Source organism: Nerophis ophidion, linkage group LG10 (assembly GCF_033978795.1).
Source record: "Nerophis ophidion isolate RoL-2023_Sa linkage group LG10, RoL_Noph_v1.0, whole genome shotgun sequence".
In the NCBI taxonomy this organism is placed as follows: Eukaryota; Metazoa; Chordata; class Actinopteri; order Syngnathiformes; family Syngnathidae; genus Nerophis; species Nerophis ophidion.
The window spans coordinates 53,230,308-53,281,008 of NC_084620.1; the positions used below are offsets into that span (position 1 = coordinate 53,230,308).

The 50,701-nt window shown below is 42.3% G+C and overlaps 2 protein-coding genes across 3 annotated transcripts; one reads left to right on the forward strand and one right to left on the reverse strand.

Annotated features, from left to right (window-relative positions):
- The first annotated feature begins 670 nt into the window (after positions 1-670).
- On the forward strand, positions 671-13,526 carry LOC133560995 (ankyrin repeat and SOCS box protein 13-like). 2 transcript variants are annotated; one of them, XM_061914105.1, is made up of 6 exons: positions 671-770; positions 6,040-6,227; positions 9,635-9,791; positions 9,868-10,002; positions 13,019-13,210; positions 13,268-13,526. In XM_061914105.1, the coding sequence occupies exons 1-6, from the start codon at positions 728-730 to the stop codon at positions 13,396-13,398; spliced, it is 846 nt and encodes a 281-aa protein (XP_061770089.1). In that variant the 5' UTR covers positions 671-727; the 3' UTR covers positions 13,399-13,526. The 2 variants fall into 2 exon arrangements, with proteins under 2 accessions (XP_061770089.1, XP_061770090.1); XM_061914106.1 differs by having other exon boundaries at positions 701-759.
- A 14,588-nt stretch (positions 13,527-28,114) lies between these two features.
- On the reverse strand, positions 28,115-47,573 carry LOC133560994 (neuroepithelial cell-transforming gene 1 protein-like). Its single transcript, XM_061914104.1, has 9 exons — positions 47,288-47,573; positions 42,555-42,662; positions 42,311-42,475; positions 41,912-41,974; positions 39,147-39,320; positions 38,816-39,073; positions 38,559-38,729; positions 33,444-33,633; positions 28,115-33,376 (listed from the first exon to the last, which is right to left on the reverse strand). The coding sequence occupies exons 1-9, from the start codon at positions 47,378-47,380 to the stop codon at positions 32,649-32,651; spliced, it is 1,950 nt and encodes a 649-aa protein (XP_061770088.1). The 5' UTR covers positions 47,381-47,573; the 3' UTR covers positions 28,115-32,648.
- Positions 47,574-50,701: the final 3,128 nt, after the last annotated feature.

Here is a 50,701-nt window from a genome sequence, read left to right on the forward strand (position 1 = left end):
CGCTTTCTCGGTCCGAATTGCTCTAGCTGCTGCTGGCTATGATTGTAAACAATGTGAGGATGTGAGGAGCCCTACAACTCGTGACATCACGCGCCCATCGTCTGCTACTTCCGGTAAAGGCAAGGCTTTTTTATTAGAGACCAAAAGTTGCGAAATTTATCGTCGATGTTCTCTACTAACTCCTTTCAGCAAAAATGAGGCAATATCGCGAAATGATCAAGTATGACACATGGAATGGACCTGCTGTCCCCATTTAGATAAGAAAATCTCATTTCAGTAGGCCTCTAAGCAACTGCACATTATAACTATTGATTTGCAAAACCTTTTTTTGGGACCAATTAGGTGAAATTGCATAATTTCCCACGGCACAGCGGACAGTATATCACGGCACACTAGTGTGCCGCGGCACAGTGGTTGAAAAACACCGACTTTATAAAAAATATTCTATTACTGTTCAGCAAACTATGAATGATAAAACGTGTGTCCTTAATCATAGCTACACATATGACAAAAAAGGGGGTGGAAATGAGTGGTATTCAGTGAGGTAAGATGAATGAAATGTGCTGACAGTTCATTGCTCCTGACAAATGGATTGCACTGATCACCACTCCAAGATGGCGGCCTCGCGTCTCGTCTATGGTGACGCCCGCACTTGCGTCACAGGTAGTCCCACAATGCACCGCGGCACCACGCTCCACTCCAATGAGGTGGACCGCAGCAGGACAAGATGGCGGTGACACCCGCAAGAAGATCTTCTTTGTACGATTTAGGTACCTTTTTTTTAATTATTATTATTTTTTTACCTCAACTTAACTTTTATGTTGACTACTATTTGTTTTGTCTGTATTACTATCATTTTTTGTATTAATATCATTGTTTGTTCACCAGTTCTAACCACAACACACACACACACTACTTGTTTACTACTTGTCACTCACTACCTTTTATAATAATTATACTACTACTTGCTACTCACTACATTTTTATAATAATTATACTACTACTTATCATTTACTACCTTTTGTAATAATTATATTTCTACTTGTCACTCACTACCTTTTATAATAATTATACTACTACTTGCTACCCAAACCCTCTACTGTGTCCAGGTGTGTAATAGTACAACCGTGTCCAGGTGTGTAATAGTACAACTGTGTCCAGGTGTGTAATAGGACTACTGTGTCCAGGCGTGTAATAGTACTACTGTGTCCAGGTGTGTAATAGTAGTACTACTGTGTCCAGTCGTGTAATAGTACTACTGTGTCCAGGTGTGTAATACGACTAATGTGTCCAGGCGTGTAATAGTAGTACTACTGTGTCCAGGCGTGTAATAGTACTACTGTGTCCAGGTGTGTAATACGACTAATGTGTCCAGGCGTGTAATAGTAGTACTACTGTGTCCAGGCGTGTAATAGTAGTACTACTGTGTCCAGGCATGTAATAATAGTACTACTGTGTCCAGGTGTGTAATAGTACAACTGTGTCCAGGCGTGTAATAGTACTACTGTGTCCAGGCGTGTAATAGTACTACTGTGTCCAGGCATGTAATAGTACTAATGTGTCCAGGCGTGAAATAATAGTACTACTGTGTCCAGGCGTGTAATAATAGTACTACTGTGTCCAGGCGTGTAATAATAGTACTACTGTGTCCAGGCGTGTAATAATAGTACTACTGTGTCCAGGTGTGTAATAGTACTACTGTGTCCAGGCGTGTAATAGTACTACTGTGTCCAGGCATGTAATAGTACTAATGTGTCCAGGCGTGAAATAATAGTACTACTGTGTCCAGGCGTGTAATAATAGTACTACTGTGTCCAGGCGTGTAATAATAGTACTACTGTGTCCAGGCGTGTAATAATAGTACTACTGTGTCCAGGTGTGTAATAGTACAACTGTGTCCAGGCGTGTAATAGTACTACTGTGTCCAGGCATGTAATAGTACTACTGTGTCCAGGCATGTAATAGTACTAATGTGTCCAGGCGTGAAATAATAGTACTACTGTGTCCAGGCGTATAATAATAGTACTACTGTGTCCAGGCATGTAATAGTACTAATGTGTCCAGGCGTGTAATAATAGTACTACTGTGTCCAGGTGTGTAATAGTACTAGTGTCCAGGCTTGTAATAACAAGACTACTGTGTCCAGGTGTGTAATAGTACTACTGTGTCCAGGCGTGTAATAACAGGACTACTATGTCCAGATGTGTAATGGTACTACTGTGTCCAGGCGTGTAATAGTACTACTGTGTCCAGGCGTGTAATAGTACTACTGTGTCCAGGTGTGTAATAGAACTACTGTGTCCAGGCGTGTAATAGTACTACTGTGTCCAGGCGTGTAATAGTACTACTATGTCCAGGCGTGTATTAACAGGACTACTGTGTCCAGGTGTGTAATAGTACTACTGTGTCCAGGCATGTAATAGTACAACTGTGTACAGCTGTGTAATAATAGTACTACTGTGTCCAGGTGTGTAATAGTACAACTGTGTCCAGGCGTGTAATAGTACTACTGTGTCCAGGCATGTAATAGTACTAATGTGTCCAGGCGTGTAATAGTACTAATGTGTCCAAGCGTGTAATAATAGTACTACTGTGTCCAGGTGTGTAATAGTACTAGTGTCCAGGCTTGTAATAACAAGACTACTGTGTCCAGGTGTGTAATGGTACTACTGTGTCCAGGCGTGTAATAACAGGACTACTGTGTCCAGGTGTGTAATAGTACTACTGTGTCCAGGCGTGTAATAACAGGACTACTGTGTCCAGGTGTGTAATAGTACTACTGTGTCCAGGCGTGTAATAATAGTACTACTGTGTCCAGGTGTGTAATAGTACAACTGTGTCCAGGCATGTAATAGTACTAATGTGTCCAGGCGTGTAATAGTACTAATGTGTCCAGGCGTGTAATAGTACTACTGTGTCCAGGCGTGTAATAATAGGACTACTGTGTCCAGGCGTGAAATAGTACTACTGGGTCTAGGTGTGTAATAGTACTACTGTGTCCAGGCGTGTAATAACAGGACTACTGTGTCCAGATGTGTAATAGTACTACTGTGTGCAGGCGTGTAATAGTACTACTGTGTCCAGCCGTGTAATAATAGTACTACTGTGTCCAGGCATGTAATAGTACAACTGTGTCCAGGTGTTTAATAGTAGTACTACTGTGTCCAGGTGTTTAATTGTACTACTGTGTCCAGCGTGTAATAGTACTACAGTGTCCAGGCGTGTAATAACAGGACCACTGTGTCCAGGTGTGAAATAGTACTATTGTGTCCAGGCGTGTAATAGTAGTACTCCTGTGTCCAGGGGTGTGATAGTACTACTGTGTCCAGCCGTGTAATAGTACTACTGTGTCCAGGCGTGTAATAGTAGTACTACTGTGTCCATGCGTGTAATAGGACTGCTGTGTCCAGGCATGTAATAGTAGTACTACTGTGTCCAGGTGTGTAATAGTACTACTGTGTCCAGGTGTGTAATAGTACTACTGTGTCCAGGCGTGTAATAACAGGACTACTGTGTCCAGGCGTGTAATAATAGTACTACTGTGTCCAGGCGTGTAATAATAGTACTACTGTGTCCAGGCGTGTAATAATAGTACTACTGTGTCCAGGTGTGTAATAGTACTACTGTGTCCAGGCGTGTAATAGTACTACTGTGTCCAGGCATGTAATAGTACTAATGTGTCCAGGCGTGAAATAATAGTACTACTGTGTCCAGGCGTGTAATAATAGTACTACTGTGTCCAGGCGTGTAATAATAGTACTACTGTGTCCAGGCGTGTAATAATAGTACTACTGTGTCCAGGTGTGTAATAGTACAACTGTGTCCAGGCGTGTAATAGTACTACTATGTCCAGGCGTGTAATAGTACTACTGTGTCCAGGCATGTAATAGTACTAATGTGTCCAGGCGTGTAATAATAGTACTACTGTGTCCAGGCGTGTAATAATAGTACTACTGTGTCCAGGCATGTAATAGTACTAATGTGTCCAGGCGTGTAATAATAGTACTACTGTGTCCAGGTGTGTAATAGTACTAGTGTCCAGGCTTGTAATAACAAGACTACTGTGTCCAGGTGTGTAATAGTACTACTGTGTCCAGGCGTGTAATAACAGGACTACTATGTTCAGATGTGTAATGGTACTACTGTGTCCAGGCGTGTAATAGTACTACTGTGTCCAGGCGTGTAATAGTACTACTGTGTCCAGGTGTGTAATAGAACTACTGTGTCCAGGCGTGTAATAGTACTACTGTGTCCAGGCGTGTAATAGTACTACTATGTCCAGGCGTGTATTAACAGGACTACTGTGTCCAGGTGTGTAATAGTACTACTGTGTCCAGGCATGTAATAGTACAACTGTGTACAGCTGTGTAATAATAGTACTACTGTGTCCAGGTGTGTAATAGTACAACTGTGTCCAGGCGTGTAATAGTACTACTGTGTCCAGGCATGTAATAGTACTAATGTGTCCAGGCGTGTAATAGTACTAATGTGTCCAAGCGTGTAATAATAGTACTACTGTGTCCAGGTGTGTAATAGTACTAGTGTCCAGGCTTGTAATAACAAGACTACTGTGTCCAGGTGTGTAATGGTACTACTGTGTCCAGGCGTGTAATAACAGGACTACTGTGTCCAGGTGTGTAATAGTACTACTGTGTCCAGGCGTGTAATAACAGGACTACTGTGTCCAGGTGTGTAATAGTACTACTGTGTCCAGGCGTGTAATAATAGTACTACTGTGTCCAGGTGTGTAATAGTACAACTGTGTCCAGGCGTGTAATAGTACTACTGTGTCCAGGCATGTAATAGTACTAATGTGTCCAGGCGTGTAATAGTACTAATGTGTCCAGGCGTGTAATAGTACTACTGTGTCCAGGCGTGTAATAATAGGACTGCTGTGTCCAGGCGTGAAATAGTACTACTGGGTCTAGGTGTGTAATAGTACTACTGTGTCCAGGTGTGTAATAACAGGACTACTGTGTCCAGATCTGTAATAGTACTACTGTGTGCAGGCGTGTAATAGTACTACTGTGTCCAGCCGTGTAATAATAGTACTACTGTGTCCAGGCATGTAATAGTACAACTGTGTCCAGGTGTTTAATAGTAGTACTACTGTGTCCAGGTGTTTAATTGTACTACTGTGTCCAGCGTGTAATAGTACTACAGTGTCCAGGCGTGTAATAACAGGACCACTGTGTCCAGGTGTGAAATAGTACTATTGTGTCCAGGCGTGTAATAGTAGTACTACTGTGTCCAGGCGTGTGATAGTACTACTGTGTCCAGCCGTGTAATAGTACTACTGTGTCCAGGCGTGTAATAGTAGTACTACTGTGTCCATGCGTGTAATAGGACTGCTGTGTCCAGGCGTGTAATAGTAGTACTACTGTGTCCAGTTGTGTAATAGTACTACTGTGTCCAGGTGTGTAATAGTACTACTGTGTCCAGGCGTGTAATAACAGGACTACTGTGTCCAGATGTGTAATAGTACTACTGTGTACAGGCGTGTAATAATAGTCTATTGTGTCCAGTCATCTAATAATAGTACTACTTTGTCCAGGCATGTAATAGTACAACTGTGTCCAGGTGTTTAATTGTACTATTGTGTCCAGGCGTGTAATGATTGTACTATTGTGTCCAGGCGTGTAATAATAGTACTACTGTGTCCAGGCGTGTAATAATACTACTGTGTCCAGATGTGTAATAGTACTACTGTGTCCAGATGTGTAATAGTACTACTGTGTCCAGGCGTGTAATAACAAGACTACTGTGTCCAGGCATGTAATAGTACTACTGTGTCCAGATGTGTAATAGTACTACTGTGTCCAGATGTGTAATAGTACTACTGTGTCCAGGCATGTAATAGTACAACTGTGTCCAGGTGTTTCATAGTGGTACTAATGTGTCCAGCGTGTAATAGTACTACTGTGTCCAGTCGTGTAATAATAGTACTACTGTGTCCAGGCATGTAATAGTACAACTGTGTCCAGGTGTTTAATTGTCCTACTGTGTCCAGGTGTGTAATAATAGTACTACTGTGTCCAGGTGTGTGGGCAGACAGGACAGCCCTCCATGAAGCTGCCTCTCAGGGCAGAACTCTGCAGGTGAGACAGCTGATCCAGAGTCAGGCGTCAGTCAACATGGTGACAGTGGACAACATCACTCCGCTGCACGAAGCCTGCTCACAAGCTCATGTGCTGTGTGCACGAGTGCTGCTGGAAGCCGGAGCTCAGGTTGGAAACACACCGTGTGTGTGTGTGTGTGTGTGTGTGTGTGTGTGTGTGTGTGTGTGTGTGTGTGTGTGTGTGTGTGTGTGTGTGTGTGTGTGAGCACCACTCAGTTGGAGCTCAGCTGGGGATCAGCAAAATGACAAAGGTGGGGGTCTTGTACACCCACCCTAGAAGGAGAGTGTGGGGAAGTCTTGCTCCCTGGGACTTTCCCTCAACGATAACAGGCTGAGCCAAGACCACAGTTCTCTTTCCAGGGCATGTCCTACATTCTGGACCAGCACCATCCACACATCATCTAAGGGTTTCTCCAGACTTTAAGCTGTTGGACTCAATCACGTCTCTGATTGTCATTCCGGTAGGAGAAGGAACGCCTTCTTTCATTTTCTACTTAATGAGGGTGGAGCTCATTGACCAACTCCGAGGATGGAGCTCATTGACCAACTCTGAGGGTGGAGCTCATTGACCGTCTCTGAGGATGGAGCTCAAGGACCAACTTTGAGGGTGGAGCTCATTGACCAACTCTAAGGATGGAGTTCATTGACCAACTCATTGACCAACTCAAAGGGAATAAGCGGTAAAAAATGGATGGATGACCAACTCTGAGGATGGAGCTCATTGACCAACTTTGAGGGTGGAGCTCATTGACCAACTCTGAGGGTGGAGTTCATTGACCAACTCTGAGGATGGATCTTATTGACCAACTCAGATGATGGAGCTCTTTGACCAACTCAAAGGGAATAAGGGGTAGAAAATGGATGGTTGGATGGATGACCAACTCTGAGGATGGAGCTCATTGACCAACTTTGAGGGTGGAGCTCATTGACCAACTGAGGGTGGAGCTCATTGACCAACTCTGAGGGGGGAGCTCATTGACCAACTCAAAGGGAATAAGCGGTAGAAAATGGATGGATGGATGGATGGATAACCAACTCTGAGGATGGAGCTCATTGACAAACCTTGAGGGTGGAGCTCATTGAGCAACTCTGAAGGTGGAGCTCATTGACCAACTCTGAGGTTGGAGCTCATTGACTAACTCTGATGATGGCGCTCATTGACCAACTCATTGACCAACTCAAAGGGAATAAGCGGTAGAAAATGGATGAATGGATGGATGACCAACTCTGAGTATGGAGCTCATTGACCAACTTTGAGGGTAGAGCTCATTGACCAACTCTGAGGGTGGAACTCATTGACCAACTCTGAGGGTGGAGCTCATTGACCAACTCTGAGGATGGAGCTCATTGACCAACTCTGAGGGTGGAGCTCATTGACCAATTCTGAGGGTGGAGCTCATTGACCAACTCTGAGGATGGAGCTCATTGACCAACTCTGAGGGTGGAGCTCATTGACCAACTCCGAGGATGGACCTCATCCAACTCTGAGGTTGGAGCTCATTGACCAACTCTGAGGGTGGAGCTCATTGACCAACTCTAAGGATGGAGCTCATTGACAAACTCAAAGGGAATAAGGGGTAGGAAATTGATGGACGGATGGATGACCAACTCTGAGGATGAAGCTCATTGACCAACTTTGAGGGTGGAGCTCATTGACCAACTCTGAGGGTGGAGCTCATTGACCAACTCTAAGGATGGAGCTCATTGACCAACTCTGAGGGTGGAGCTCATTGACCAACTCTGAGGGTGGAGCTCATTGACCAATTCTGAGGGTGGAGCTCATTGACCAACTCTGAGGATGGAGCTCATTGACCAACTCTGAGGGTGGAGCTCATTGACCAACTCCAAGGATGGACCTCATCCAACTCTGAGGGTGGAGCTCATTGACCAACTCTAAGGGGGGAGCTCATTGACCAACTCTAAGGATGGAGCTCATTGACCAACTCATTGACAAACTCAAAGGGAATAAGGGGTAGGAAATGGATGGACGGATGGATGACCAACTCTGAGGATGAAGCTCATTGACCAACTTTGAGGGTGGAGCTCATTGGCCAACCCTGAGGGTGGAGCTCATTGACCAACTCTAAGGATGGAACTCATTGACCAACTCTGAGGGTGGAGCTCATTGACCAACTCTGAGGGTGGAGCTCATTGACCAACTCTAAGGATGGAGCTCATTGACCAACTCAAAGGGAATAAGCGGTAGAAAATGGATGAATGGATGGATGACCAACTCTGAGTATGGAGCTCATTGACCAACTTTGAGGGTAGAGCTCATTGACCAACTCTGAGGGTGGAACTCATTGACCAACTCTGAGGATGGAACTCATTGACCAACTCTGAGGATGGAGCTCATTGACCAACTCTGAGGGTGGAGCTCATTGACCAATTCTAAGGGTGGAGCTCATTGACCAACTCTGAGGATGGAGCTCATTGACCAACTCTGAGGGTGGAGCTCATTGACCAACTCCGAGGATGGACCTCATCCAACTCTGAGGGTGGAGCTCATTGACCAACTCTGAGGGTGGAGCTCATTGACCAACTCTAAGGATGGAGCTCATTGACAAACTCAAAGGGAATAAGGGGTAGGAAATGGATGGACGGATGGATGACCAACTCTGAGGATGAAGCTCATTGACCAACTTTGAGGGTGGAGCTCATTGACCAACTCTGAGGGTGGAGCTCATTGACCAACTCTAAGGATGGAGCTCATTGACCAACTCTGAGGGTGGAGCTCATTGACCAACTCTGAGGGTGGAGCTCATTGACCAATTCTGAGGGTGGAGCTCATTGACCAACTCTGAGGATGGAGCTCATTGACCAACTCTGAGGGTGGAGCTCATTGACCAACTCCAAGGATGGACCTCATCCAACTCTGAGGGTGGAGCTCATTGACCAACTCTGAGGGGGGAGCTCATTGACCAACTCTAAGGATGGAGCTCATTGACCAACTCATTGACAAACTCAAAGGGAATAAGGGGTAGGAAATGGATGGACGGATGGATGACCAACTCTGAGGATGAAGCTCATTGACCAACTTTGAGGGTGGAGCTCATTGACCAACTCTGAGGGTGGAGCTCATTGACCAACTCTAAGGATGGAACTCATTGACCAACTCTGAGGGTGGAGCTCATTGACCAACTCTGAGGGTGGAGCTCATTGACCAACTCTAAGGATGGAGCTCATTGACCAACTCAAAGGGAATAAGCGGTAGAAATGGATGAATGGATGGATGACCAACTCTGAGGATGGAGCTCATTGTTAGTGTGTGTTGTGTTACAGGTAGATGTGTTGCATAAGTTTAGTGTGTGTTGTGTTGCATCAAGTTTAGTGTGTGCTGTGTTGCAGGTACATGTGTTGCATAAGTTTAGTGTGTGTTGTGTTGTGTTGCAGGTGGATGTGTTGCATTAAGTTTAGTGTGTGTTGTGTTGTGTTGCAGGTGGATGTGTTGCATTAAGTTTAGTGTGTGTTGTGTTGTGTTGTGTTGCTTCATGTCTAGTGTGTGTTGTGTTGCAGGTGGAGGTGCGTAACATCCACGGCAGCACAGCGTTGTGTAACGCCTGTAGGGCCGGCAGTGTGGAGTGTGTCCAGCTGCTCCTGCAGTACGGAGCCAAGGTCAACCCCTCCCTCACCTCCTTGACCGCCTCCCCTCTGCACGAGGCCTGCATTCACGGCATGACAACATGCACACACAACACACAGCACACAGTGTGTCTGCTATGGTGAACACCCCACCCCCCAACCCCCAGGTAAGGAGGAGATAGTCCACCTGATGATCGTCAGCGGGGCTCACCTGGAGGCCTACGACGTGCACCTGGGACCACCTCTGCATGTGGCCTGTGCTCAAGGTCACCTGAAGTGTGCCAGACTTCTTCTGCTGGCAGGTCAGACTACACAACTACATGGCAACATCTTTTATATTACACACCTATAGATCCATCATATTACCGTTGAGATGCGTGGTTCATTTATTATTTGTGTAAGACCACAGCTATCAATTATAGTCTAATATCCATATGGGGTATTCATATGGATATTAAAATCTCCCATTAGAATTATATTGTTTGCATGCGTCACTAGATCACTGACAAACTCTGAGAATTCACTGATAAAGTCCAAATAGGGCCCTGGGGTGGGCGGCGGCGGTAGATAACAGCCAGGTAGAGAACTAGCAATGTAACAGACCTCATGATAAATCATGGACTATGTCAACCTCATGCACTGATAAATCATGGATGATGTCGACCTTATGCACTGATAAATCATGGATGATGATGTCGACTTCACGCACTGATAAATCATGGATGATGATGTCGACTTCATGCACTAATAAATCATGGATGATGTCAACTTCATGCACTAATAAATCATGGATGATGTCAACTTCATGCACTAATAAATCATGGATGATGTCGACCTTATGCACTGATAAATCATGGATGATGTCGACTTCATGCACTAATAAATCATGGATGATGTCGACTTCATGCACTAATAAATCAAGGATGATGTCGACTTCATGCATTGCTGAATCATGGATGATGATGTCGACTTCACGCACTGATAAATCATGGATGATGATGTCAACTTCATGCACTAATAAATCATGGATGATGTCGACTTCATGCACTAATAAATCATGGATGATGTCGACTTCATGCACTGATAAATCATGGATGATGGCGACTTCATGCACTGATAAATCATGGATGATGTCGACCTCCTGCACAGATAAACCATGGAGGTTGATGACCTCATGCACTGATAAATCATGGATGATGATGTTGACCTTGTGCACTGATAAATCATGGATGATGTCAACTTCATGCACTGATAAATCATGGATGTCGACCTCATGCACTGATAAATCATGGATGATGTCGACTTCATGCACTAATAAATCATGGATGATGTCGACCTCATGCACTGATGAATCATGGATTATGTCGACCTTATGCACTGATAAATCATGGATGATGATGTCGACTTCATGCACTAATAAATCATGGATGATGATGTCGACTTAATGCACTAATAAATCATGGATGATGTCGACTTCATGCACTAATAAATCATGGATGATGTCGACCTCATGCACTGATAAATCATGGATGATGTCGACCTTATGCACTGATAAATCATGGATGATGATGTCGACTTCATGCACTGATAAATCATGGATGATGTCAACTTCATGCACTGATAAATCATGGATGTCGACCTCATGCACTGATAAATCATGGATGATGTCGACTTCATGCACTAATAAATCATGGATGATGTCGACCTCATGCACTGATGAATCATGGATTATGTCGACCTTATGCACTGATAAATCATGGATGATGATGTCGACTTCATGCACTAATAAATCATGGATGATGATGTCGACTTCATGCACTAATAAATCATGGATGATGTCGACTTCATGCACTAATAAATCATGGATGATGTCGACCTCATGCACTGATAAATCATGGATGATGTCGACCTTATGCACTGATAAATCATGGATGATGTCGACTTCATGCACTGATAAATCATGGATGATGTCAACTTCATGCACTGATAAATCATTGATGCTGATGTCGACTTCATGTACTGATAAATCATGGATGATGATGTCGACTTCATGCACTGATAAATCATGGATGATGTTAACTTCATGCACTGATAAATCATGGATGATGATGTCGACTTCATGCACTGATAAATCATGGATGATGTTGACTTCACGCACTGATAAATCATGGATGATGATGACATGCACTGATAAATCATGGATGATGATGATGACCTTTTGCACTGATAAAACATGGATGATGATGTCGACTTCTTGCACTGATAAATCATGGATGATGAGGATGATGATGTTGACCTTGTGCACTGATAAATCATGGATGATGTCAACTTCATGCACTGATAAATCATGGATGATGATGTCGACTTCACGCACTGATAAATCATGGATGATGATGTCGACTTCATGCACTAATAAATCATGGATGATGTCGACTTCATGCACTAATAAATCATGGATGATGTCGACCTCATGCACTGATAAATCATGGATGATGTCGACCTTATGCACTGATAAATCATGGATGATGATGTGGACTTCACGCACTGATAAATCATGGCTGATGATGTCGACTTCATGCACTAATAAATCATGGATGATGTCGACTTCATGCACTAATAAATCAATCATGGATGATGTCAACCTCATGCACTGATAAATCATGGATGATGTCGACCTTATGCACTGATAAATCATGGATGATGATGTCGACTTCATGCACTGATAAATCATGGATGATGTCAACTTCATGCACTGATAAATCATGGATGATGATGTCGACTTCATGCACTGATAAATCATGGATGATGTTGACTTCACGCACTGATAAATCATGGATGATGATGATGATGACATCATGCACTGATAAATCATGGATGATGATGTTGATGACCTTTTGCACTGATAAAACATGGATGATGATGTCGACTTCTTGCACTGATAAATCATGGATGATGATGATGATGACGACCTCGCGCACTGATAAATCATGGATGATGTTGATGATGACCTCATGCACTGATAAATCATGGATGATGATGATGACATCATGCACTGATAAATCATGGATGATGTTGATGACCTCACGCACTGATAAATCATGGATGATGATGATGACATCATGCACTGATAAAACATGGATGATGATGATGATGATGACGTCATGCACTGATAAAACATGGATGATGATGATGACGACCTCACGCACTGATTAATCATGGATGATGATGATGATGACGACCTCACGCACTGATTAATCATGGATGATGATGACGATGATGACGACCTCACGCACTGATTAATGAGGGTTGATGTTGCAGGAGCCCAGGTGAACTCCAAGAAGTTCCACCAGACCGCCCTGCACATCGCTGCTGGACTGCACAGGCCAGACCTGATCCAGCTGCTGCTGGACTTCGGAGCAGACGTGCAGGCCACAGACCAGCAGGGCAAGAAAGCGCTGGACTTCACCACACCTGGCTCTCCCTCGCACACCTGCCTCAGACTGCACCAAGGTGTGTGGCACGTGGCCGCTCCTTTGGCAGGTGACCCTCTGACTCCTGTCTGTGCAGGTAACCCTCTGAGCCTCCAGCACCTGTGCAGAATCTGTGTGAGGAGGCTTCTTGGCACCAGGGCTTCCAAGGTCATAGGTCAGCTGGACGTCCCCCCCATCATTCAAAGCTACCTGCAGTTCTCTCTGTAGACACAAACAATCACACTCTGAGGCAGGGGTTCTGCACCATAGCCTGTTTTTTTTCAGCTGCAGTACTTCTCTCCACCACTGGTGGCACTCATGACAAGGTGCAATAAAGAGAAGCAGCCAAAGCAAGAGAGACGTGTTGGAAGCGAAGAAATTATGACTAAAGTGGTGAAGCTATTATTTAATTAGCATTTTGATTTTATTGACAGTTTAATTAGGAAACATATATAATAATAATGTTGTTTATTTATTGTAGCACATCATTGTAAGCCAATTATTTTACATTTGAGACCCTTGATTAGTAGTCATTGTTCTAATTTAATCATGTTGCTACAATAATACTTCCATAGTACATCATGTTTCTACAATAGTACTTCCATTGTACATCATGTTGCTACAATAATACTTCCATAGTACATCATGTTGCTACAATAATAGTACCTCATGTTGCTACAATAATACTTCCATAGTACATCATGTTGCTGCAATAATACGTCCATAGTACATCATGTTGCTACAATACTTCCATAGTACATCATGTTGCTACAATAATACTTCGATAGTACATCAGGTTGCTACAATAATACTTCCATAGTACATCATGTGGCTACAATACTACTTCCATAGTACATCATGTTGCTACAATAATACTTCCATAGTACATCATGTTGCTACAATAATACTTCCACAGTACATCATGTTGCTACAATACTTCCATAGTACATCATGTTATTACAATAATACTTCCATAGTACATCATGTTGCTAGAATAATAGTACATCATGTTTCTACAATAATACTTCCATAGTACATCTTGTTGGTTCAATAATACTTCCATAGTACATCGTGTTACTACAATAATACTTCCATAGTACATCATGTTGCTACAATAATACTTCCATAGTACATCATGTTGCTACAATAATACTTCCATAGTACATCATGTTATTACAATAATACTTCCATAGTACATCATGTTGCTAGAATAATAGTACATCATGTTTCTACAATAATACTTCCATAGTACATCTTGTTGGTTCAATAATACTTCCATAGTACATCGTGTTACTACAATAATACTTCCATAGTACATCATTTTGCTACAGTAATACTTCAATAGTACATCATGTTGCTACAATAATACTTCCATAGTACATCATGTTGCTACAATAATACTTCCATAGTACATCATGTTACTACAATAATACTTCCATAGTACATCATGTTGCTACAATAATACTTCCATAGTACATCATGTTGCTACAATAATAGTACATCATGTTGCTACAATAATACTTCCATAGTACATCATGTTGCTACAATAATAGTACATCATGTTGCTACAATAATACTCCCATAGTACATCATGTTGCTACAATAATACTTCAATAGTACATCATGTTGCTACAGTAATACTTTCATTGTACATCATGTTGCTACAATAATACTTCCATAGTACATCATGTTGCTACAATAATACTTAAATAGTAAATCATGTTGCTACAATAATACTTCAATAGTACATCATGTTGCTACAAACCCCGTTTCCATATGAGTTGGGTAATTGTGTTGGATGTAAATATAAACGGAATACAATGATTTGCAAATCCTTTTCAACCCAAGTAGTTGGGAAAGGGCATGTTCACCACTGTGTTACATCACCTTTTCTTTTAACAACAACCATAGAAACAGAACAAAAGTACAAAACATATAAAAATAAAATAACCAGCATATTAAGAGCAAGCAGGAAAGAATACACCACCAAACTAATAATCCAAAAGAAAAATGATATAAAGTGAATTTGGAAGGTATTAAATATAATTATTGGGCATGGTTCAAATAGTCCTTGTTATCCGGAGTTTTTTGTTGAAAACGACCAAATCATAACTGACAAGAAAAAAATTATTGATGACGGCTTCAATATGTTTTTTGTTAATATTGGGCCTAAGCTGGCAAAAAAAATACCAATTGATGATGAACAGCCCATGGGATTTATTGAAAAAAAAATCCTTATTCGATGTTCCTTACTCCGACTGTCGAAAAGGAAGTCTTGGAGGTTATTCATAAAAGCAAGAAAAAAACATCACGTGACATCTATGACCTCAACATGAGGACGGTCCGGAACGTAGCGGAAGAAATCATCAAACCATTCACACACATCTGCAATTTATCTTTCCGACTTGGTCAATTTCCTTCACAAATGAAACTCTCAAAAGTCATCCCCATCTTCAAATCTGGAGACAAACATCACTTCACAAATTACCGGCCCATCTCCCTTCTGCCACAGTTACCAAAAATATTGGGAAAATTATTCGATAATGGACTTCGTGGCTTCATTGAAAAGCACAAATTATTATCTGATTGTCAATATGGGTTCCAACAAAATAGGTCAACTTCATTAACTTTAAAGGGGAACATTATCACAATTTCAAAAGGGTTAAAAACTATAAAAATCAGTTCCCAGTGGCATGTTGTATTTTTGGAAGTTTTTTTCAAAATTTTACCGGTCTCCGAATATCCCTAAAAAAAGCTTTAAAGTGCTTGATTTTCGCTATTTGCGATGCGACTATGTGACGTCACACAGTGCTGCCAATGTAAACAAACAATGGCGAATAGCACAGCAAGATATAGCGACATTAGCTCGGATTCAGACTCGGATTTCAGCGGCTTAAGCGATTCAACCGATTACGCATGTATTGAAACGGATGGTTGGAGTATGAAAGTATTGAAGAAGAAACTGAAGCTATTGAGCGAATAGCTATTGACGCTATTCATAGCCACAGCATGGCCGAATAGCTGCGTTAGCATCGCCGGTAAAATGTGCGGACCAAACGATCAGGACTTTCGCATCTCGTGACACTGGAGCAACTTAAATCCGTCGATTGGTAAGTGTTTGTTTCGCATTAAATGTGGGTGGAAGGAAACGTCATATAGTTGCAAATGCATCTGCAGGTTATCCATACATCTCTGTGCCATGTCTGCTTTAGTACCACCGGTAAATAGCATGTTAGCATCGATTAGCGTAGGATGTTAGCATCGATTAGCTGGCAGTCAACATCAACAAAACTCACCTTTATGATTTCTGTGACTTTATCGTTACAAATGCATCTGCAGGTTATCCATACATCTCTGTGCCATGTCTGCTTTAGCACCGCCGGTAAATAGCATGTTAGCGTCGATTAGCATAGCATGTTAGCATCGATTAGCTCGCAGTCACGCCGCGACCAAATATGTCTGATTAGCACATAAGTCAATATCAACAAAACTCACCTTTGTGATTTCGTTGACTTTATCGTTGCAAATGTATCTGCAGGTTATCCATACATCTCTGTGCCATGTCTGTCATCGCTGGTAAAATGTGGAGACACTTTGGTACATTCAACGGGGGTCTGGCGGCAGATTTCTTGCCACTTTCGCATCTTCGGGCCAGTGGTGCAACTTGAATCCCTCCCTGTTAGTGTTGTTACACCCTCCGACAACACAACGACGAGGCATGATGTCTCCAAGCTTCCAAAAAATAGTCGAAAAAACGGAAAATAACAGAGCTGAGACCCAATGGGTACAATGGGTAGAAGATGAAAATGGCGGCTGTATTACCTCTGACGTCATCCCCTCCAGAGCGATAAACAGAAAGGCGTTTAATTCGCCAAAATTCACCCATTTAGAGTTCGGAAATTGGTTTAAAAAAATATATGGTCTTTTTTCTGCACCATCAAGGTATATATTGACGCTTACATAGGTCTGGTGATAATGTTCCACTTTAATTAATTTATTAGAAGATCGAGAAGAATACATTTGTTATAGGAACTTTTATTGACCTGCAAAAGGCTTTTGATACCATTGACCACCAGATTTTGGTAAATAAACTGGAAAACTACGGCATAAGTGGATTGGCTGGAGAGCGGCTTAAATGAGAGACTGCAGATTGTTCAGATGGACCAACATCAATCTACACTCATGAACATAACCTGTGGAGTTCCTCAGGGCTCGATACTGGGACCCACACTATTTATAATATATTTTAACGAAATATGTAAAGTATCAACGCTGCTGATGATACAACAATTACATGCGCAGGCGACGACGTGGAGCAACTTCTGACTTCTGTAACTGAGGAGATGGTCAAGTTAAAAACTTGGTTTAATACGAACAAATTGTCTCCGAATTTAAAGAAGACCAAAATAATGCTCTTTAGCAATCGCAAAGCTTGTTATTGATGATACACCAATAGAATATGTTCATCAAAAGTCTTTCTTAGGAGTAGTAATAGATGAAAATATCTCATGGAAGCCTCATATAAGTTACATGAGGAAAAAAATGTGTTGGAATGATGAGATCTTGTCATCTATTGAACACCAATGTTATTGTTTCATTTATTTATCATGTCATATTTAAACTTTTGTTTTGAAGTCTGGGGAAATTGTTATAGCCTCAGCCTTCCCGGTAAGGTTTATTCAGGTGTACTGGAGAGGAGGCTACGTCGGATAGTCGAACCTCGGATTCAGGAGGAACAGTGTGGTTTTCGTCCTGGTCGTGGGACTGTGGACCAGCTCTATACTCTCGGCAGGGTTCTTGAGGGTGCATGGGAGTTTGCCCAACCAGAGTACATGTGCTTTGTGGACTTGGAGAAGGCATTCGACCGTGTCCCTCGGGAAGTCCTGTGGGGAGTGCTCAGAGAGAATGGGGTATCGGACTGTCTTATTGTGGCGGTCCGTTCCCGGTACGATCAGTGCCAGAGCTTGGTCCGCATTGCCGGCAGTAAGTCGAACACATTTCCAGTGAGGGTTGGACTCCGCCAAGGCTGTCCTTTGTCACCGATTCTGTTCATAACTTTTATGGACAGAATTTCTAGGCGCAGTCAAGGCGTTGAGGGGTTCCGGTTTGGTAACCGCAGGATTAGGTCTCTGCTTTTTGCAGATGATGTGGTCCTGATGGCTTCATCTGACCGGGATCTTCAGCTCTCGCTGGATCGGTTCGCAGCCGAGTGTGAAGCGACCGGAATGAGAATCAGCACCTCCAAGTCCGAGTCCAGGGTTCTCGCCCGGAAAAGGGTGGAATGCCATCTCCGGGTTGGGGAGGAGACCCTGCCCCAAGCGGAGGAGTTCAAATACCTAGGAGTCTTGTTCACGAGTGAGGGAAGAGTGGATCGTGAGATTGACAGGCGGATCGGTGCGGCGTCTTCAGTAATGCGGATGTTGCACCGATCCGTTGTGGTGAAGAAGGAGCTGAGCCGGAAGGCAAAGCTCTCAATTTACCGGTCGATCTACGTTCCCATCCTCACCTATGGTCATGAGCTTTGGGTCATGACCGAAAGGATAAGATCACGGGTACAAGCGGCCGAAATGAGTTTCCTCCGCCGTGTGGCGGGGCTCTCCCTTAGAGATAGGGTGAGAAGCTCTGCCATCCGGGAGGGACTCAAAGTAAAGCCGCTGCTCCTTCACATCGAGAGGAGCCAGATGAGGTGGTTCGGGCATCTGGTCAGGATGCCACCCGAACGCCTCCCTAGGGAGGTGTTTAGGGCACGTCCAACCGGTAGGAGGCCACGGGGAAGACCCAGGACACGTTGGGAAGACTATGTCTCCCGGCTGGCCTGGGAACGCCTCGGGATACCCCGGGAAGAGCTAGACGAAGTGGCTGGGGAGAGGGAAGTCTGGGTTTCCCTGCTTAGGCTGTTGCCCCCGCGACCCGACCTCGGATAAGCGGAAGATGATGGATGATGGATGGATGGAAATTGTTATAAATCACATCTACAGCCTTTAGTCACTCTGCAGAAAAAGGCTATCAGGATTGTTTCCAATGTTCACTACAGACATCATTCAAATCCACTATTTAAAAACTTAAAGCAACTTAAACTGAACGATGTGATCAATTTTAAAACTGCTCAAATTCTTTTTAGGGCATCCCAAAACTCTCTACCGATCCAATATACAGAACCTATTCCATGACAGAGATGATCACCATAGTTACAGTTTAAGAGGAAACAACAAATTAGATTTGCCTAAATTTAGAACCACTTTAAAATCCAGGTGCATTTCAGTGCGTGGAGTCAAGTCTGTGGAACAACTTAGGAGACGAGTTAAAAACGTGTTCTAGCATGATTCAATTTAAAACACTGTTTAAAAAAGAAGTACGAGGAAGAAAGAGAGTGATGCCCTCTGCACCGAGCCATGGGAAAGAGGTGTATGTTCAGAGAGTGTCTGGGCCCGTGTGTGTGTGTGTGTGTGTGTGTGTGTGTGTTTTGTCTCGTCTTGTCTCATGGTATTGTTAGTGTACAGGAGTTCTTCTTGTTTGTTTACAGAGTATTGTTCTTGTATTATATTGTTTATGTTAAATGTGGAATGAGTGAAAAGCAGCTGTTCAGCCAACCCCTTTTCAAGCCTTACATAAATATCTTTGCCAACATGTAAAAAAAAAAATGTGTTTAGTTATACTGTGCAGGTTTGAAATAAATATTTAAATTCAATTCAACAACACTCAATAAACGTTTGGGAACTGAGGAAACTAATTGTTGAAGCCTTGAAAGCGGAATTCTTTCCCATTCTTGTTTTATGTCGAGCTTCAGTCGTTCAACAGTCCGCTGTCGTATTTTACGCTTCATAATGGGCCACACATTTTCCATGGGAGACAGGTCTGGACTGCAGGCGGGCCAGGAAAGTACCCGCACTCTTTTACTACAAAGCCACGCTATTGTAACACTTGTCTTGCTGAAATAAGCAGGGGCGTCCATGATAACGTCGCTTGGATGACAACATATGTTGCTCCAAAACCTGTATGGACCTTTCAGCATTAATGGTGCCTTCACAGATGTGTAAGTTACCCATGCCTTGGGCACTAATACACCCCCATACCATCACAGATGCTGGCTTCTGAACTTTGCGCCCATAACAATCCGAAGGGTTATTTTCCTCTTTGTTCCGGAGGACACAACGTCCACAGTTTCCAAATATAATTTTAAATGTGGACTCGTCAGAGCACAGAACACTTTTGCACTTTGCATCAGTCTAACTTAGATGAGTTCGGGCCCAGCGAAGCCGGCAGCGTTCCTGGGTGTTGTTGATAAATGGGTTTGGCTTTGCATAGCAGGGTTTTAACTTGCACTTACAGATGTACCGACCAACTGTAGTTACCGACAGTGGTTTTATGAAGTGTTCCTGAGCCCATGTGGTGATATCCTTTACACACTGATGTCGGTTTTTGATGCAGTACTGCCTGAGGGATCGAAGGTCCGTAATATCATCGCTTACGTGCAGTGATTTCTCCAGGTTCTCTGAACCTTTTGATGATTTTACGGACCGTAGATGGTAAAATCCCTAAATTCCTTGCAATAACTCGTTGAGAAATGTTGTTCTAAAACTGTTTGACGATTTGCTTACAAATTGGTGACCCTCGCCCCATCCTTGTTTGTGAATTATTTAGCTTTTCATGGGAGCTGCTTTTACACCCAATCATGGCACCCACCTGTTCCCAATTAGCCTGCACACCTTTGGGATGTTCCAAATAAGTGTTTGATGAGCATTCCTCAACTTTATCAGTATTTATTGCCAACTTTCCCAACTTCTTTGTCACGTGTTGCTGGCATCAACTTCTAAGGTTTATGATTACCATATTTCCTTGAATTGCCACAGGGCATATAGTATGCTGCCTTGAATTACTGCCGGGTCAAATTTGCTTCCCAAAATAATTAGCGCATGCTTAGTATCACCGCCTGGTTAAACTTGTGACGTTACGAGTGACACTTCCCCTGTCATCATTTTCAAAATGGAGGAGGCTGATTTCAATACCGGTAATTTGAAATCGCACTAAGGGAAGAAGATTAAGAGCCATTCAGTAGGATTTAAGGTCCAAGCTTACATCACACTCAAATTTTTACTGCATACCTTTGGTAAGTGCGGGAGTGAGAAGAGGTTTTAAAATAATTAGCGCACGTTTACTTTTAGACTCCCTTTTTAGACCAGTTGATCTGCCGTTTCTTTTCTTTTTCTCCTATGTCCTTCTCTCCCTTGTGGAGGGGGTCCGGTCCGATCCGGTGGCCATGTACTGCTTGCCTGTGTATCGGCTGGGGACATCTCTGCGCTGCTAATCCGCCTCCGCTTGGGATGGTTTCCTGCTGGCTCCGCTGTGAACGGAACTCTCGCTGCTGTGTTGGATCCGCTTCGGACTGGACTCTCGCGACTGTGTTGGATCCATTATGGATTGAACTTTCACAGTATCATGTTGGACCCGCTCGACATCCATTGCTTTCGTCCTCTCCAAGGTTCTCATAGTCATCATTGTCACCGACGTCCCACTAGGTCATTATTGTCACCGATGTCCCACTGGGTGTGAGTTTTCCTTGCCCTTATGTGGGCCTACCGAGGATGTCGTAGTGGTTTGTGCAGCCCTTTGAGACACTAGTGATTTAGGGCTATATAAGTAAACATTGGTTGATTGATTGATTTTACCGCATGCCTTTAGTAAGTGCAGGAGTGAGAAGAAGTTTTAAAATAATTACCGCTCCGGTGGCAATTCAAGGACATACGGTATTTGCAAAAAAAAAAAAAAAATTGTATCAGTTTGAACATGTTGTCTTTGTAGCATTTTCAACTGAATATGGGTTGAAAATGATTTGCAAATCATTGTATTCTGTTTATATTTACATCTAACACAATTTCCCAACTCATATGGAAACGGGGTTTCATAGTAAACACACTTTTCACATGAGCGCTAATCCCATAATGCATTGCGTGTTTCCAATCCCCCGACAAGTGCGTTTTTACGCCAACCAGCAGGCGGCAGTATTGCAGGTGACCAGCAGGGGGCGGCAGTATTGCAGGTGACTAGCAGGCGGCAGTATTGCAGGCGACCAGCAGGGGGCGGCAGTATTGCAGGAAAGTTTTCATGAAGTGAAGAAAAAAAAGTGTTGTTTACGTTTGGAACACAAAGAGGCAACGCTGTTAATAAAAGTTGTTCTCTAGGCGTCTTCCCTCGTCTTCATCCCGCTGCTGCAGACAAGATGACGGATGTCCAACACTCTCAGCCTTATTTCCTTGGAGAAATCAGTGCGTAGACAAGACAACTCTTTCACTTTGTTGCCCTTTGAAGACAAGCTAACGTGCTAGCATTGATGTTGACCACACATGCTAACTCGTCAATATACCATCTTATTTATTCCACTAATTTAACTCATCCATATTCCATCATTATTAGTCCATATACCAAATAATTTCATCTTCCAAGTCGATGACTTGAAATAATAACAAAGACAACAAATGTGATATTCAATCTGCAAATAATCATTAACTTTACAATTTGATGCCAGCAACACGTGACAAAGAAGTTGGGAAAGGTGGCAATAAATACTGATAAAGAAGAGGAATGCTCATCAAACACTTATTTGGAACATCTCACAGGTGTGCAGGCTAATTGGGAACAGGTGGGTGCCATGATTGGGTATAAAAACGGCTTCCCAAAAAATGCTCAGTCTTTCACAAGAAAGGATGGGGCGAGGTACACCCCTTTGTCCACAACTGTGTGAGCAAATAGTCAAACAGTTTAAGAACGTTTCTCAAAGTGAATTGCTAGAAATTTAGGGATTTCAACATCTACGGTCCATAATATCATAAATAGATTCACAGAATCCGGAGAAATCACTCCACGTAAGCGGCATGGCCGGAAACCAACATTGAATGACTGTGACCGTCGATCCCTCCAACGGCACTGTATCAAAAACCAATATCAGTCTCTAAAGGATATCACCACATGGACTCAGGAAGACTTCAGAAAATCCCTGTCACTAAATAAAGTTTGTCGCTACATCGGTAAGTGCAAGTTAAAGCTCTACTATGCAAAGCAAAAGCCATTTATCAACAACATCCAGAAACGCCACCAGCTTCTCTGGGCCTGAGATCATCTAAGATGGACTGATGTAAAGTGGAAAAGTGTTCTGTGGTCTGACGAGTCCACATTTCAACATGTTTTTGGAAACTATGGACATTTGTGTCCTCGGGAACAAAAATGAAAAGAACCATCCGGATTGTTATAGGCGCAAAGTTTAAAAACCAGCATCTGTGATGGTATGGGGGTGAATTAGTGCCCAAAGCCTGGGTAACTTACACATCTGCGAAGGCACCATAGATGCTGAAAGGTAAATACAAGTTTTGGAGCAACATATGTTGTCATTCAAGCAACGTTATCATGGACGCCCCTGCTTATTTCAGCAAGACAATGCCACACCACGTGTTACAACAACGTGGCGTCATAGTAAAAGAGTTCGGGTACTACACTGGGCTGCCTGTAGCCCAGACCGGTCTCCCACTGAAAATGTTGATGCCTAAAATACGACAACGGAGACCCCGGACTGTTGAACAACTTAAGCTCTACATAAAAATAAAAATGGGAAATAATTCCACCTGAAAAGCTTAAAAAATGTGTCTTCTCAGTTCCCAAACGTTTGTTAAAAGAAAAGGTGATGTAACACAGTGGTGAACATGCCCTTTCCCAACTACTTTGGCACGTGTTGCAGCCATGAAATTCTCAGTTAATTATTATTTGCAAAAAAAAATAAAGTTTATGAGTTTGACCATCAAATATCTTGTCTTTGTAGTGCTTTCAACTGAATGTGGGTTGAAAAGGATTTGCAAACCATTGTATTCATTTTATATTTAAATCAAAAACAATCTCCCAACTCATATGGGAACGGGGTTTGTATTAAAAAAAAGGAACCACTTTCCTCTGCCACTGTTCCCCTAGCATTCAAAAAAGTGATTATTCATCCTCTGCTCAAAAGACCGAACCACCATCCTGACCTCATGGTAAACTACCACCATCGCTTTACCTCCAGAATCCTGGTTTCACCTGCACATCTGCACTTCTGCATCCTGCATGCTGATTATCGGTCCCGCTAGACACCGACCTCTATTAAATAATACAACTTTAACATTTGACAACCAAACAATTAAACAAGGCGACTCTGTAAAGAATCTGGGTATTATCTTCCACCCAACTCTCTCCTTTGAGTCACACATTAAAAGCGTTACTAAAACGGCCTTCGTTCATCTCCGTGACATCGCTAAAGTTCGCTCCATTTTGTCCACTAACGACGCCGAAATCATTATCCATGCGTTTGTTACGTCTCGGCTCGATTACTGTAATGTATTATTTTCGGGTCTTCCCATGTCTAGCATTAAAAGATTACAGTTGGTACAAAATGTGGCTGCTAGACTTTTGACAAGAACAAGAAAGTTTGATCATGTTACGCCTGTACTGTATATACCTTTATATACATATTAGAGATGCGCGGATAGGCAATTATATCATCCGCATCCGCGTCATCAAAATCGTCATCCACCCGCCGTTCACCCGAACCAAAATTTTATCGGGACCGTATCCGCCCGCCAACCGCCCGCTGAATTACATCAGAGGTTGGCCACCTTTACCACTCACAAAGCTATTTAAAATTGTTTCATAGAGTAATGTAGTCAATTGGAGCCGTTAACATTGTCGCGACTATTCAATAGCGTTCATCCTGATGACAATAAAATGGGCGTGCTGTGAAGCCATTGCCTGAGACACCTTCAACAACATGTACGAACCGATTGTTGGTCCAGCAACATGTTGTGTGCAGCTTTTGCAATCACACTTATGAGATTACAAGGCATACTGGGTGATACAGAGTACACTGATGGTTGTGATATAAACAACTCTAACACTTACTAATATGCGCCACGCTGTGAAGCCACACCCAACAAGATTGACAAACACATTTCGGGAGAACATTCTCACGGTAACACAACATAAACGCAACACCACAAATACCCATAATCCTTTGTATTCATGACACTTCCTGAATATATTGTACACCCCCACGACCCCAACCCTGCCCACCTTACCGATGCACGGGGAGTTGGGTGGCGGGGTTTGGGGTGTATAAAATAGTCAGGAAGTGTCATAAATATAAAGGATTATGGGTATTTGTTGTGTTGCGTTTATGTTGTGTTACTGTGAGGATGTTCTCCCGAAATGTGTTTGTCGTTCTTAATTGGTGTGGCTTCAAAGCGTGGCGCATATTACCAAGAGTGTTAAAATTGTTTATATCACAACCATTAGTGTACTCTGTGTCACCCAGTATGCCTTGCAGTCGTGTGCGTGTTGCCGCGGAAGCCACACACAACATGATGCTGGACTGACAAGCAGGTCGTGTATGATGTAGAAGGCGACAAAGCCAATGGCTTCATAGCGCGCCCTAATATTCAATATCCGGGTGACTGCCAGTAGTCATTCAAGAGAATAATAGCGTCCCCAATTGACTTCTTAGCTTTATGACACGGGTCTTAAATGGCACTTTGAATGGCAAAGGATACCGATCCCAGAACCATGTATGTCAAATGTCTCCGGATGGTTCAACTACCACCCGCCCGAATCTAATTAAAATCTATTTTTTCGTCTTGTCAACCGCCCGACCCGCGGTTTACCCACGGACTCCGCGGGTGAGACCGCAAACCGCGCATCTCTAATACATATATACCTATATATATACCTATACTGGCTCACCTGCACTGGTTTCCTGTGCACTTAAGATGTGACTTTAAGGTTTTACTACTTACGTATAAAATACTACACGGTCTAGCTCCAGCCTATCTTGCCGATTGTATTGTACCATATGTCCCGGCAAGAAATTTGCCTTCAAAGGACTCCAGCTTATTAGTGATTCCCAGAGCCCAAAAAAAGTCTGCGGGCTGTAGAGCGTTTTCCGTTCGGGCTCCAGTACTCTGGAATGCCCTCCCGGTAACAGTTTGAGATGCCACCTCTGTAGAAGCATTTAAGTCTCATCTTAAAACTCATTTGTATGCTCTAGCCTTTAAATAGACCCCCTTTTTAGACCAGTTGATCTGCCGTTTCTTGTATTTTTCTCGTCTGTCCCCCTCTCCCTTGTGGAGGGGGTCCGGTCCGATGACCATGGATGAAGTACTGGCTGTCCAGAGTCGGGACCGAGGATGGACCGCTCGTCCAGAGTCGGGACCCACGATGGACCGCTCGTCCAGAGTCGGGACCCAGGCTGGACCGCTCGTCCAGAGTCGGGACCCAGGATGGACCGCTCGTCCAGAGTCGGGACCCAGGATGGACCGCTCGCCTGTGTATCGGTTGGGCACATCTCTGCGATGCTGATCCGCCTCCGCTTGGGATGGTTTCCTGCTGTCTCCACTTTGGACGGGACTCTCGCTACTATATTGGATCTACTTTGGACTGGACTCTCATGGTTATGTTAGATCAGGGGTCCCCATTACGTCGATCGCGAGCTACCAGTCGACCGCGGGGGGTGTGTCAGTCGATCTCCAGCCAGGCTTTTAAAAAAAATAGACCTAAAAACTAGTGATCATCAATCTTCACCAAGACGTCACTTAAATGACATTCACGGTACCGGAGGGTCTTGTGAGATGACGCTGGCTGCTGCAAGATCATTATTATGAAAATATGACCGAGAGGAAGGCGAGAAACACTTTTTATTTCAACAGACTCTCGCGCCGTACCTTCCGTCAAAACTCTAAAGGCCGACTGCACATTTCCTATCTTCACAATAAAAGCCCTGCTTCATGCTGCCTGCGCTAACTAAATACAGAGACTCGGAAAACTGGCGTGCACAAGCGATCCCTCAGAAAGCTGGCGTGCACATCACTTGTGCACGCCAGCTTTCCGAGACTCTTATTTTGTTAGCGCACGCAGCATGAAGCAGGGCTTTTATTGTGAAGATAGGAAATGTGCAGTCGGCCTTTAGAGTTTTGACGGAAGGGACGGCGCGAAAGTCTGTTGAAATAAAAAGTGTTTCTCGCCTTCCTCTCTGTCATTTTTTCATAATAATGAACTGGCAGCAGCCAGCGTCATCTCACAAGACCCTCGGGTGCCGTGAATGTCAATCAAGCAAGCTACGGAATTTGCCGCCAATGTTTTTCTTGTAAAGTGTATGGAAGCTGGATGAATTAGATGCCAAAAACCAACCACTTTCATGTGGTATTGTACAGAAAGGACAACTTTTTTTCTCCTCCATTTGAAAATGTGGGCGTTATCATCATTACTGTCTGATTCCAATCAATGCAAGTCATCAGAATCAGGTAATACACCAACTTATATTCTTGTCTTTGTGAAAAAAGACATCTATATGTGTTACACATGCTTGTATTATCATTAAACGCATTTAACTTGTTTACAAAAATGTCTCTTTCATAAATAAATAAATATAAATGATATATATAAATGAGGTAGATCCCCTCGAGTTGGTCAATTGAAAAGTAGCTCGCCTGCAGAAAAAGTGTGGGCACCCCTGGGTTGGATCCACTATGGATTGAACTTTCACAGTATCATGTTAGACCCGCTCGACATCCATTGCTTTCGTTCCCCTAGACAGGGGAGGACCGACGTCCCACTGGGGTGAGATTTTCCTTGCCCTTATGTGGGCTCTACCGAGGATGTCGTTGTGGTTTGTGCAGCCCTTTGAGACACTTGTGAATTAGGGCTATATAAATAAGCAGTGATTGATTTATCCTGCACAATTCACTTTCAACTAACCTTCACCGCAAGAAGAAAACACCTTCAACTCCCCTTGCTAAGGCAAAAAGGCTTCACTACACATGTGAAAATGTGTCAATTCTGCCACCAGGCTAGATTTAGTGGCACAGTCTTTGTGTTCTTCAGTCGCTGTGAGAAAAAGACTTTGTTTAATCAGTGAAATGAAAACAGAAGAAGTGAGTTTCAGATGCAAACCTTCTGCAGATCTTTATTGTTCGCAGTACTTGGGTCAAACAATAATAATAATGTACATTCTTCTTTCCACTCTTCATGTAAACGTACGGTCACTTTCTTCTTTCCTCATACCTTCTTTCTCTTCCAACAATCCTTTTTCTAGGACTTTTCTAAAACCCTTCACCCAACTTTCTCTTCTCCATCGTCTTTTCATCCTTCATCAAGCACGAAAGTGTCTGCAACTTCAACCCTATGCTAGATATGCTACAACTGGAAGTTCATGGTCCCCTTAGAAACGGTGGCTCAGTAATAAAAAGTCTTTGGGATTCCCAAGCAAAGACTATGTTCCTACAAACCCCGTTTCCATATGAGTTGGGAAATTGTGTTAGATGTAAATATAAACGGAATACAATGATTTGCAAATCCTTTTCAACCCATATTCAGTTGAATATGCTACAAAGACAACATATTTGATGTTCAAACTGATAAACATTTCTTATTTTGTAAATAATCATTAACTTTAGAATATGATGCCGGCAACACATGACAAAGAAGTTGGGAAAGGTGGCAATAAATACTGATAAAGTTCAGGAATGCTCATCAAACGCTTATTTGGAACATCCCATATTGGGAACAGGTGGGTGCCATGATTGGGTATAAAAACAGCTTCCCAAAAAATGCTCAGTCTTTCACAAGAAAGGATGGGGCGAGGTACACCCCTTTGTCCACAACTGCGTGAGCAAATAGTCAAACAGTTTAAGAACAACGTTTCTCAAAGTGAAGAAATTTAGGGATTTTAACATCTACGGTCCATAATATCATCAAAAGGTTCAGAGAATCTGGAGAAATCACTCCACGTAAGCGGCATGGCCGGAAACCAACATTGAATGACCGTGACCTTCGATCCCTGTATCAAAAACCGACATCAATCTCTAAAGGATATCACCACATGGACTCAGGAAGACTTCAGAAAACCGCTGTCACTAAATAAAGTTTGTCGCTACATCTGTAAGTGCAAGTTAAAGCTCTACTATGCAAAGCAAAAGCCATTTATCAACAACATCCAGAAACGGGCCCGAGATCATCTAAGATAGACTGATGCAAAGTGGAAAAGTGTTCTGTGCTCTGACGAGTCCACATTTCAACATGTTTTTGGAAACTATGGACATTTGTGTCCTCGGGAACAAAAATTAAAAGAACCATCCGGATTGTCATAGGCGCAAAGTTTAAAAGCCAGCATCTGTGATGGTATGGGGGAGAATTACTGCCCAAAGCCTGGGTAACTTACACATCTGTGAAGGCACCATTAATGCTGAAAGGTAAATACAAGTTTTGGAGCAACACATGTTGTCATTCAAGCAACGTTATCATGGACGCCCCTGCTTATTTCAGCAAGACAATGCCACACCACGTGTTACAACAGCGTGGCGTCATAGTAAAAGAGTTTGGGTGTAGTCCAAATTTTGATGCCTAAAATACGACAACAGGGACCCCGGACTGTTGAACGACTGAAGCTCTACATAAAAGAAGAATGGGAAAGAATTCCACCTGAAAAGCTTCAAAAATGTGTCTCCTCAGTTCCCAAAGGTTTAGTGAGTGTTGTTAAAAGAAAAGGTGATGTAACACAGTGGTGAACATGACCTTTCCCAACTCCTTTGGCATGTGTTGCAGCCATGAAATTCTAAGATAATTATTATTTGCAAAAAAAAATGAAGTTTGAGTTTGAACATCAAATATGTTGTCTTTGTAGCATATTCAACTGAACATGGGTTGAAAATGATTTGCAAATCATTGTATTCCGTTTATATTTACGTCTAAAACAATCTCCCAACTCATATGGAAACAGGGTTTTTTCAAACAAACCAAACCAAGAAGGAAACGTGTGGTTGTTGGAGGAATGTTTCAAAATAAGAGCACTCTTTTATGGCACCTTCTAAGACAATGTACCAAAATAAGAGCGCTCTTGGATAGCACCTTCTCAAAGAAGGAAAATGTGTCTTACGTTAAAAGATAAAAAGATTGCTCCTTGTGCTAAAACTAAACAAGCACACATGTTGGGAGTATAAAAATGTCAAACTACGTCTTCTGCAGAAAAACAACTTCAATATTAACAGTAAACAAAGTTTAAAAGACTTGGAACAACCAACAGCAGATTGTTCTTTCAAGTGTTATGCATCCCTTTTTCTAGGGCAACTTCTCCGCTATATACAGTACTCTTTGAATACTGTACACACACTGTACAGTATACTGTACTTATAAGTCAATGATGCAGGATGTGTGTTACAGTGGAACCCGTTTAGGTCGACACATGGGCCCGGCGAACTCACGTCAACACAAGCTGTTGTCGACATAACATCTACCTTAAACTGCCGTGCTTTTATTTTGAAGCTGAACAGGAAATCCCATTTTGGAGCTCTGGAATGACACCGGTCACACATGTAAACATAAACGGACCGACTGTATGTCCACCTCAACTTAAGCGGGCAGGGTTTTCACTTCACAGACGTGTCACTTTTAGGTCTGAAAAAATGTTTGGCCGTTTGTGTTGACAAGGTACTGGAAGAGTACAATAGACACGGGCTGTCAACATAAACGGAACCATTTCAGAGGGACACAACCTCTCACTTTCATGTCAACAGAAGCGGTTGACCACGTGTGGTGATGTCGACGGAAGCGGGAAGTTTTGAGGATAATGAACAGATTGGTATATATGCGCGTTGTCGACCTAAACGGGTTGTCAGCATATTCAGGTCGTCAACAGAAACAAGTTGTCACCATAAACGGATTGTCGCCATATACATGCTGTCGACATTCACGGGTTGTCAACATAAATGGGTTATCGGAATAAATACTGTACGTTGTCGCCAAAAAAAACGTGTTATTGGCATTTTTGTGTTGTCGACATCAACGTGTAGTCGACATAGACGGGCTGTGGACATGTACAAGTTGTCAACATAAATGTGTAGTCGACATAAACGGGCTGTGGACATGTACAAGTTGTCAACATAAATGTGTAGTCGACATAAACGGGCTGTGGACATGTACAAGTTGTCAACATAAAGGTGTTGTCGACATAAATGTGTCGTCGGCGTACAGGTGTTGTCGTCATAAATGTGTTGTCGGCATACAGGTGTTGTGGACATAAATGTGTTGTGGGTGTAAAGTTGTTGTGGCCGTACAAGTGTTGTCGTCATAAATGTGTTGTCGGCGTACAGGTGTTGTGGACATAAATGTGTTGTGGGCCTACAGGTGTTGTCGTCATAAATGTGTTGTCGGCGTACAGGTGTTGTGGACATGAATGTGTTGTGGACATAAATGTGTTGTGGGCGTAAAGTTGTTGTCGGCGTACAGGTGTTGTCGTCATAAATGTGTTGTCGGCGTACAGGTGTTGTGGACATAAATGTGTTGTGGATATAAATGTGTTGTGGGCGTAAAGTTGTTGTCGGCGTAGAGGTGTTGTTGTCATAAATGTGTTGTCGGCGTACAGGTGTCGTGGACATGAATGTGTTGTAGACAAAGTTGTTGTGGGCGTAATGTGTTGTCGTCATAAGTGTGTTGTCAGCATAAAGGTGTTGTGGACATAAATGTGTTGTCGGCGTACAGGTGTTGTTGTCATAAATGTGTTGTCGGCGTACAGGTGTTGTTGTCATAAATGTGTTGTCGGCGTACAGGTGTTGTGGACATAAATGTGTTGTGGGCGTAAAGTTGTTGTGGCCGTACAGGTGTTGTTGTCATAAATGTGTTGTCGGCGTACAGGTGTTGTGGACATAAATGTGTTGTAGACAAAGTTGTTGTGGGCGTAATGTGTTGTCGTCGTAAATGTGTGGTCAGCATACAGGTGTTGTGGACATAAATGTGTTGTGGGCATAAAGTTGTTGTCGGCGTACAGGTGTTGTTGTCATAAATGTGTTGTCGGCGTACAGGTGTTGTGGACATAAATGTGTTGTGGGCGTAAAGTTGTTGTGGCCGTACAGGTGTTGTTGTCACAAATGTGTTGTCGGCGTACAGGTTTTGTGGACATAAATGTGTTGTAGACAAAGTTGTTGTGGGCGTAATGTGTTGTCGTTGTAAATGTGTGGTCAGCGTACAGGTGTTGTGGACATAAATGTGTTGTGGACATAAAGTTGTTGTGGGCGTACAGGTGTTGTCGTCATAAATGTGTTGTCGGCGTACAGGTGTTGTGGACATAAATGTGTTGTGGCCGTAAAGTTGTTGTCGGCGTACAGGTGTTGTCGTCATAAATGTGTTGTCGGCGTACAGTTGTTGTGGACATAAAGGTGCTGTGGACATTAATGTATTGTGGGCGTACAGGTGTTGTGGACGTAAAGTTGTTGTGGGCGTACAGGTGTTGTCGTCATAAATGTGTTGTGGACATGAAGTTATTGTGGGCGTACAGGTGTTGTCGTCATAAATGTGTCGTCGGCATACAGGTGTTGTGGACAGGTTTTTTGGGCGTACAGGTGTTCCAGTGTGTGATGTCGGGTGTCAGAGAGAAGCGTAACAATAAAGAATAAATAGGAGTGTCAGAGTTTGTGTTGGCGTCACACCATCGTCTCTTTCCTCTTCCCTAAAGAATAAAGAGACTTCTTCTTCTTTTTGCCGTGAGACGTTGGCGATGGCAAAGAGGAAGGCGCAGGAGTCGGGGACGAGGAGGAAGGCGTAGAAGTCGGGGACGTGGAGGAGGAAGGTGCAGGAGTCGGGGACGAGGAGGAAGGCGCAGGAGTCGGGGACGAGGAGGCGGAGGGCGCAGGACTCGGGGAAGACGAGGAGGAAGGCGCAGGAGTCGGGGACGAGGAGGAAGGCTCAGGAGTCGAGGACGAGGAGGCGGAGGGCGCAGGACTCGGGGAAGACGAGGAGGAAGGCGCAGGAGTCGGGGACGAGGAGGAAGGCGCAGGAGTCGGGGACGAGGAGGAAGGCGCAGGAGTCGGGGACGAGGAGAAAGGCTCAGGAGTCGGGGACGAGGAGAATGGCTCAGGAGTCGGGTACAAGGAGGAAGGCGCAGGAGTCGGGGACGAGGGGCTGCAAGGCGAGCCGGGCGCCGACCGAGTCAACCTCTGAGGACGGTTCTCGTCCGTCTCCTCCATGAGCTCCCCGGCCGAGGCGGAGGAGGGGCGGGGTGTGGGGCGGTCGTGTGGCCGGTAGACGGAGATGGCGTCGCGGAGACAGTTGAGCCAGCGCTGCTTGTGGAAGACGTCGTTGACCTGCAGCGTGTGCGCCTGGGCCTGGACCTGGCTCGGGTCTTGGGACCGCACCCGGAAAAGGTTTTTGGCTGCAAGGACAGAAAAGGTGAGTGCAACTGTAATGGAGGGAGGTAGGAAGGCTCGCTCAAAGCTCACCTTTGTCGGCTTGGCTGAAGGCGCCTCTGAAGGAGCCGCCCATCCTGACTTCGCCGTCCTGCAGGTCGTCCACCAGCAGGTCCTGCACGGGGATGGGCTGACGGTACACCTGGAAACACTGGCCGCGCTCGCTCCGCATCACCGAGCGGGTCAGCACCAGCATTTCCGTGAACAGGAACACGTGCAGCTTCTGCAAACATACCTTTGTAAGTCAACTACTTCCTCTTTCAACTTCATATGTCTTTACTTTGTCAAACAACTACTTTATGATCAGCTACCCGGATCATTCCATATTCTTGTTTTGTTCCATTTTTGTATCACACCCTGTTGTTTGACTTCCTTAGTTCCTGTTTGTTCTGTCACCATGGTTGCTTATTAGTTTCACCTGCCCCTTGCTTTCGACGCACACCTGTTTTTGCTGATTACTGCCTTATTTAAGCCTGCACCCTGTTCATTCTTCCTCGGATTCTTATTGCTTACATGCAACAAGTGACTACTGCTTTCTATGTTTATACTCGCTAGCTTTCGTGCTACGCCTTATTTATCCCTAGCTCTCATGCTAGTTGTTTTTGTTTTCCCTTTTTGTGCCAAGTGTAGTGTTTCTGTTTGTTCCCCTAACTCCCATGCTAGCGCCTTTTGTTTGCCTTTTCTGCCTAGCACCAGTTTATTTGTTCTAGATAGATATATATATAGATAGATAGATAGATAATACTTTATTGATTCTTTCAGGAGGGTTCCTTCAGGAAAATTAAAAATTCCAGCAGCAATTTATTTACCTTTTGTTAAAGGTAAATAAATGTGAAGTTGAAACAGGAAGTAGTTCATTTAAAAATGAACTACTTAAGTTCATTTTTATAATAGGTAAATAAATGTGAAGTTGAAACAGGAAGTAGTTGTTTTATAAAAAAAACTACTTCCTGTTTCAACTTCACATTTATTTACCTTTTAAAACAACTATTTCCTGTTTCAACTTCACATTTATTTACCTTTTAAAACAAGTACTTTCTGTTTCAACTTCACATTTATTTACTTTTTAAATCAACTACTTCCTCTTTCATCTTCACATTTCTTTACTTTTTAAATCAACTACTTCCTGTTTCAACTTCACATTTATTTATGTTTTAAAACAACTACTTCCTGTTTCAACTTCACATTTCTTTACTTTTTAAAACAACTACTTCATGTTTCAACTTCACATTTCTTTACTTTTTAAAACAACTACTTCATGTTTCAACTTCACATTTCTTTACTTTTTAAAACAACTACTTCCTGTTTCAACTTCACATGTCTTTACTTTTTAAAACAATTACTTTCTGTTTCAACTTCACTTTTCTTTACTTTTTAAATCAACTACTTCCTCTTTCAACTTCACATTTCTTTACTTTTTAAATCAACTACTTCCTGTTTCAACTTCACATTTATTTACGTTTTAAAGCAACTACTTCCTGTTTTAACTTCACATTTATTTACCTTTTAAAACAACTACTTCCTGTTTCAACTTCACTTGTCTTTACTTTTTAAATCAACTACTTCCTCTTTCAACTTCACATTTCTTTACTTTTTAAAACAACTACTTTCTGTTTCGACTTCACATTTCTTTACTTTTTAAAACAACTACTTTCTGTTTCAACTTCACATGTCTTTACTTTTTAAATCAGCTACTTCCTGTTTCAACTTCACATTTCTTTACTTTTTAAAACAAGTACTTCCTCTCAACTGTCACATTTATTAACTTTTTTCAAAAACTACTTCCTCTTTCAATTTTCACATGTATTTACTTTTTAAAAACAACTACTTCCTGTTTCAACTGTCACTCTTATTTACTTTTTTTTAAACAACTACTTCCTGTTTCAACTGTCACATTTATACACATTTCTAAAACAACTATTTGCTGTTTCAACCGTCACATGTATTTACTTTTTAAAACAATTACTTCCTGTTTCAACTGTCTCATTTATTTACTTTTTAATAACAACTACTTCCTGTTTCAGCTGTCACACTTATTTCATTTTTTTTAAACGACTACTTCCTATTTCAAGTGTCATATTTATTTACTGAAAAAAGAAAGAAAATGACTTTTATTCCCTGTTACTTGTGGTGTTTGAAGCACTTTGGTGGACTTTTACAGCATAGGGTCGAGGAAATGTGGGGACCGTTTTGCAATTTCTTTGTCAAGTTTTGTTTAAATTTTGTTTCTCTTTTTATATCGCTGTTCACCCCTTTTTTTTCTTCTATTGCCAGGTTGAACCCAAAGTCGTTTGGTTACTTGGAATGCAGCAACCAATTATTTTATTATTGCAGGGATCTAGCGACTGGACTCATGGAGTAATGGGACAGAACCCAAGTCTTGATGAACCATTCTTTGTTGTACAAACCCCGTTTCCATATGAGTTGGGAAATTGTGTTAGATGTAAATATAAACGGAATACAATGATTTGCAAATCCTTTTCAACCCATATTCAGTTGAATATGCTACAAAGACAACATATTTGATGTTCAAACTCATAAACTTTATTTTTTTTTTTGCAAATAATAATTAACTTAGAATTTCATGGCTGCAACACTTGCCAAAGTAGTTGGGAAAGGGCATGTTCACCACTGTGTTACATCACCTTATCTTTTAACAACACTCAATAAACGTTTGGAAACTGAGGAAACTATTTGTTGAAGCTTTGAAAGTGGAATTCTTTCCCATTCTTGTTTTATGTAGAGCTTCAGTCGTTCAACAGTCCGGGGTCTCCACTGTCGTATTTTACGCTTCATAATGCGCCACACATTTTCAATGGGAGACAGGTCTGGACTGCAGGCGGGCCAGGAAAGTACCCGCACTCTTTTACTACGAAGCCACGCTGTTGTAACACGTGGCTTGGCATTGTCTTGATGAAATAAGCAGGGGCGTCCATAATAACGTTGCTTGGATGACAACATATGTTGCTCCAAAACCTGTATGGACCATTAAGCATTAATGGTGCCTTCACAGATGTGTAAGTTACCCATGCCTTGGGCACTAATACACCCCCATACCATCAGAGCTGCTGCCTTTCGAATTTTGCGCCTATGACAATCCGGATGGTTATTTTCCTCAAATATAATTTAATTTAATATAATAAATAGACCTCCTTTTTAGACCAGTTGATCTGCCGCTTCTTTCCTTTCTCCTATGTCCCCCCCCTCCCCTGTGGAGGGGGTCCGGTCCGATGACCATGGCTGAAGTACTGGCTGTCCAGAGTGGAGACCCAGGATGGACCGCTCGTCGGGACCCAGGATGGACCGCTCGCCTGTATCGGTTGGGGACATCTCTACGCTGCTGATCCGCCTCCGCTTGAGATGGTCTCCTGTGGACGGGACTCTCGCTGCTGTCTTGGATCCGCTTTGAACTGAACTCTCGCGGCTGTGTTGGAGCCACTATGGATTGAACTTTCACAGTATCATGTTAGACCCGCTCGACATCCATTGCTTTCGGTCCCCTAGGGGGGGGGGGGGGGGGGGGGGGGGGGGGGGGTGGTGCCCACATCTGAGGTCCTCTCCAAGGTTTCTCATAGTCAGCATTGTCACTGGCGTCCCACTGATGTGAATTCTCCCTGCCCACTGGGTGTGAGTTGTCCTTGCCCTTTTGTGGGTTCTTCCGAGGATGTTGTAGTCGTAATGATTTGTGCAGTCCTTTGAGACATTTGTGATTTGGGGCTATATAAATAAACATTGATTGATTGATTGATAATTTGACTATGTGGACTCGTCAGACCACAGAACACCTTTCCACTTTGCATCAGTCCATCATAGATGATCTCGGGCCCAGCCAAGCCGGCGTGTGTTTCCGGGTATTGTTGATAAATGGTTTTGGCTTTGCATAGTAGAGTTTTAACTTGCACTTACAGATGTAGCGACCAACTTTGGTTACTGACAGTGGTTTTATGAAGTGTTCCTGAGCCCATGTGGTGATATCCTTTACACACTGATGTCAGTTTTTGATGCAGTACCGCCTGAGCGATCAAAGGTCCTTAATATCATCACTTCCGTGCAGTGATTTCTCCAGATTCTCTGACATTCTGATGATCTTACGGACCGTAGATGGTAAAAATCCCTAAATTCCTTGCAATAGCTCGTTGAGAAATGTTCTAACGCTGTTCGACAATTTGCTTACAAAGTGGCGACCCTCGCGCCATCCTTGTTTGTGAATTACTTAGCATTTCGTGGAAGCTGCTTTTATACCCAATCATGGCACCCACCTGTTCCAAATTAGCCTGCACACCTGCGGGATGTCCCACATAAGTGTTTCAATCAATCAATCAATCAATGTTTACTTATATAGCCCTAAATCACTAGTGAAGTGAAGTGAATTATATTTATATAGCGCTTTTTCTCTAGTGACTCAAAGCGCTTTACATAGTGAAACCCAATATCTAAGTTACATTCAAACCAGTGTGGGTGGGCACTGGAGCATGTGGGTCAAGTGTCTTGCCCAAGGACACAACAGCAGTGACTAGGATGGCGGAAGCGGGAATCGAAACCTGCAACCCTCAAGTTCTCTACCAACCGAGCTAAACCGAGCTCCAATACACTTTTACTGAAGCCGTTTGCAAAAAGGTGAAACCTGCTAGGCTACGAGGAGCTAACAGCTACACAGCAGCTGAGCACACAATAGCACGCAAGCTAGACATGCATAATAATAATTGAAACAGCGTAAAACAGCACATTAAGCAAAGTGTCTCAAAGTGCTGCACAAACCACTACGACATCCTCGGTAGGCCCACATAAGGGCAAGGAAAACTCACACCCAGTGGGACGTCGGTGACAATTTGATGAGTTTGATGAGCATTCCTCGACTTTATCAGTATTTATTGCCACCGTTCCCAACTTCTTTGTCACGTGTTGCTGGCATCAAATTCTAAAGTTAATGATTATTTGCATGAGTTTGAACATCAACTATGTTGTCTTTGTAGCATATTCAACTGAATTTGGGTTGAAAAGGATTTGCAATCATTGTATTCCGTTTATATTCACATCTAACACAATTTTCCAACTCGTAAGGAACCGGGGTTTATATGACCTGGAGCGTTGTTATTGTCCCCGCCTGCTTGCCCTCGTGCACTCGCTACGAGTCTACTCGCGGCTTACCGTCCCACTCTTGTTGCGAAGCTCCCCGTGACACAGCAGGCTTCTGCACCGCTGGAGGCGAGGGTCTTTCTGCCGCTCGTCCAGGTACTCCAGCTTGTCCATGTAGTACAAGCACTCCGACTCGCCCTGCTTCATGTTGATGTCCGACAGCACACTTTGGATGATGGAGACCTGAAGCCCAGGATGAAGGGGGGGTGGTGGTTAGCACGTCTGGCAAAAATGGCAGAGTTCAAAAAGTCCTGAGGGGTCTTCCTTACCGCTCGTTCTAAGCTGGCGGTGTCCGGATGCTCTGGCGGAGTGTGTCGGAGGATCTCTTTGAGCAGCAGCGGGTACTTGACCAGGCGGGAGCGCGGGATGTCCAGGAAGCTCCACAGATCCAACTTCCTGCTGAAGGGCGACTCCAAACAGCGCTGCAGGAAGTCCTGCACGCGCCGGTCCTGTTTCTTCTGGTCCAAAAGGGCCTTAGCTGCCAGCTGCTTGCTGCAGTACTCCTTGTACGCATCCAGCCTCGGTAGCTGCATCACAACAAAGGTCTACTCTTACCGGCGCTGTCTTCAACACTTGACCTTTCGCTGAAATGTCGCTTACCCAGTCCACCACGATCTGACCGATCCGTCCCACGGTTCCGTTTGAGCCCGTGGCTTTGGAGAGCTGCGCCAGCAAGTCCTCATGCAGGGGGATGTAGGCGTCCAGCTCGCCAAAAATGTGAGAGAGCTCCTCTTCGGACATGATGGACAGCTTCAGCATGGGGTCGTGGTACGCCTGCGGGCACACCGGAAATTGTTCAACCAATCCAAGCGAGCTTAGAAAAGGTTTTAAAGGCCTACTGGAATGGGATTTTCTTATTTAAACGGTCTATTCCAGGGGTGTCGAACCCAAAATTTTAAACTGAACAAAGCCACGGGCCAAGGTTGAACAAATTAACCTTTTAATGGGGACCTGCGGGGTTTGCTGGTATATTGTAGCGTCCGGAAGAGTTGGTGCTGCAAGGGATTCTGGGTATTTCTTACGGTGCGAGTGTTCCCCCGAAATATCCACCCATCCATTTTCTACCGCTTATTCCCTTTTGGGGTCGCGGGGGGGCGCTGGCGCCTATCGCAGCTACAATCGGGCGGTAGGTCGCCACCTCATCGCAGGGCCAACACAGATAGACAGACAACATTCACACTCACATTCAAACACTAGTGCCAATTTAGGGGGGTGGGGGGGTACTAGGATGACAGGGGATGCAAAACAATAACAGTGCAATATGTTTTCATGACATGGTCACTACTGCCTACTTTCTCTTGTTATATTCTTATTTTACTGTTATATTCTTATTTCCATTGTTGCTTTTTATTTTTTATTCTTATTGTAATATTTCTCTATTTTGTTTCCATTTAAACCCCCATTATTATTATTATTTATTTATTTTTTTTTAAATTGATCTCAACTCTACACTGCTGCTGGAATTTTAATTTTCCTGAAGGAACTCTCCTGAAGGAATCAATAAAGTACTATCTATCTATCTAATAATGTGTGGATATCCTCCAACACTCAAAGCAGATGCATTTCCAACAATAAAGTCAACGAAATCTGTAATATTGGAAAATAGACCACTACTGAATCTGCCGGAGTCCGAGCTATTCAGGGACGACGGCGGTCTCTTCCCTCAGACAAGCGAGGTAAACCCCCTGGATATGATTTATGCTACGTCTTTTTCTGTCTCATTTTGTCCACCAAACTTATAACGCTGTACATAATTGCACAAAGGTGAGTTTTGTTGATGTTATTGACTTGGTCTCTCCATGTCTAGCATTAAACGATTACAGTTGGTACAAAATGCGGCTGCTAGACTTTTGACAAGATCAAGAAAGTTTGATCATGTTACACCTATACTGGCTCACCTGCACTGGCTTCCTGTGCACTTAAGATGTGACTTTAAGGTTTTACTACTTACGTATAAAATATTACACGGTCTAGCTCCGGCCTATCTTGCCGATTGTATTGTACCATATGTCCCGGCAAGAAATCTGCGTTCAAAGGACTCCGGCTTATTAGTGATTCCGAGAGCCCAAAAAAAGTCTGCGGGCTATAGAGCGTTTTCCGTTCGGGCTCCAGTACTCTGGAATGCCCTCCCGGTAACTGTTCGAGATACTACCTCAGTAGAAGCATTTAAGTCTCACCTTAAAACTAATTTTTATACTCTAGCCTTTAAATATACCTCCTTTTTAGACCAGTTAATCTGCCGCTTATTTTCTTTTTCTCCTCTGTCCCCCCCCTCCCTTGTGGAGGGGGTCCGGTCCAATGGCTATGGACGAAGTACTGGCCTATCAGAGTCGGGACCCAGGATGGACCGCTCGCCTGTGTATCGGTTGGGGACATCTCTACCCTGCTGATCCGACTCCGCTTGGGATGGTTTCCTGTGGACGGGACTCTCGCTGCTGTCTTGGATCCACTTTGAACTGAACTCTCGCGGCTGTGTTGGAGCCACTATGGATTGAACTTTCACAATATCATGTTAGACCCACTCGACATCCATTGCTTTCGGTCCCCTAGGGGGGGTTGCCCACATATGAGGTCCTCTCCATGGTTCTCATAGTCATCATTGTCTCTGGCGTCCCACTGGGTGTGAGTTCTCCTTGCCCTTATGTGGGTTCTTCCGAGGATGTTGTAGTCGTAGTGGTTTGTACAGTCCTTTGAGACATTTGTGTATTAGGGCTATATGAATAAACATTGATTGATTGATTATGTGGAGTGGGCTAATCAGACATATTTGGTCACGGCATGACTGCAAGCTAATCGATGCTAACATGCTATTTAGGCTAGCTGTATGTACATATTGCATCATTATGCCTCATTTGTAGCTATATTTGCATCCAGCCTTTCCCTCCACCCAAATTTAATGCCAAACAAACACATACAAATCGTTGGTTAGAAGGCGATCGCCGAATTCGTCCTCGCTTCCTCCTGTGCCGCTGTCCGTCGTGATATGGCCCAATAGTTTCAGTTTCTTCTTCAATTTCCTTTTCGCTACCTGCCTCCACACTCCAGGCATCCGTTTCAATACATGCGTTATCTGTTGAATCGCTTACGGCGCTGAAATCCGAGTCTGAATCCGAGCTACTATGCTATACCTTTCTGTGCTATCCGCCATGTTTGTTTTCTGTGTGGTCACGCTGTGACGGGTGGATATAACGACGGTTAAAATCAGGTACTTTGAAGCCGTTTTTTGGGATATTGCGTGATGGGTAAAATTTTGAGAAAAACTTCGAAAAATAAAATACTGGGAACTGATTTTTATTGGTTTTAACCCTTCAGAAATTGTGATAATGTTCTCCTTTAAGATAAAAAATACACGTTTGAGTACAAACCTTGCGTGCAAGTTGGAGGTCCTCAATAAGGTCCTGTTCTCCGCGAGACAACTCAAATATGGCCTGAAAATGAGAATTACAACACATTCATTTTTGGATTATTGTTTTAGGAACCCATTAGCTGCTGACTAAGACTCCAGACTAATGCCCAAAATCTCTCTGGCTGCCGTCTTTGCCTCGCTTACTTTGTATTTTAAAGTTTCTAGCCGCTGACAGCTGGCAAAGATGTGGGACATAAGTAGGGGTTTGTCTTCGGTTCTATGTGAACTTACACAGCCTGGGAAATGGGCCCCAATCAGGCTTTTATTGACACTGCAAATACTGCAGGGATACGTGAAACTTGTCTGGTAAGTTTTAAAGTCTGCTGTCTGGATTTTTCAACCTCAGTGAACTCCTCACCTCCTGTCGCTTGATCTCCTTGGTGGTTAAGGTCTCCTTCTGGTGCACGTCTAGCGTCTCCGACCACAGCGTACTGTTTCTTCTCTTAGGCGGCGTGGGGGCCGTCGCCTTGCTGCAAGGCTTCCGGGGAACGCCCGGCGACTTGCCGTCGCTCCGGAAGGAGGCCTGCGAGCGGGAAAGCCCAACAGGTCAGACTTACTCAACGTTAGTGTGGCTGCGATGGAAGTGATGTCACCAGGCTTACCTGGATTGTTTGGCCGAAGCGCCGGACGGCCCCATTTTTTGCCGGAGAGATGAGGTTGGCTAACGACGACACCCTGCCGAGAGGACGGACACGCTTGTTCCTGGGTTCCTGGGAAGAGAGGAACACAGTCAGCTAAGAAAGGATTCTGGACAACTGCGGAGCCTAAGCAGGGACTGGGCTAGGGGCCAGTTAGAGACTGATAATGCTGCTTTTTGGTGGTAAGGACTGTGACTGGTCCACTTTCAGCACATTCTCATATATCAACTTGCCCAAGTCCACCTTCTCAAACACATTCTGTTCTGATTTTCAATACAACATCGATTAGCTCCAGCTGCAGTAACACTCTGCAATCAGCATTATTCTCTAATGACAAAGGAAGCCAACAAGCTAAACCAGTGGTTCTTGACCTTGTTGGAGGTATCGAACCCCGCCAGTTTCATATGCGAATTCACCAAACCCTTCTTTAGTGAAAAATAAAATGTTTTTTTTCAAATTCAAGACAAACTTATATGTGTTTGGTAACACTTTAGTATGGGGAACATATTCTAAGTAACAAAGACTTAAGTTAGAGTTTTTTGGATACTAGGAGAACATGTTCTAAGTAACAAAGACTTAATTTAGAGTTATTTGGTTAAGGCCAGGGTTAGAGTGTTAGGGTTTTAACAGTGGTTCTTAACCTTGTTGGAGGTACTGAACCCCACCAGTTTCATATGCGCATCCACCGAACCCTTCTTTAGTGAAGTGTGAAGTGAATGATATTTATATAGCGCTTTTCTCTAGCGACTCAAAGCACTTTACATAGTGAAACCCAATATCTAAGTTACATTTAAACCAGTGTGGGTGGCACTGGGAGCAGGTGGGTAAAGTGCCTTGCCCAAGGACACAACGGCAGTGACTGGGATGGCTGAAGCGGGAATCAAACCTGCAACCCTCAAGTTGCTGGCACGGCCACTCTACCAACCGAGCTATGCCGCCCAGTGAAAAATTAAAAAAATTTCAAATTCAAGACAAAGTTATATGATCTTTTACCGCATGGACATCACCTTGTTAAAAGAACAAAACCAACACGGCGCATGAACTCGTAACAAATTACACACCTGAAAATCAGTTTGGGTTCTGCTGTTGCCGTATCGCTATTATGCCGATAGGGAGAAGTTTTTATGTACACGATGAGTCGGGTGTGGCTTGAGTGGAGGCTCCGCCGAACGCCTGAGGCCGACTCACCGAACCCCTAGGGTTCGATCGAACCACTGGGTTATAATAAGGCCATGCCGAATAAGGCATTAATAAGTACTTAATAGAGCCAATATGTTACTAATTTGCATGTTAATAACCAACTAATTAATGGTGAATATGTTCCTCATACTAAAGTATTACCATGTTTTTTTTACTGGTGCCTTGTTCAAAGAACGAAACCAACACAGTGCATGAACTCACAACAAATTACACACCTGCAAATCAGTGTGACTTCTGCTGTCGCCGTATCCGTAATACGCCGATAAGGAGAAGTTTTTATTTACACGATGAGTCGGGTGTGTCTTGACCTCCGCCGAACCCCTGAGCCCGACTCATCAAACCCCTAGGGTTCGATCGAACCCAGGTTAAGAACCACCAAGCTAAACAATCGACAAGTTCCCCAAAAAGTGTCCACAAAACTTACTTGAGACTTCAAACCCCCCCAAATAAAGTCATAAGTCCTCTTTATGGATTCATCTTTTGCAGGCTTTGGAGCCAGGAAAGAGGAGAAGACTATCAGGCTTCAGGCAGACTGGAACGGGTGCAGGGCAGACAGAAATATTGCTTAGTGGGAACATGGAGGGCCATGGCTTCTGCAGCTGTTGGCTCCCATCACGAGAGAGGCAGCCCACCAAAGTGTAAGACCCTCCCTCGACTGCTGATCTGCAAGGCAAAGGGGGTCTGGAGGAATGCCAGGAATGCAGCAGACACCCTCTCAGCTGTTCCACATCCATCCACCCCCCTGTGCCCGCTCTGTGACAACAAGCCTTCTTTGAGTCTATCACCGGGGGGGGGAGTCAACCCTTCCCCGTGGCTTGCTGCTGCTCTTTAACGTCCTTTTCCAGACACACAAGGCCAGCGTGTCGGCCTGCTCACGCAAAACCAACCACCGGTCACGGAAAAGGAGCCGCCGTCCCCAGTTTGAGTGTTTCCACGTGTCTCCAGTGCTGCTGCAAGTTGACACAAGCTGTTGAACATGGCTCACGTGAGAGCTCAACAACACCTGGACCAGGTAAAGCCCCCGCTGCCCAACCCCCAACCCTACTTAGCCGGTGAGACAGAGTCAGAAGTTGCTCGGCCGCATGCCAAAAACAACTTTCAGGCCCCAGATGTTCTTGCAAAACGTGGCGTTGAAAAGCTCTGCATGTCTCGACACACCAAGAAAACATTTTATGGTTCTCCAAGCCACGTGGACACAGCTGTGGAAGCCATCCACCGGCTTCATGGTTCACAGACACAACGTCACAGGCCCTCTCCCAGACCGCAAGGATAAAACCACAGGTTAGCTAAAGGTGGGGGTTCCAAAGTCAATATTGGCACAACTCCTGCCCTCTGGGGGAGGGACAGGCCGGTCCAACATGACAAAGGGGTCAATGGTCCTGGTCTTTGGCAAACAACCCTGGCAATTTGACCTGAAAGCTCTTAAAAAGCTTCATCTCCTTGAGGCTGCCACAATGTAGTCTGTGGGAACACCGAGGCCGGGGCTCACGTGTCCTGTGCCCCAGGCTAGTGTTACAAGCGCTGAGATTAACAACTCCAGATGTGCCGTCTGCTTTTCCAGCAGAGCCTGGCTGAGTTGCAGACCTCCAAACTTATTTTTTTCCTCAAGCCTGGAGAGTCTCAGACTTCTCCACAGCTCAGCACCTTTACTGTCAGTCCCAACACAAGTTCCTGGAACTGTACTGACACAGTCTGCTTAATACCAGTCCTGGGCCGCCATGTTCTAATTATGGGGACAAAAACTGCTTCCTTTTCCACCTAAGATGTGAGACCCAAGACGGTCTACGTGGACCATGTCAACACTAGTCTCGAACTGTCTGAACTTTGACTCTCTGAGGTACTTCCTGCCTTCCTTAAGGACAAGACGGCCAATACACAAAAATGTGTGTGTGTGTGTGTGTGTGTGCGTGTGTGTGTGTGTGTGTGTGTGAGAAGTAATTAGTAAAAAGTTGGAAGTCCTGAGGCGGGTGAGGAAACAGAAACAGGTGAGTGAGATAATGGGGGAGTCAGATAAAAGGTGAATGAAATAAACAGGGGGGGCGAAATAAAAGGTGAGTGATATAAAAGGTGAGTGAAATAAAAGGTGAGTGATATAAACAGATGAGTGTAATAAAAGGTGAGTGGTATAAACAAGTGAGTGAAATAAATGGTGAGTGAGATAAACAGGTGAGCGTAATAAAAGGCGAGTGATATAAACTGGTGATTGAGATAAACAGGTGAGTGATATGAACAGGTGAGTGAAATAAAAAGTGAGTGAAATAAAAGGTGAGTGATATAAAAAGTGAGTGATATAAACAGATGAGTGTAATAAAAGGAGAGTGATAATAAACAAGTGAGTGAAATAAAAAGTGAGTGAGATAAACAGGTGAGTGTAATAAAAGGCGAGTGATATAAACTGGTGATTGATATAAACAGGTGAGTGATATAAACAGGTGAGTGTAATAAAAGGCGAGTGATATAAACTGGTGATTGATGTAAACAGGTGAGTGATATAAACAGGTGAGTGTAATAAAAGATGAGTGATATAAACTGGTGAGTGAAATAAAAAGTGAGTGAAATAAAAGGTGAGTGATATAAAAAGTGAGTGATATAAACAGGTGAGTGTAATAAAAGATGAGTGATATAAACTGGTGAATGAAATAAAAAGTGAGTGATATAAACAAGTGAGTGAAATAAATGGCGAGTGATATAAACTGGTGATTGATATAAACAGGTGAGTGTAATAAAAGATGAGTGATATAAACTGGTGAGTGAAATAAAAAGTGAGTGAAATAAAAGGTGAGTGATATAAAAAGTGAGTGATATAAACAGGTGAGTGATATAAACAGGTGGGTGTAATAAAAGATGAGTGATATAAACTGGTGAGTGAAATAAATGACGAGTGATTTAAACTTGTGATTGATATAAACAGGTGAGTGTAATAAAAGATGAGTGATATAAACTGGTGAGTGAAATAAAAAGTGAGTGAAATAAAAAGTGAGTGATATAAACAGGTGAGTGTAATAAAAGGCAAGTGATATAAACTGGTGATTGATATAAACAGGTGAGTGATATAAACAGGTGAGTGTAATAAAAGATGAGTGATATAAACTGGTGAGTGAAATAAAAAGTGAGTGAAATAAAAGGTGAGTGATATAAAAAGTGAGTGATATAAACAAGTGAGTGAAATAAATGGCGAGTGAGATAAACAGGTGAGTGTAATAAAATGTGAGTGATATACATTGGTGAGTGATGTAAAAAGTGAGGGATATAAACAGATGAGTGTAATAAAAGGTGAGTGATATAAACAAATGAGTGAAATAAAAGGTGAGTGAAATAAACAGGTGAGTGATATAACAGGTGAGTGTAATAAAAGGTGAGTGAAATAAAAGGTGGGTGATATAACAGGTGAGTAAAATTAAAGGTGAGTGTAATAAAAGGTGAGTGCAGTAAAAGGTGTGTTCGAGACTGTTTGACATTTGCAGTACAACCAGCTTTTCTTCTTTGTGGCAACTCACCTCCGACTCTTTGTGTAGCTGGTTCTGGTAGTCCAGGACTTGCAGAGTCCGCTTGATAGGCACCAGGCTGCCCAGGTCTTCGTAGGCCACCATAGCTCTCAGTACAAACACACCTTTTGCCAATCCTTAGTGGGGCTGCAGGTAATCCACCGGGGAGAGGAAGTAGGTGAGAAGAAGAAGAAGAATCACTGAAAAAAAGTGGAGACGGAAAGATCCCGGTAGGGACACATCTTAGAGAGGGGCTCCACTCTCTTTGGCTTCACTTCGGTCTGCAGTCTGCTTGGGACCAGACTGGGAGGACTTTATAGGGACTGGGCGGACTTTAGATGGGCTGAGGAGCCATGAGAGGCGGGCTCAACTTTGCAGGAAGGAGCCAGGACTTCTCTTCTTCTTCTATGCTCAACATGTGCTTTCTTATTCTATGTTCTACATACATACATATATATATATATATATATATATATATATATATATATATATATATATATATATATATATATATATATGTAGGTGTGGGAAAAAATCACAAGACTACTTCATCTCTACAGATCTGTTTCATGAGGGGTTCCCTCAATCATCAGGAGATTTTTTTTTTTTCATCTCCTGATGATTGAGGGAACCCCTCATGAAACAGATCTGTAGAGATGAAGTAGTCTTGTGATTTTTTCCCACACCTACATATTGCGCTCTACCACGGTATCGAGCACTATTCTCCGGATAATCCAATCAAGACATATATATATATATATATATATATATATATATATATATATATATATATATATATATATATATATATATATCTATATATATATATATATATATATATATACATATATATATATATATATATATATTTATATATATGCAAATAATAGTAATCACAATGATAACATAAAATAATAGTAATAAAAACAATAGTAACAATGACATAAATCGTAATAAAAATTATAAATGATAACAATAAAATAATAGCAATAATAAAAATAAAATAGTAATAATAACAGTAGTGCAAATAATGGTAATCACAACGATCAAATAATTAATAATAATAATAATGATAACAGTGATCAAATTAGTAATAATACAAAAATTATAATAATTAAATTGTAATAATAATAGTAATAAAAGCAACATTAAAAGTGACAAAGGTTGTAAAAATAATTATAAAACTATGACGATAAAATAATAGCAATATCAACAATAAAATAGTAATAATAACAGTAATGCAAAGAATAGTAATCACAACGATAAAATGATTACAAATAACAGTGATCAAATTAGTAATAAAAATAAAAATAATAGCAATAAAAACAATGGTTACAATGACATAAATTGTAATAATAGTAATAAAATTATAACAATAAAATCATAGCAATAATAACAATAAAATAGTAATAATAACAGTAATGCAAATGAAAGTAATAACAATAAAATAATAAAAGTGATCAAATTAGTAATAATAAAATAATAATAATAAAATAATAGTAACAATTACATAAATCGTAATAATAAAGTTAGAACAATAAAATCATAGCAATGATTGCAGTAAAATAAAATAATATGTATATACATACATACATACATACATACACACACATATATATTTATACATATATATATGTGTGCATATGTATGTATGTATGTATGTATATACATATTCATGTATGTATATATATATATATATATACACACATATATATGTTTATATGTATGTACAGTATGTATGTATATATATACACATATGAATATTTATATATATATACATATATACAAATAAACATATATATCTGTATGTATATACATACATATACATATAATGTTTATACATATACGTTTATATACATACATACATACATATAAACATATATGTGTGTGTATATATATATATATATATATATATATGTATGTATATATACACCAATGACGCATTTTATTTATAAACTGTTTGTTAGCAGGATAAAAAGTGGATATTTACGTTCACACTTTATCAGAATGGATCACTAAAAATGTCTATTTTAAAAGAAAGACCTGAACAAACTTCAAAGAATTGAAAAATTTTTTAGAAGAAACATTCGTTCATCAGGAGCAGAAGTAATGAAACTACCATCAATAATAACAAAGCATAATTAACCCCACGGCAAAATTATTTGTTCGACTGCATTTTTAAATAATAAATCATACAAATTGTGTTATAAATAAATAAACAAGTAAATGAGAGAGAAACAAGACACGTCTCCCACACTTCTGCTCTGTAAAGTAATGCCAACAACATGATTTGTTTTATTATTATTCAAGGTTTAAATCTCTACATCAACATTACGTCTATCTGTCAATATAACGTTATCAAAAGATTTAAGTTTTATGCTCTTTTTGTCAAAGAAAAAACAGTTTTTTAATGGGAAAAAAAATGCAATATTTTCACCCAATAAAATTTTTTACTGGAATATTTCAGATTATATAATAATTGGAGCCTTAAAAAGGTCAATAACTCATAACAACATTGTTATTCAAGGTTTAAAACTGTAGATCAACATTACATCTATTTGTCAATATAATGTTATCAAAACATTTAAGTTGTATGCTCTTTTTGTCAAAGAAAACCCAGTTTTTTATGGGGAAAAAAACAAAAATATGTAATATTTTCACCCAATAAAATTTTTAAGTGGAATATTTGAGATTATATAATAATTAGAGCCCTAAAAAAGTCAATAGCTCATAACAAAATTGATTTTAATTCATTATTATTTTAATTTTTTTTAGCAATGACACTTAAAAACAAGTTCCACAACAATTATTGGGGATCCAAAAGGGTTCTATTCATTATAATGTTCTATTAACTATTTACTTTTAACACAATAACAACTTCAGATTATAAATTTTATTGTTGTTTATGTTTTTTGTTCGTTTGTTTTAGGCCCTTTTAAAAACAAATACAAAAATAAACAGCTTACTTTTTTTATATAGCAAACAAAACATGCAACATTTTCCCCAGAGAATATCTCAAAGTGGAATATTTAACGTTATTGGAGCCTTGAATAGGTCAATAATTCATAATGTCTTTGATTTTGATTCATTATTATTTTTTAAAGGAAGAAACAGCCTGCATGGCAGCTTTGTGTTATTAGTGTCTACATTGCAACATTTTCTTGTTACATTTCACCTGTTGGCTCTTTTATAACACTTTTTATGTTTTGTTTTGTTTTTTAATAGTACTTTTACAATGTGCCGTGGGCCGCAAATGGCCCCCAGGCCGCACTTTGGACACCCCTGCCTTAGCCCAAAATACTTCATGAAGACACAAAATACATGGAAATATTTAATCCATAAGTGTCTAATCGCGTTTAAATACAAATTAATAATGTATTATTTAGTTGTAATGAAATTGAACTAATACTTTGACTTTTACTGCAA

Excerpts from the sequence above, each read along its gene's own strand:
- LOC133560995 (XM_061914105.1), top strand. The coding sequence starts at position 728 with ATGGCGGTGACACCCGCAAGAAGATCTTCTTTGTACGATTTAG. Across the intron at positions 10,003-13,018 it reads CAGACTTCTTCTGCTGGCAG|GAGCCCAGGTGAACTCCAAG; the intron begins GTCAGACTACAC and ends TTGATGTTGCAG. Across the intron at positions 13,211-13,267 it reads CTGCCTCAGACTGCACCAAG|GTAACCCTCTGAGCCTCCAG; the intron begins GTGTGTGGCACG and ends CTGTCTGTGCAG.
- LOC133560994 (XM_061914104.1), bottom strand. The coding sequence starts at position 47,380 with ATGGTGGCCTACGAAGACCTGGGCAGCCTGGTGCCTATCAAGCGGACT. Across the intron at positions 39,074-39,146 it reads GTCAGATCGTGGTGGACTGG|CTACCGAGGCTGGATGCGTA; the intron begins GTAAGCGACATT and ends GTTGTGATGCAG. Across the intron at positions 33,634-38,558 it reads TTCGCAACAAGAGTGGGACG|AAGCTGCACGTGTTCCTGTT; the intron begins GTAAGCCGCGAG and ends GTATGTTTGCAG.